The 72,089-nt window shown below is 44.5% G+C and overlaps 1 long non-coding RNA gene across 1 annotated transcript; it reads right to left on the bottom strand.

Annotated features, from left to right (window-relative positions):
- Positions 1-14,802: 14,802 nt before the first annotated feature.
- On the bottom strand, positions 14,803-58,597 carry LOC143976037 (uncharacterized). Its single transcript, XR_013272464.1, has 3 exons — positions 58,515-58,597; positions 54,235-54,330; positions 14,803-14,850 (listed from the first exon to the last, which is right to left on the bottom strand). It is a non-coding gene; the product is annotated as an uncharacterized LOC143976037 (long non-coding RNA).
- Between the last annotated feature and the right edge of the window lie 13,492 nt (positions 58,598-72,089).

Below are 72,089 nucleotides of genomic sequence, written 5' to 3'. Positions count from 1 at the left end.
CCAAAATAACCAAAATGTACTGATGCCCCCTAGCAGACTTCATTATCGGACCTACCAAATCCATTGCGATCCTCTCAAAGGGGACCTCAATGATAGGAAGAGGTACCAGTGGGTTACGGAAATGTGGCATAGGTGCCGACTTCTGACACACAGGGCAGGAGGAACAATACTTTTCTATTTCCTTCATGACCCCAGGCCAATAGAATCTCTGCAGTACCCTCTCTCTGGTTTTCTCTGTCCCCAGATGACCTCCCAGAATGTGTCCATGAGCCAATTCTAACACCAACTTCCTGTAAGGTTTGGGCACTACAAGTTGCTCAATGGTTTCTTCTGCCCTTTGAGCCACTCGATATAGCAGGTCCCTTTCCATAGTGAAGTAAGGATAAGGGCAAGTCTTATCTGGGTTCACTAACTCGCCATCTATTTTCACCACATTTTCCCGTGCCTTTATTAGGGTGGGGTCTTTTAACTGTTCTGTGGCAAAATTTTCCCTGTGAACCTCAAGATCCGAAAACTCCACAGACGGCATGTTTTCATCTGAGGATGTTGGCTCCTCCCCAGTTTCTCGAGTTTCCCCCAATACCGACAAGGGAAATTCAGGAGAGTCCTCACCACTCCCAGAGGAATTCTGGTCATCTTCCTGGTTTATAGGGGCACCAGTGGGGGGCTCAGGACAATCCCAGAGTTGCCAGAATTTTGGAAAATCCCTTCCCACAATAGCATCATGTGGTAAGTGAGCCACTAACCCCACCTGATGAGAGAGGTTACCTTTGGGGGTCTCAAAAAACACTGAAGTTACAGGATACTCTCGGGTGTCCCCATGCACACAAATAACAGCCACCCTGTTCTTCCCAGAGACCTCTGTAGTAACTAATTCAGCTTTTATCAATGTTACCAGGCTACCTGAATCTAGCAACACATCAACATGTCTACCATTAATACACATTTTACATAAATGTTTCTCAGGTCCCCGAATGGCAGTGCATGCAACTGTCGCAAACAGCGACTGACGTCTCTCCCTTATAAAGTCACATTGCATAGGCTCATCCACAACTGGGCAATTGGCTGCAATATGTCCCTCTTGCCGGCAGCGGTAGCAAATAATCTTTTTCGCTGCCTCTTGCAGCATGGGCTTCCTGGGCTGCTCCCGCCAGACCTTAGGTAGAACTCCCACCCTCTCACTCTCTCCACCCTCACCCCTTGGAGTCATCTTACCCGCCACTAGGGATGATCTGGTCTTAGGGGGGAAAGTCCGTGAGTCCCTGGAAGAGGTGGTCAAGTTCTCTGTAGCCAAGTACCTCTCAACCAGATCCACAAGTTTATCTGCATTTTCTGGGTCTCCATGGCTTACCCATTTTTGGATGGCAGTAGGAAGAGCTCTCAGGAAACGATCCATAACCACACGTTCCACAATGTTTGGTGCAGTCAAAGTCTCTGGCTGCAGCCACTTCCTGCTCAGGTGAATGAGATCATACATTTGAGACCTGGGAGGTTTTCCAACCTGAAAAGTCCAGTTATGCACACGCTGAGCCCGGACGGCCAGGGTGACACCCAGCCGTGCCAATATTTCTGCTTTTAGCACCACATAGTCTTTTGCTTGGTCAGGCTCTAGGTCATAATAAGCTTTCTGCGATTCCCCAGTTAACAGAGGGGCCACCAGTCCAGCCCATTGCTCCTTAGGCCACTTTTCCCTTTCATCAGTCCTTTCAAATGTGGTCAAAAACACCTCCGGATCATCCTCTCCAGTCATTTTTGTCAGTAAACGGCTCACACCAAAGGATGCGGTATTATTGTAACCACTTGCTTCATTGGTCTGCGGACGTTGCTGTATTAATGTCTCTATTTTCTGTTGAAAATTCTGCTCTTGCTTCTGCAACAGGTCTATGAAGCGGGCTTCAGATCGCTGCTGGGCTTGTTGCTGAGCTTCCAAACTCTGCTGGTGAGCCTTCTGCTGATTTTCCAAACTCTGCTGCAAAGTTGCATTTGTCTGCTGCTGGGCTGCAAGGCTCTGTTGTTGAGCTGCAAGGCTCTTTTGTAAACCTGCATTTGTTTGCTGCTGATTTGCATTTGCTTGTTGCTGGTTTGCATTTGCTAGAGCCAGCTGTCTCAGTATCTCCTCCATGCTGGCCTTAACAAAAAAAAAAAAAAAAGTGCCAAAATTCTCCACCAACTGTGAGGGGTTAGCTCGGCAGCGGGTATGTGTGACCCCCTGGATGGGTTCACAACACAAAGTCAGGCACAGCAGACAGCGGTGTACGTTCAAAAAACAAAAGATCCGGTTTATTTATGCTCCATGCAGTGATACATATAACAGTCAAACAAAATAAAACAAGAAAATAAATCCTGGTCAGCTTGACCTCTAACTACACACATAGACTCCCTGTCTAACAACTGGGTACAGCCTTGTGCTGTACCAGTCCCTGCCTTTGTTGTAAAGGTTTTGCCACACAGGCGTTAACTCACCGCACAGTACAGGTGACACACTCCCCAGTCTATACAACACAAAACTGGTTCCAGGATGGAGCATCTCCCTATGCATGCTGGTTTTTTTTTGTAGAGGCCTTAATGAGCCCACTTGCTTCAGCTGGGCTCATTAACTCTTCCCCTCTAATTGTAAAAGTCTGCATAAAGCCTGAATCTAGGACACACATATTTACCATCCTGGATACAACCAGGTGACTTCACCTGCCTGCTGCCACACCACCTACATAGCTCTTCTCTATTTGAGACCACTTGCCATCTGCAGGAGTTATTGGAAGTTGTGTGTGCCTCCAGCACAGCACAGTATACATCTGTATATACCCCTTTATCTCTGGTGTTCTATAATAAAGGTATCTGCAGGAGTTAGTGGGTGTTGTGTGCCTCTAGCACAATATACACTACCCAACTGCTTTTTTACCCAACTCCCTTCAGGCCATTACCATGTCTGGAAGGCCAGCAAGGAGAGGCAGACAGGCGCGAGCCCATAAAAGAGGGTAGGCAGGCTCTGTGTCTAGAGACAACAGTGCTGGTCGTGGACGCGGTGCATTGTCATCAGCACGTGGCCATGGGACACGCTTGTCCTTCTTTTCGGCAGATGGTCATGTTGAGCCGCAACATGCCAACGACTTGGTAGAGTGGATGACCAAGCCCTCTTCATCCTCCTTATCCTCTCTCACCCAGTCTCAGGGTACTAGCAAAGCAGCTGCCAATGCATCGTCTTCCCTCCTCTCAATGTCATCATCAGTGACTCCTTCCCTAGACCCACCACGTCCTCCTGAGGAGTCTCCTGAACTCTTTGAGCACAGTGTTGGGTACATGCTCCAGGAGGATGCCCAGTGTTTTGTGGGCTCTGATGATGACACTCAGCTAGAGGAAGGCAGTAGCCTGAGCGCAGAGAGAGGGGATGCTCAAGAAGGACAGAAATCTGGCAGTCATGTTCCACAAGCTGCAGCATACTGCCAGGTTTGCTACAGCGATGAAGAGGGAGGGGATGATGAGGGCACTGACTCCACGTGGGTGCCTGGAAGGAGAGAGGAGGAGGAGGAGGAGGCACATGTCCAACGAGGCAGGATGCCCTCCAGGGGCCAGCTTAGGGGCAGCACACCGACTGAATCACACCGCAGAGCTCCGCCTGTGCAGGGCGCTGCCTCTGCGCGTTATTCTAAAAGTTCTTTGGTGTGGGCCTTTTTTGAGACGAGTGCATCAGATCGCTTCGCTGCTATTTGCTACATATGTCTCAAGCGTATCTCGCGTGGCCAAAACATCAGCCGCTTGGGCACCACATGCTTGACCAGACATATGTTGACCTGCCATGCAGCTCGTTGGCAAGCGTACCTCAAAGACCCACACCAAAGAACAAAGCGGACCTCTCCTTGCTCCTCATCAGCTGGCATCTCCAACCCCACTAGACCTTCAGTCCTCTCTGAAACCTGCTCTGAGAGGAATGAAGGTGTAGAATTAGGTGTGTCACAGCCAAGTGCTTCCGGGAACTCTGCTAGCAGTACACCCACGTCCGATTATAGCAGGCAAATGTCCCTGCCCCAGCTGCTGGACCGGCGAAAGAAGTTCACTCCCAGCCATCCACATGCCCAGCGGTTGAATGCTAGCTTGGCTAAATTGCTAGCACTTCAACTGCTGCCTTTTCAGTTGGTAGACTCGGCCCCCTTCCATGAGTTTGTACAATGTACGGTTCCTCAGTGGCAGGTCCCCAAACGCCACTTTTTCTCACGGAAGGCGATTCCGGCTCTCTACCGGCATGTGGAAGGCAATGTCCTTGCCTCGCTGGACAGGGCGGTCAGCGGTAAGGTGCATATTACCGCTGACTCATGGTCCAGCAGGCATGGACAGGGACGTTACCTGTCTTTCAGAGCCCATTGGGTCACTCTTCTGGCAGCTGGGAAGGATGCAGGACAAGGTGCAGTAGTGTTGGAGGTTGTTCCGCCACCACGCCTCCAAAATGCTACTATTGGTTGTGACACACCTCTCTCCTCCACCCCCTCCTCTTCTTCTTCCTCCATGGCCTCTTCCAGTGCTCTGTCCTCAGAACCAGCGGTGCTTCGTAGGCGTTCCAGGGGCTACGCAAGTACGCAGGCAAAACGATCCCATGCCGTGCTTGCGCTGGTTTGTTTGAGGGACAGGAGCCACACTGGGGCGGATGCTTTGTCAGCTCTGCAGGGGCAGGCCGAGAGGTGGTTGACGCCACGCCAGCTTAAGCCAGGAATGGTGGTTTGTGACAATGGCACCAACCTCCTCTCCGCCCTCCGACAGGGACAACTGACCCATGTGCCCTGTGTAGCTCACGTCCTTAACCTGGTGGTGCAGCGGTTCTTGGGCAGGTACCCCGGCTTACAGGATGTCCTGAAGCAGGCCAGAAAAGTCTGTGTGCATTTCCACCAATCATTTAATGCCTGTGCTCGGCTGGCTGAGCTCCAAAAGGAGTTAAACCTGCCCAAGAACCACCTTATATGTGACATGCCCACCAGATGGAACTCAACGTTGGCCATGCTGCAACGGCTGCACACGCAGCAGAGGGCCATCAATGAGTACCTGTGCGACTACGGCACCAGGACAGGGTCGGGGGAGCTCGGTTTTTTCTCACCACGCCAGTGGGGCATGATCAGGGATGCATGCACTGTCCTGTCACCGTTTGAGGAGGCCACAAGGATGGTGAGCAGTGACAGTGCATGCATCAGTGACACTGTACCTCTTGTCCACCTCTTGGAGCATACGCTGCGTGGAATAATGGACAGGGCACTTGAGGCAGAACAGAGGCAGGAAGAAGAGGACTTCCTTGCCTCTCAAGGCCCCCTTTATCCAGACAGTGTTCCTGCTGTGCCACCCATCACACAGGAAGAGGATGAGGACGAGGAAGAGGAGGAGGAGGATGATTGTGTCAGCATGGAGGTGGAGGCTGGCACTCAGCATCAGCATCAGCAGCAGCAGCAGTCTTATAGGGATGATTTACAGTCCCAAGAAACACGTGGACTTGTACATGGCTGGGAGGAGGTAGCTGCGGATCATGTTGTCCTTAGTGACCCAGAGGACTCCAGACCGAATGCCTCAGCTAACCTACGCTGCATGGCCTCCCTGATCCTGCAAAGCCTGCGGAAGGATCCTCGTATTCTTCGGATCAAGGAGAGGGACCATTACTGGCTGGCCACTCTCCTTGATCCACGGTACAAGGGTAAGGTTGCCGACCTTATCTTGCCATCGCAGAGGGAGCAGAGGATGAGACATCTCCGGGAGGCCTTGCAGAAAGGTCTGTGCAACGCGTTCCCAGAGACTGGGAGGTTACAAACTCCTGGTCCTGGACACCGTGTTGCTGAGGCATCGGTCAGATGGAGCGGTGGAGAAGGTGGCCGTCTGACTGATGCTTTCAGACAATTTTTTAGTCCGCAGCCCCAAGGTATGATCGGTTCCAGCACCCATCGCCAGCGTCTGATTTACATGGTTCAGGAATACCTAGGGGCAAAGTCAGACTTGGACACCTTTCCCACCGAAAATCCTCTGGCTTACTGGGTCTTGAGGATGGATCACTGGCCAGAGCTTGCACAGTATGCAATTGAGCTACTGGCCTGTCCTGCATCCAGCGTTCTTTCGGAACGCACCTTCAGTGCTGCTGGTGGCTTTGTTACCGATCACAGGGTGCGCCTGTCCACCGAATCAGTTGATCGACTGACCTTCATCAAGATGAATCAGTCTTGGATCACCCACAGCTACCAAGCACCTGAAGCTGATGTAACCGAATAATTTTTTTTGAAATACCACATCCCTTCAAGACTGCCTATGCTGATGCTGAGTGACTGTCCTGTTATGTTGATTGTCTATCCTCTTCCTCCTCCGCTGATATGTTGGAAGAACATTTTTGGTTCTGGGTGATGCCAGCAGCCCAATTTTTCTTCCCCTGTTTAACAGGGGCGTTTAATTACAATTTTTGATGCAATGCTTTGCAGCAGGGCTAATTCCTGCAATAAAACTAGAGTATATGGCAGAGGTTGCAGTGTGGTGGCACCAGCACCAGTGCCTAAGGCCCAATTTTTCTGCCCCTGTTTAACAGGGGCGTTTAAGTACAATTTTTGATGCAATGCTTTGCAGCAGGGCTAATTCCTGCAATAAAACTAGAGTATATGGCAGAGGTTGCAGTGTGGTGGCACCAGCACCAGTGCCTAAGGCCCAATTTTTCTGCCCCTGTTTAACAGGGGAGTTTAAGTACAATTTTTGATGCAATGCTTTGCAGCAGGGCTAATTCCTGCAATAAAACTAGAGTATATGGCAGAGGTTGCAGTGTGGTGGCACCAGCAGCAGTGCCTAAGGCCCAATTTTTCTGCCCCTGTTTAACAGGGACATGTAATTACAATTCTTGATATAATATTTCACAGGAGGGCCCCTTCCTGTGCCCACCCAGAGTAACGGTGAGGACTTATAGTGTTGTGGCACCAGCACCACAACCACCAAAGGTAAATTTTTCTACCACTGTTCAACAATGGCATGTAATTACAATTCTTGATATAATCGTTCAGAGCAGGGCGCTCCAGCGCCCACCAAAAGTCACTTTGAGGGCTTACAATGTTGTGGCAAAACCAACACCTTGTTCCACCATTTCTGCAGAGCATATAGGGCAGGCCCCTACTTTCAAACATCCAATTTACAAACATCTCCTACTTGCAAACGGAAGGAGACAACAGCAAGTGAGATGAAAAAAGATTGACGACAAAACAAATTATACAGGACTGGAGCTACACACTTTAAAAATGTACCAGTTGAAAATTACAAACAGATTCAACTTAACACAACAAACCTACACAGTCCCTGTCTTGTTTGCACCGCCTGTATACTGCTGTTCTGAGTATATAGGGCCTGGGGGCCACACGCATTTCCTTTTTTTAATATGGGTACGGGGTTCCCCTTAATATGCGTACAAGACCCAAATAGGCTGGTAATGGGCAGGGAGGGCTACCCATGCCATTTTTCTCAATGATTTTCAACCATATTGCAGGAACCAGATATAACATTAAAACCGCAAGCAGTTTTAAATGGTGTTATTTCCGTTAAATGTCATTTTGTGCATGGACTGTTCTAAACACGGGAAACACGTGGCACTTCACAGGCATACTACAGACACCCCACAGGCACCATATTTAAAGGAATATTTCACTTTTTTTTTCACTTTAATCGTCATTAAAATCAGTGCTCCCGCCAAAACGGCCGTTTTTAAAACTTTTTTTTGCATTGACCCATGTCCCCTGGGGCAGAAGCCAGGTCCCCAAACCCTTTTTAGGACAGTATCTTGCATATTAGCCGTTAAAATTAGCACTTTTCATTTCGAACGTTCGAGTCCCATAGACTTCAATGAGGTTCTAACGTTCGTTCGAATTTGGGGTCCGTTCGAAAGTTCTGGTGCGAACCGAACCGGGGGGTGTTCGGCTCATCCCTATTCCCTATCTATTGAATTTTTAGATGTTTTGCTTACAAGGAAGGGAACCGAATGGGTTCTAGCTTGTATAGGAAGCCCTGTGCAGGGAATACCCTCCTGAGAGGGGACTCCAATCATCCGGGCCACACCATTAGGAGTATGCCAGTTGGCCAGTTTTGTAGACTCAAACGTTTATGTAGTAAGGAGTCTGAATTCAGGAGAGAAGCTACTCTCATGACATCCAGATTCAAGGACAAGGGGGTATTCCAGCTCTGTCATAAATAAGGCCCTGGTTATTGCTGAGAACACCCCATGTGATGCTTTGTTGAATAGAGGGTCTCTTGGCAATAAATGTCGTAGATTGCAAACTTTACAATTCTCTAATATCCCTGTATTTTCAACTCCTTACAGTATAGAGTTTGAGAGAAGTAAAAAGTTATTAAGAAGTACCTTACGGTTTTGACCAATGACCCTATATATGCACAGATCTTATCCGATGGGACACAGGTCATTTCCAGGAGAGCGCCCACTCTAGACAGGTATCTGTCACCAAGTTTATATATTAGTGCACGACCGCCTGTGCACTAGCTCCAGTTTAAAGGCACTTTTAAGTGTGGTGTCAATAGTTGCTCATTCATTAAAGCAGATGATCACGTCACTTCGTTGTCCACAGGTAAATCTTTAAGGATTGGTTCCTTTATTAACTGAAACACGCGCTATCTGGTGTATGTTATTACATACACCACATGCCAGATTCAATATGTAGGGAGGACCACCCAACGTCTGAGGGTCCGTTTATATGATCATCTGTATGATATTGAAAAAAAAACACTCTACTAACGAATCCAGAAATTGGGTCCAACACCACAATAAGGATACATCTATCCTAGGGATTCAGGGTATGGAGAAAATAGGCATGCCCAGCAGAAGTGACAAGTTTGGTATCTTGTACAGAATGGAAGTTTACTGGATATTCACTTTACATACAAGACTACCAGTAGGGTTAAATTATGATTGGGAGGTTTCTTACTTTTATGAATAGCAACACTGAAGTAGACCCAGTCAGATATTGGTTCCCCATTCACACTCCTGTATACATATACCTCTACATGTGATCTTGTGTCATTCTTATGCGCATGCACGGTTGTGTTTTTAATGTTCCCTACTATCTTTGCACATTATATGCGTGTATTTAGGCTGGTATGTCTATGTATTTTTTTTGTCATATGGTAGATATTCTAACATGTCTCCTTATAGCTTTCAACCTTGCATGTACATTTTTTTAATTCAATTTTTTTAATGCGACTTTTATCGCACTGCTATGAACATTGCCTTTGACATACATTGGACAACTGTGTTGCTTTGTACTACTGTGGTTCATGCATGTCATATATTGGCTGGTTGGAGTATTCATATGCATTTTATTGATACTTTATGTATGCATTTCCATGTGACTTTGATTGCACTGCCATGGATATGCTTTGGACGACTGTGTTGCTTGTTACTGCTGTGGTTCATGCATGTTATTGTTATGTAACTATGTAACTATGTAACTATGTTATATTATGGCGGGTTGGGGGGGGGGGGGGTCCATATATGTTTTATAGGTTTTTTTATGTATGCCCATCTATGCGATTTTATCTCACTGCCATGGAAAAATATATATTATATATTTTGTTTTTACATGTACTGGACAACAGTGTTGCTTTATACTGTTGTGGTTTTACTGCTGTGGTTCATGCATGTCATGTCCTGGCTGGATGGGGTAGAACGCCCATATACATTTTATGGATACTTCATGTATGTCTTATGTATAAAGTACAATATGCTGTTTACTTGCTGCTCATTTGCTGTTCAAAGTGGTTAATTTGTGACAGTTTTATTTCGAGAAGCTTGTACAGTATATTTTGACACACGTATCTGCGTGGTGTCCTTAGCGGCATCTGTGTAGCCCCTTCGCTTTATTCATTTGACTTCTGCCTGAAATCATCTCTTCTACCTTTCTATGTTTCTGCCTTCTGTCTTTGCCTTTGTTTGTCATCAGCTCTTTTACTTCTATTTCATAAACTGTTTCTTTTTATAAGGTGTCTTTTCCTTTTTCTTTACCACATACATGGTAGATGTGAGTACGATCGCTTGGTCTTATCATGTATTATATGGATTTTTGCTTATATTTCAAGTTATATTTTTTCACTTATGTCTGATAATAATAATATGCCTCGGATAGAACATTGATTATTACTTAATGTTTTATAACCATGACTTACATTAGTCAACTTCAGTTCTCTGGCAGTGATCGTCTCTCTCTACTATTGTTCGTGGTATGTTTGATTGCGCTCAGCTGTGCAGATATATTTAATACATTGTTCAGTGCCTTCTCATGTTTTTATACTGCATATTATATCTATAATATAACTGTTAGCAATATTATCTGCTAGGGGACAGCACGCCAACACAGTAAACCAGTTCTATTCTGACTTTACTAAGTATATATTAACCACCTCAGTACAGTGCAGTTACACCCCCTTCCTGACCAGACCAATTTTCAGCTTTCAGCGCTCTCACACTTTGAATGACAATTACTCAGTCATCCAACACAGTATCCATATGAAACTTGCGTCCTTTTTTCCACACAAATAGAGCTTTCTTTTAGTGGTATTTAATCACTAGTGGGTTTTTTTATTTTTTGTGCTATAAATAAAATAAAACGTAAATTTTGTGAAAAAAATGCCTTTTTCTTCGTTTCTGTCATAAATTTTTGCTAATTAGTAATTTTTCTTCATAAATTTTGGCCAAAATTTATACTGCTACATATCTTTGGTAAAAATAACCCACATTAGTATATATTATTTGGTCTTTGTGAAAGTTATAGAGTCTACAATCTATGGTGCCAATCACTAAAAATTCATCACTTCTGATCAGGCCTTCAGTACATCAGGTGTATCTCATTTCTTGAGACTCTAACTAGTCAGGAAAGTACAAATACCCCCCAAATGACACCTTTTTACAAAGTAGACATCCCAAGGTATTAAGTAAGTAGCATGGTGAGTTTTTTTAAGTTGTCATTTTTTCCCACAATTCTTTGCAAAATGAAGATTTTTTTTTTTTTTTTTTTTTTTTTTACTAAATTGTCATATTATCAGGTTATTTCTCACACACAGCATATGTATACAACAAATTACCCCCCAAAATACATTCTGCTACTCTTCCCGAGTACGGCGATACCACATGTGTGAGACTTTTACACAGCCTGGCCACATACAGAGCACCAACATCGATGTAGTACCTTCAGACGTTCTACGAGCAAAAATGACGCATCTCATTTCTCAACCACCTATTACACTTTTGAAGGCCCTGGAGTACCAGGACAATGGAATTTCCCATAAAATCACCCCATTTTGGAAAGCTAACACCCCAACGTATAATCTGTGAGGCATAATGGGTCTTTTGAATGGTTAATTTTTTTCCAGAAGTTTTTGGAATATGTGGAAAAAAATTAAAACGCATTTTTTTTTTACACAAAATTGTCAATTTATAAGATATTTCTAACACATAGCATGTATATAGCAAAAATTACACCCCAAAATACATTCTGCTACTCTTCCCGAGTACGGCGATACCACGTGTGTGAGACTTTTACATAGCCTGGCCACATACAGAGCACTAACATTGATGTAGTACCTTCAGACGTTCTATGAGCAAAAATTACGCATCTCATTTCTCAACCACCTATTACACTTTTGAAGGCCCTGGAGTACCAGCACAATGGAATTTCCCATAAAATTACCCCATTTTGGAAAGCAAACACCCCAACGTATAATCTGTGAGGCATAATGAGTCTTTTGAATGGTTAATTTTTTTCCAGAAGTTTTTGGAATATGTGAAAAAAAATTAAAACGCATTTTTTTTTACACAAAATTGTCAATTTATAAGATATTTCTAACACATAACATGTATATAGCAAAAATTACACCCCAAAATACATTCTGCTACTCCTCCCGAGTATGGCGATACCACATGTGTAGGACTTTTACACAGCCTGGCCACATAGAGAGGCCGAAAATTGAAGTAGTACGTTCAGGCCTTCTAGGAGCATAAATGACACATCTTATTTCATTCCTACCCATCACACTTTTGAAGGTTCTGGACCACCAGGACAGTGAAATTACCCACAAAATGACCCCATTTTGGAAAGTAAACACCCCAACGTATATTCTATGAGACATGGGCTGCAAATAGGTACTCGGGTACTCTGATGGGCTGGAGATAGGTACTCGGGTACTCAGATGGACTGTGACAGGTACTTGGGTACTCAGATGGACTGGAACAGGTACTCGGGTACTCTGATTGCCTGGTGACAGGTACTCGGGTACTCTGATGGCCTGGTGACAGGTACTCGAGTACTCTGATGGCCTGGTGACAGGTACTCGAGTACTCTGATGGCCTGGTGACAGGTACTCGGGTACTCTGATGGCCTGGTGACAGGTACTCGGGTACTCTGATGGCCTGGTGACAGGTACTCGGGTACTCTGATGGCCTGGTGACAGGTACTCGGGTACTCTGATGGCCTGGTGACAGGTACTCAGGTACTCTGATGGCCTGGTGACAGGTACTCTGATGGTTTGGTGACTGGTATTTGGGTACTCTGAAGGGCGGTGACAGGTACTCAGATGAACTGTGACAGGTACTCGGGTACTCTGATGGCCTGGTGACAGGTACTCGGGTACTCTGATGGCCTGGTGACAGGTACTCAGGTACTCTGATGGCCTGGTGACAGGTACTCTGATGGTTTGGTGACTGGTATTTGGGTACTCTGAAGGGCGGTGACAGGTACTCAGATGAACTGTGACAGGTACTCGGGTACTCAGATGGGCTGTGACAGGTACTCGGTACTCTAATGGACTGTGACAGGTACTCGGTACTTTAATGGACTGTGACAGGTACTCGGTACTCTAATGGACTGTGACAGGTACTCGGTACTCTAATGGACTGTGACAGGTACTCGGGTACCCTGATGGGCCGTGACAGGTACTCGGGTACCCTGATGGGCCGTGACAGGTACTCGGGTACCCTGATGGGCCGTGACAGGTACTCGGGTACCCTGATGGGCCGTGACAGGTACTCGGGTACCCTGATGGGCCGTGACAGGTACTCGGGTACTCTGATGTGCCGTGACAGGTACTCGGGTACTCTGATGTGCCGTGACAAGTACTCGGGTACTCTGATGTGCCGTGACAGGTACTCGGGTACTCTGATGTGCCGTGACAGGTACTCGGGTACTCTGATGTGCCGTGACAGGTACTCGGGTACTCTGATGTGCCGGGACAGGTACTCGGGTACTCTGATGGGCCGGGACAGGTACTCGGGTACTCAGATGGGCTGTGACAGGTACTCGGGTACTCAGATGGGCTGGGACAGGTACTCGGGTACTCTGATGGGCTGGGACAGGTACTCGGGTACTCTGATGTGCTGGGACAGGTACTCGGGTACTCTGATGGGCTGGGACAGGTACTCGGGTACTCTGATGGGCTGAGACAGGTACTCAAATACTCTGATGGACTGTGACAGGTACTCTGATGGACTGTGATTGACAGGTACTATGAGGGGTGGTGACAGGTCCTCTTTATTGGGGGGGGGGGGGCAATCAGTATGTTTGGTGTACACTGTATGCGGTAACGAGATGTTACCGCAATCTCCTCCTCACACACGATCGGTGTGTGAGGAGGAGAACCCGGTAACATCCCGTTACCGCGGTTTGTTTACATTTTAGTGATCGGCTGTGAAAGGATCACAGCCGATCACGTGGGTAAACAGCCAGCCAATGGCTGTTTACCAGTGTCGGTGACGAGCAGTGTTCCCGGGGAACACGCCGTCACCGACGTGCACGCGCAGCGCGCTCGCGATCGCGCGCATGCGCCGTGCACGTAGGGGGTGTGACCATCTGTGATCGGCCGTGACTTCATCACGGCCGATCACGTGGTAAACAGCCATAACGAATGGCTGTTCACCCCCTTCGGTGGCGAGCGGTGTCTCCGTGACACGCCGCCACCGAAGAAACAGGGATGCGCGCGCACGATCGCGCGCATCCCTGTTTAAACGGGAGGCCGTCATATGACGGCCTCCCGCCACAATAGCTGCGCCGCCTGGCCGTCATTTGACGGCCGGCGGTCAGCAACTAGTTAATGTTGTATCATTCTTTCAGAGGTCTTAATCCTTTTGGCTTTCTGTTTTTTTGTGCTGCCCTTTTTCCTGTGCACATTTGGTTTCCACTTTAGTCTGATTAGATATGGGAGGAGTTTCTGGGGGTTGTCTATCCCAATTGGTTTTATTGCACTATAAATGTTTTCACTCTGATTGTGGTCACCAGCTATGATTAAGCATCTATATTGATGTGAAACGCGTTAGCCTGTCTGTACCTTTCATCACCATGATGTACATCTTCTACACTAGTATTTAAATGAGGGTGTGTATCTATCACAGGGTGGTGTCTGTGGATACACTAAAAGGTCAAAACAACCGGTTGCCACGTCCTAATCATAACTTTAAAAAAGAATTTATAGGGAAATGGGGAAAGGGGAAAACAGAGGAACCTTCGCACAAAAGACCTCAAAGAAAAGTGTAGGTTCAATTGGACTTTTTAGGCAAAAGAAAAAGTTGTAAAAACAACCAATATATTCAAAAATATTATTTATTATTTTTAAAAAAAAATAATATTACTGTAATTTAAAATCAAAACTAAAAAAGAAAGGAATTATAAATACACATCAAGTCCCGTTTGATATCCTATCAAGATTGGTACAATCTACACATAATTCATATTCATTTCTATATATATCCAAAGATTAGCAGTTTGTACAATGATACAGAATGTAGAGGATATCAAATATATAACTGAAACTTAAATATGTCCCGGTGCTCTACATGTTTCAAGCTTCTTCAGGAGCTTTAGCAATTTTCTACAATATAAAAAGAAAATGTGTACAGTATATCAATAGGATCCATAGCATAAAACATTGCATATATATTCATTTATACATTACATATATGTTTATTCATACAGTCTATCAAAATGCTAAAATGTTCTAGAGGGGAAAAAAAAAAGGTGGGGAGGGGATTTTTGAGGACTCTCATGACTAAAAAGCAACATGGGAACGGATATGACATTTACATTTCGTGCATATAGTGTTGGTGTTATAATGCATTTACTTACATTTCTTCGTGGGTATGCCCCAAAGGAAGATGGACCAAAAGGGAGAGGAAGAGTGAAAAAGGGGAATATTTTCCCAAAAGAGATAGAACAGCAAAGGTTCACTTAATGAAACCACTTCAATCTATGTTGGAGCCTATAGTTTGGCATAAAGGTTTCAGATGTTTTTTTATGGTGTGAAGTGGCCAAAAGGTCACATAACGGTACAAGTTCTGGTGCCCCGTGCACTGTATAAAGAAATTAAACAAAAATATTTTTTAGAATATTTATAGATAGATACATAGGGGAAATTGTGTATATATATAAAGATATAACCTAGTTTATTCAGCAGGTAATCCATTATTTAGAAAACAATATTTATTAATAAATATCAAACAAGATATAGTGAATAACTCTAGGAGAGATGTAGAACGTATAAAATAATAATTACAGAAGAAGGTAATGGTGCATAGAGAGTGCACAGAATATGTTGATGGCAATGTAGTGAAAAACAAAACATATAATTGCAAATAAATAAAGAATTAAATGAATGTAGTATTCTGTCACCTTTAAATGAAGTGATCGATTCTAGCGATTTCCTAATACAGGTAAGTATAGAGACAAGCTTCCCACAGTCGTCCAAAGTAAGGAAGGGGGGGGGAGAAAACCCTATTACCCCCTATAGTAGTTCGTCTAATGCAGACATGGGACCGCTGTGCATGGACGCCGGCCCCGTGTGTCCACTTATGCATAACCATCCTGGTAGTGACGTCATTCCGCACTAGGCGGAAATGACGTTCCACCCGACCACGCCTCCTCGGGTAACCCCGGTCAGCCAAAAACATTGCGGACCGGAAGTGCGATGTCCTCGCATTCAGCGCATGTAGTGGAGGTGGGCGTATCGATCGTTCCGCCCAGTATCCAAACACACACGCCGGATAAGAGAGGAACACCATGCAAACACTCCCCGATCGGCGCGGAGGCTGATTTGGGTACCCCGAGGGGAAACATCACGGGAGATTGGGAATTTCCACAGTCCCCCATGACATAGCGCCAACCCATAGACCCTGAGTATAGAACAACGGGGCCATTGTGGGCTGCGCTTACGTGGTCGCATATTGCAATCACGTCAATGAAAAAATCAACAAAAAAAAAAAGGAGAAAGGGGAAGGAAGAAAGCGTCCTTCCCATAAACAGGAATAGAACATTTAAACACAGAGATAGCATCACATCAACATTATTCAAACTTAAATCAAAATTATATACATATAAAATAATTTTAGTTTTTTAAGAAAAAAACAAAAGAAAAAACGACGGAAAACTTTTGAAATAGATATTGAATCCCGATGCAGTGTATAATTTGATAGGATTTAAGGACATTATCCAAATGTCCAAATATCTATATTCGCATCAGGACATTAGGCAGGCGAGAGGACAAAAAAAAAAAGTGAAAGGGGGGGAGGGGGGATAAGGGGATTTTAAAGAAAAGGTTTGTATGATTGGGTCTCGTTCAGGCCTGGAGCTTGAGTGGCATTGAGTCTCTCAATCCAAATCGTCTCTCTTTGTAGGATACGTTTGTCCCAGTTTCCCCCACGTGGGTCCCTTGGTATGATCTCCAAGACACTGAACATGATACAAGTTGCATCAAACGCATGGCATAGATCAATGTGTCTACTAATTGTTGTTAACATTTTTCCATTTGAGGATACATATACGTGATCTTTAATGCGTTGCCACAAACATCTCATAGTCTTTCCGACATAGAAGGCTCCGCATATACAGGTCATTAAATATACTACACCCTGTGTTTTGCAGTCTGCTCTGGATTTTAGATGGAGGACCTCTCCATTTGGGAGTGCGGTTTCTGCACCCTGTTTGATCCAGGGGCAGAAATCGCAGTTCCCACATTTGTATAAACCAGTACATTTTTTTGTCTCTTGTCCATTAGTCAAATAGAAACTTGATACCAAACGGTCCCGTAATAAGGGGGTACGTCTAAATGTTAACCGAGGTTTTGCTCCTATATGTTTTTTAATTATTGAGTCTTGACTCTGGGACATAGGTACATTACTGTGATATTCTCTGGCATATATTTTGTACAAGCAATCAAGTGGATAAAAACGGTTAAAAACATCAAAGCTGGTCACAAACATCAAGACTGCCATACAGCAGATATATATAAAAAGGAAAAATGGAATAACTAAACTGCAAAAAATTGCAAAACATTATTGCTGAGTTATTCATTTAAGATGACCAGTGTAGTTATTAATAAGTTATTCATTTAAAAGTGACCAATATATTTCTAAATATAGAAAAAAAATGTAACTCTACCTGCGTATGTTAGCCTAGTGAGCATGGTTAAAATAAATAAAGTTTATTGTGGAAAAATGTAAAAACAATGAATGTATATGCTCTAGATTAGAATCAAAATTGATAAAAAGACAAAACGACACAAACCACAGACATAATGGGAGCTCATTAGAGATTGGTAAGCTATACAGTAAAGCTACATAACCCCCAAATATTGCAGTGTTATACATAAGAGAGAAAATAATAAAGGATACAATAGATAATGAAATTGAAAAAGAATGCCAAGGGAATGGATGAAACATTATAAAGAGGAAAGAACAAATTACCTATAATAATTTGTAATGTCCCAATCAAAATTAAGACCTTTAGGTGTACAGTTGTACTCATAAGTTTACATACCCTGGCAGAATTTATGATTTCTTGGCCATTTTTCAGAGAATATGAATGATAACAAAAAAACATTTCTTTCACTCATGGTTAGCTGAAGCCATTTATTATCAATCAACTGTGTTTGCTTTTTTAAATCATAATGGCAACAGAAACTACCCAAATGACCCTGATCAAAAGTTTACCCTGGTTATTTTGGCCTGATAACATGCACACAAGTTGACACAAAAGGGTTTGAAAAGGCTATTAAAGGTAACCATCCTCACCTGTGATCTGTTTGCTTGTAATTAGTGTGTGTGTATAAAAGATCAATGAGTTTCTGGTAATCCAGTGCTACAATTGTCAAAGGATCTGCAGGAAAAGGTAGTTGAACTGTATAAAACAGGAAAGGGATATAAAAAGTTATCCAAGGAATTGAGAATGCCAATCAGCAGTGTTCAAACTCTAATCAAGAATTGGAAAATGAGTGGTTCTGTTGAAACCAAACCACGGTCGGGTAGACCAACTAAAATGTCAGCCACAACTGCCAGGAAAATTGTTCAGGATGATCAGGGGAAATACAGGACTCTCTGAAAACATGTGACGTGGCTGTTTCAAGATACACAATAAGGAGGAACTTGAAGAAAGATGGGCTGCATGGTCGAGTCGCCAGAAGAAAGCCATTACTACGCAAATGCCACAAAAGTATCCCACTTACAATACGCCAAACAGCACAGAGACAAGCCTCAAACCTTCTGGCACAAAGTTCTTTGGAGTGATGAGATCAAAATTGAGTTTTTAGGCCACAACCATAAATGCTACATTTGGAGAAGAGTCAACAAGGCCTATGATGAAAGGTACAGAGGTGGATCGCTGATGTTTTCGGAATGTGTGAGCTAAAAAGGCACAGAAAATTTGGTCAAAGTTGTTGGCAAGATGAATGCAGTATGTTATCAAAAAATACCAGAGGAACATTTGCATTCATCAACCAGGAAGCTGTGCATGGGACATACTTGGACATTCCAACATGGCAATGATCCAAAACACAAGGCAAAGTTGACCTGTCATTGGCTACAGAAGAATAAAGTGAAGGTTCTGGAGTGGCCATCTCAGTCTCCTGCCCTCAATATCATTGAGTCACTCTGGGGAGATCTCAAACGTGCAGTTCATGCAAGACAGCCCAAGAATTTATAGGAACTGGAGGCTTGTTGCCAAGAGGAATAGGCAGCTTTACCATCTGAGAAGATAAAGAGCCTCATCCACAAATACCACAAAAGACTTCAAGCTGTCATTGATAATAAAGGGAGCAATACATGGTATTAAGAGCCGGGTATGTACATTTTTGATCAGGGTCATTTGGGTAGTTTCTGTTGCCATTATGATTTAAAAAGAGTAAACACAGTTGATTGATAATAAATGGCTTCAGCCAAACACTACCCATGAGTGAAAGAAGAGTTTTTGTGTTATCATTCATACTCTCCAAAAAAATGGCCAATAAATCATACATTCTGCCAGGGTATGTAAACATATGAGCACAACTGTACAAATGTACAATTTAAATATTCTAAATCCCTCCCTCCTACACAGGAGGGGGTATCGGTCGTCACCCCAGTCAGGTTGACCTATCTTCTCAACAATCTGGACTCTAAAAGAATGTGTATTCTGTTGATGAAGAGATATTATGTTGAGTTGCCAGGTGTCTGAGGAATAGGGATCAAAGGCATCACATCCCATCAAGTAATTAAAGAACATATATGAAACACAAGGGTATTTTTAAGGTGCCACAATGAAAAGTGACCAAATTCTATAAAAAATGAATATTTTATTATAGTACATAAATGATAAAAACATAAATTGGATAAAAACCATCACAGAAATTCAATGCGCCTTTTGGTGTATGTACAGTGACTTCAGCTCAACATGTTCCCCCAATCAATGGCTTCCTCAGGAGATTTCTAAAGCTTGTAGATTTATATATTATTTATATATATTTATATATTATTATAATACCTTCAGGCATCCTGGATAAGACAGCCTTTCAGTTGAACCACATCTATTGTTGTATTCACATGTTCAAATGTAAACAGTAATATCAATTTGAGAATTTTGTGTTGAAATATTGTGTTGTTACTTTATATATATTGTTTATATATACATTATGCTTTTTCGGTAGTGACATGCATGCAGTACTTTAGAAGCCTCCTGAGGAAGCTATTGATTGGCAAAACATGTTGAGCTGAAGTCACTGTACAAACATCAAAAGTAATGTAATTTCTGTGATGGTTTTTATTTAATTGATTTTTAACATTTATGTATTATAAAATTTGATATTTTTATAGAATTTGGTGACTTTTTGGCACCTAAAAAAACCCCTTATGTTTCATACTGTATATGTTGATGAAGAGAGCTAAAGTGTATAGACAGACTAGTATATTCCTGATTAGAGATGGGCCAAACACCCCCCTGGTTCAGTTTCCACCAATACTCTCGAACATCGCAATAGTTTGCACCTGAACCGTGAATTCCCACTGAAATCTATGGGACCCGAACTTGAAATTTTTTTATTTTTTTAAAGAAGCAGTGATTTTAACAATACCTAAAGTGAAACAATGAAAATGAAAAATGCCTTTAAATATAGTGCCTGGGGGTCCCCTTAGTCTGCCTGAAAAGTGGTGCATGTGCACCTTGCATAGAACCTGCTGCAGCAAAACGGACCTTTCCATGAAAAAAAATACATTTAAATAGATTTTTCCTGCAAGCTTCTTGGGGAGCCAGTCTGTATGATGAGGCCACAATGTAGTGCACTTAGAACAAGATTAGAGATTTTTATGATAAATTCTGTTGTTTCTTTGGCAGACTGTGGATGGAAATAACAAAGTTTTGCACCACAGTGAACAAGCCTTATATGAATAAGTCAGCTTATAGTACACTCAGGCCAAGATTCATTTTTTTTTAGATTAGTTCTGGTGTCTCTTACGCAGACTTTGGATAGAAGTAACAGGTGCAAAAATAGGTCTTTGGGTGTTGGTAGTGTCTTCACACCATAACCTTATAGAGGTACTCTTGATGAAAGCAAGACTTGGCCTTATTGTAAAAAAATTCAAATTTGATGCCTCTTTCAAACAGTTGCAGAAAAATTGGTCTTTTGGAGTTGGTGGTGCCTTCACACGGTAACCCTATAGAGGTACTCTTGATGAAACCAAAAATAGGCCTTACTTTAACCACTTGACAACTGGGCACTTAAACACCCTTAATAACCAGACCAATTTTCAGCTTTCAGTGCTCTCACAATTTGAATGACAGTTACTCAGTCATGCAACACTGTACCCATATGAAATTTTCGTCCTTTTTTTCACACAAATAGAGCTTTCTTTTGGTGGTATTTGATCGCCTCTGGGTTTTTTATTTTTTGTGCTATAAATGAAATAATACCGAAAATTTTGTAAAAAAATGCTTTTTTCTTCATTTCTATTAATTTTTTTTGTAAATAAGTAATTTTTCTTCATAATTTTGGCCAAAAATGTATACTGCTAAATATCTTTAGTAAAAATAATCCAAATTAGTGAAAATTTTTTATTCTCTGTGAAAGTTATAGGGTGGTCAAGCTATGGTGCCAATCGCTGAAAATGTATCAATTTGATCACACCTGATGTACTGACAGCCTATCTCATTTCTTGAGACCCTAACAAGCCAGTAAAGTACAAAAACCCCCCAAATGACCCCATTTTGGAAAGTAGACATTCCAAGGTATTTAGTACATGGCACCGTTAGTTTTTTGAACTTGTAATTTTTTCCCACAATTCTTTGCAAAATGAAGATTTTTTTAAATTTAATTTTTTTTCACACCAAATTGTCATTATAACAGGTTATTTCTCTCACACAGCATGTACATTCAACAAATGAAACCCCAAAATAAAAATTCTGCTGCTCCTCCTGAGTACGGCAATACCACATGTGTGAGACTTTTACACAGCCTGGCCACATACACACACCCAACATTGAAGTAGCAACTTCAGGCGTTCGAGGAGCATAAATTACCCATCTAATCTCTCAACCACCTATTACACTTTTGAAGGCCCTGGAGCACCAGGACAATGGAAACGCCCACAAAGTGACCCCATTTTGGAAAGCAAACACCCCAACGTATAATCTATGAGGCATAATGAGTCCTTTGAATGGTTCATTTTTTTCCCAAAGTTTTTGGAAAATGTGGAAAAAAAATGAAAATGCATTTTTTTTACAAAAAGTTGTCCATTTATAAGATATTTCCAACACATAGCATGTACATAGCAAAAATGACACCCCAAAATATATTCTGCTACTCCTGAGTATGGCGATACCACATGTGTGAGACTTTTACACAGCCTGGCCACATAGAGGCCCAACATCTTAGAAGCATCATCAGGTGTTCTAGGAACATAACTTGCGCATCCAATTTCCTTACAATCTATCACATTTTTGAAGGCCCTTCATATTTCTAACATAGCACATACATACCAAGTAAGGGGTAAACAAAAAATTACCTGTGGTTTTAGTAGTCCAATTGTCCGCAGGAGAGCCCTGATCCAGGCAGCAGGCAGGGACGTGGTTAGCGACAGTGAATGGAATTGTCCAGGCAGCAGGCAGGAATATTGTCCATCCTGGTAGTAAGCAGGAACATGGTCCAAGTAGCAGGCTATGAAATAATGGGGAAAGGGGTAGAGGCTTCTCCCGCCCAAATCTCTTTGAAGCCTCTGAGTCTCCAGTCCCTAATTCGGGAATAAGAAAACTAAAAAATTAGTTTTCTTCATCCAGAAAAACTATTCTGGAGCCCCTCACATATGTGAGACCCCTTTTGTTCCCACTAGCATAGCAGGGTAAAAGATCAATCCAAGCGGCAGGCAAAAAACGTGGTCAAACAGTCCATGGTCAGTTCCAGAGAAGGCAGAGGCAGGTACAGTTTAGCGTTAGGCAGAAGCGTGGTCGTATAACAGGCCAGGGTCAGTTCCGGAGAAGGCAGAGGTATGTTTAGCGTTAGGCAAAAGCTTGGTCGTATAACAGGCCAGGGTCAGTTCCAGAGAAGGCAGAGGTATGTTTAGCGTTAGGCAAAAGCTTGGTCGTATAACAGGCCAGGGTCGGTGTCGGAGAAGGCAGAGGTATGTACAGTTCAGTGCAGTGGCATAAGGGGTGTGGAGGAAAATGACAGGAAATGAGAATTACGTTTACCATACTTCCCTAATAATGTAGAGAAGTATGGTAACGGCGGAAGCATTCACCTATACAGAGGCCTGGTTGGGAAGGACAATCGGGACAATAAAATGTGGTGTCTCTTCTAATTCCTCTTCTGGAGCACACCCGGCATTTTTTCTGACGTCTGCAGCCTGTTTCACTGGGGGGGATTTTGTCAGGAAAGTGGCGTTCGTGGAGTCTGCTCACACAATCAGAGCGAATCGTTTCTGGTGGGCCTTCAGGGTACAAAAGGGCGGAAATAACTTCTTCTTGGTAGTACAAATAGGATACGGGGTTCTCTGTAGATTTTTGGTAAAGGACATAAGTGTTATACATGGCCAAACTGAAAAGATAAATGGACACTTTTTTATACCAGTGGCGGGATTTTCTTGTGGGAAGGTATGGTTCAATCATCTGATCATTAAAGTCCACTCCTCCCATAAACAAATTGTAATCATAGATGCAGGCTGGTTTCTGGATTGGGCCGTTTCTTCTGGAGACTTCTATGTAGGTGTCATTATGTATTGTCGTCAGCATGTGGACGTTTCGTTTGTCCCTCCACTTGACAGCCAATAGCTCCTGGTTACGCAAAGATGCCGTCTCCCCTCGTTGTAGCTTTTCATTGACGAGTTTTTGCGGGAAGCCCTTTCTATTGGCTCTCACTGTACCACATGCTGGGGTGTCTCTCCGGTGAAGATTGCGGAAGAGGGGCAAGCTCGTATAAAAATTATCCACATAAAGATGGTATCCCTTTCCAAGGAGTGGATAGACAAGATGCCAGACCACTCTTCCGCTGGCTCCAATGTACTCTGGGCATTCAGGGGGGTGCAGTTGGGAGTCCTTTCCTTCGTACACAAGGAAGGAGTAGATGTATCCCGTGGCTCGGTCACAAAGTTTGTACATTTTAACCCCATATCGGGCCCTTTTGCTGGGGATAAACTGTTTGATGCCAAGCCTGCCTGAGAATTTTACAAGGGACTCATCCACGGAAATATTCTGTTCGGGGGTATATAATTGGGGAAATTTTTCAGAGAAATAATTTAGGAGTGGCCGAATTTTAAATAGTTTGTCAAAAGCTGGGTCATTTCGGGGAAGGCACTGGGTGTTGTCATTGTAGTGGAGGAACCGCATAATCATTACGTATCGTGATCTTGGCATAAGGGATGAGAAGAGTGGCATGTGGTGGACAGGTTTGGTAGACCAATAGGAGTACAATTGTTTTTTTTTTGAAAGTCCCATAGAAAATGTTAGGCCTAAGAAAATTTTGAATTCCTCTACAGTTAGTTCTCTCCACTGAAAGGGACGGGCATAACTAGAGCCAGGGTTGCTTACTATGTGCTGCTGTGCGTAGAGGTTGCACTGGGCCACAATGGATGATAGTAAGTCTTCGTGAAAGCCAAATAAAAAAAAATCTAGCATTGAAAAATCATCGGTGTTCACCTGGACACCTGGCTGGGTGGTGAAGGGGGGGATATTTGCTTCTCCGGAATTAGAGGGCAGCCACAGGGGGTGTTGAAGGGCATAGGGAAGGCTGGCATGGCCCCTATTCGAGGTGGACGGCACTGCTCTCGGGACTGCTCTCGGGGTGGACGGCACTGCTCTCGGGGTGGACGGCACTGCTCTCGGGGTGGAAGGCACTGCTCTCGAGGTGGACGGCACTGCTCTCGAGGTGGACGGCACTGCTCTCGAGGTGAACGGCACTGCGCTGCTGGTAGTAGGCTGCTGCTCCACGCCACAACGCATTCTTTTCACGGGCACATATTCCTCTTCTGATTCAGTATCAGACCCGCTGCTTGTAACGGGTTCATAGGCAGAATCCGAATTGCACAGAGAATCAGAGAGCTCCGCGCTGCTCTCATTGGTTATACTTAGAAGCTGGTAGGCCTCCTCGCTAGTAAAATATTTTTTTGCCATACTGGTGGCTGGTGAGGCTGCACTGGTGGGCACAGGTGGCACTGGTGGACACAGGCGGCACTGGTGGACACAGGCGGCACTGGGCACTATAGTGGCTTTGGTTGCACTGGTGTGGCTCTGGTGGCACTGATTAGCACACAGATGGCACTGGTGGGCACACAGATGGCACTGGTGGGCACAAGCGGCACTGGTGGGCACAGGCGGCACTGATGTCACTATAGTGGCTTTGGTTGCACTGGTGTGGCTCTGGTGGCACTGACTAGCACACAGATGGCACTGGCGGGCACAGGCAGCACTGGCGGGCACAGGCGGCACTGGTGGGGCACTGGTGGGGCACAGGTGGCACTGATGTGGCACTGATGGGCACAGGTGGCACTGATGGGCACAGGTGGCACTGATGGGCACAGGTGGCACTGGTGTGGCACTGGTGTGGCACTGGTGTGCACTGTAGTGGCACTGGTGTGGATCTGGTGTGGATCTGGTGGCACAGGGGTGGCACAGGTGGCACAGAGGTGACAGATGGCACAGAGGTGACAGATGGCACTATTGTGGCACTGCTGATCCCTGTTGTGGCACTGCTGGGCACTGCTGGGGCACTGCTGGGCACTGCTGGGGCACTGCTAGGGCACTGCTGGGCACTGCTGGGCACTGTTTTTCCCACTCACGTTTAACTATGTAGCTCTCCTCTCCTCTCACGCTGCATCGGTGTGAGGAGAGCAGAGAAGTGAACTTTGCATGACCCATGACGTTTTTTGTTTACATTTTGTGATCGCTCCATCATTGGACGGAGCGATCACGTGGTAAAGGACCGCTGCTATTGGTCCTTTACCGCGATCCGTGTTGCGCCGGGTCCCGTGAACCCGGCGAGCACGAACGATTCTCCGGGAGGACGTCATATGACCGCCTCCCACAGATAACAAACCGGCCTGTAGCCGTCATTTGGCTATAGGCCGGTTATTAAGTGGTTAAAAAATGTACATGATATGCCCGATCAAACAGTTGTGGAAAATTGGTCTTTGGGTGTTGGTGCTGCCTTCACACCATTACCCTATAGAGGCACTCTTGGTTTGTGAAAAAGTTGTAGCATCTACAAAATAGGGGATAGCTTTATGGCATTTTTATTATTATTATTTTTTTACTAGTAATGGCGGTGATCTGCAATTTTTATCATGACTGCAACATTATGGGGGACACATCGGATACTTTTGACACATTTTTGGGACGATTGACAATTATATAGTGATCAGTGCTATAAAAATGCACGGATTACTGTATAACTGTTACTAGCAGGGAAGGGGTTAACACCAGGGGGCGATCAAGGGGTTAACTGTGTTCCCTGACTGTGTGTTCTAACTGTAGGGGGAGGGGACTGACTAGAGGGGATGACAGATTGTGGGTCCTAACAATTAGGAACTCACGATCTGTCTCTCCTCACAGAAAAGAACAGGGATTTGTGTGTTTACACACACACGTCCTTGTTCTGCCTCTCGTGCCTGTGATCGCTCGTGGCTGGCTGTCATCATGACCGTCGGCCACGAGCATCGGCACCCCCACAGTGCAGCGGGCGCATATAGCTACGACGGCTTGTGGGAACATGCTGTAGTATAATGACGGCGATTGGTCAGCAAGCTGTTAAAGTCCACAATAGGGGATTTTCTTCTGTTGTTAACCCTATAGAGTTAATCTTGACAAAAGCAAGAATTGGACTTACTGTAAAACATTTTAATTATATTCCCCAGTCAAACAGTTGCAGAAAAATTGGTCTTTAAGTGTTGGTGGTGCCTTCATACCATATCCCTATAGAGGTACTCTTGATGAAAGCAAGAATTGGCCTTGCTGTAAAAAATGTAAAATATATGCACATGTCAAACAAGTGCGGACAAATTGGTTCTTTAGTGTTAATTGTGCCCATGAAAACTATACCAAAAAATTACTTAAATAAATCAACATCCACAAAGCTAGACAGTCTAGACAGTCTTGCAGAGACTACAGATCCCAAAAACACCTAATTAGCGACATCGACATCAGGCGCTTGTCCAGGACCGATTCATTTTGGCAAATGTCAGCCGGCCAACGAAGTCTGTGGACAGACACACTCATGTATCCGGTAGCACTGAATTGCCATTCAGAAAGCACACTGGATGCAGGGAAACCCAGAAGCTTGACGGGGAAAGCTCTGGCCAGTGGTCTATTCTGGTGACCCAGTAACCCAGTGAATCATCTACTCGAAAGCTCTCCATGTCTGTTTTTACCCCTAGATAATCTTCCACTATATGATGCAGACACTGTTGATGGGATATTGAAGATGACAGCCCTGGGTGCTGAAGACTACATTTTTTTAAGTGCATTACTTAGGCGGCCCCCTTCTCCACCACTCCTCCTTTTACCAACAGAAGCCTTAAAACTACCTTTTCCATGAGACTGTAACCTACTTCGGAGTCTGGAAACTTGTTACATAAACTCCTCTTTAAGGTGTCCTTAAGATATTTCATCCTGTGCTCCCTCTGCGAGGGCAGGATGGGTTTCCGAAACTTTCCCCTTGTAACAGTGGTCAAGGAGTGTTGCCTACCAATAATGATCCTTCTCCTTGATGCCACAAATTCTTGGGTCCTTTTGCAGGCTTTAAATAAGGGAACCCATGGACCGCAAGTATGTGGAGACATAAAAAGTTCTTGTGGGTCAATGAGGATTACAGTATCTGGAAGCGCCTCCTCCCAGCAACGTACTACTCCCAAGGTTTCTGGGGACTGAAAACAATCTCTTAATGTTATGTCTTTCTCTGCTTTAATGCCTCCAAAATTGACAGAATCCTCCTCCTCCTCCCCCCTCTCCTCTTGTGTGTTCTGTGGCACCACAAGAATAGTGTCCGCATAAATAGGGTCTTGAGAGAAAAGGAAGTCCGACTCTTCCTCCCACTGCTCTGCCTCGAGTGCCCTGTCCATAATGCCATGCAGAGTATACTCCAAGAGGAACACAAGTGGGATTGTGTCACTGATGCATGCATTGTCACAGCTCACCATTCGTGTCATCTTCTTAAATGGTAACAATAGAGTGCATGTATACTTTATCAGCAGCCATTGGCGTGGGTGAAAAAAGTCAAGCTGCCCTGAGTCTGTCCATGTGCTATACTCACACAAGTACTCGTTGATGACTCTCTGCTGCATGTGCAGCCACTGCAGCATTGCCAAAGTTTAATTCCTTCTAGTGGGCATCTCAAAAGGTGGTTTATGGGCAGGTGTAATTCCCACTGAATTTCAACCAACCAAACACTGGCTGTGTATGACCGCCTGAAATGGCTGCAAACACTTTTGGCCTGCCATGGAAGATTTTGCGACACTGGGAACCTGTTTAAGAAATGCTGCACCACCAAATTGAGGACATATGCCAGGCATGGTACATGTTAACTTTTCGAAGGGCAGACAGAAAGTTAGTGCCATTATCGCACACCACCATTCCTGGCTCAAGCTGCCATGGCATGAATCACCTCTGGGCCTGCCCCTGCAGAGCTGAAAGAATCTCTTCTCTGGTGTGGCACCTGTCCCCTAGACAGACCAGCATGACATCTTTTAGCCTGACTCATTGAATAGCCCTTAAATGCTTAAGGGGTACTGGTGGTTCATAGGACAATTCAGCAGAGGATGAGGAGGAGGGAGTCATTATCACTTTGTCCATCCAGGGCTCTAAAAGTGCTCTACGCCCTAATTGGCAAAGCCTTGTACCTGTCTAGCGGTCAGAAGCAAGGCTTCATCAAAATAGGTCCCAGAATGTACTGTGAGGGTCTCCCAAATTATTGCAGCAAGAAAACCTGGTTATCCCACATCTGTACAGACCAGTGGTATTTAACCAAGTCCATGGTAGTGGATTAGAAATAGAAAGACTGGGAGAGTTCATGTCTCAGATGGTGCGTGTCCTCCTGGCTACAAATTAAATGCCTTGACCCAATATCTCGTGGTAGCTGATGTCCTTGTGTAAGATAAGGAGGTTTTTAGATATGATATGTTTAAATTCGCATCCAGGCCAATTCTGACATTTCTCTCCTACATGTAAAATTCATAATTTTTTTGCTAGAAAATTACATAGAACCCCCAAACATTATATATGTTTTTTTAGCAAAGACCCTAGAGAATACAATGGCGGTCATTGCAACTTTTTATCTCACACGATAAAAAACAGTTTCATGCTTTAAAAAAAAAACAGTAAAGTTAGCCCATTTTTTTTGCATAATGTAAAAGAGGAAGATACGCCGAGTAAATAGATACCCAACATGTCGCGCTTCAAAATTGCACGGGCTCGTAGAATGGCGCCAAACGTATGTATTTAAAAATCCCCATAGGCAACGCTTTAATTTTTTTACTGGTTACATGTTTTGGGTTATAGAGGAGGTCTAGGGCTAGAATTATTGCTCTCGCTCTAACGTTCGCGGCAATACCTCCCATGTGTGGTTTGAACACCGTTTTCATATGTGGGCGGAACTTACGTATGCGTTTGCTTCTGCGTACGAGCTCACGGGGACAGGGGCACTTTAATTTTTTTTTTTTTATTATTGTTAATTTTATTTTTATTTTTTTAGTTTGACACTTTAAAAAAAAATGTGATTACTTTTATTCCTATTACAAGGAATGTAAACATCCCTTGTAATAGGAATATGGCATGATTGGACCTATTTACAGTGACCCTACATCTCACCTCTAGGCTGGGAAGCTGTGACCGACTCACCGGTGGAGGCGGTGAGTCGGTAGAAGCACCGGAGGGTGGCGGGGGGGGGTCGTCCCCTCCCGCCACCCGTAAGAACGATCAAGCGGCGGAAAAGCCGCTATGATTGTTCTTATGGTGCAGGGAATCGCCGGCTGAAAATGCCGATATCTGAATGATGTCTGTAACCTCAGGCATCATTCAGATATACCACCACAAAGCCCACGACATCATATGATGTAGCTTGGGTGCGAAGTGGTTAATATCCTGAATTGTAGGCTATAACGTGTTGAGAATACAAGTGGACTGGTGAATCCAATTGATTAAGAATGGTGTTGTGTGAGTAAATCAGATTTATAGCCCCATTCCCAAAGTCTCATTTCCAATGAGATATTGGTACTTTTCAGAGAAAGCTTTGCATTTTCTGAATAAATGAAAAGCATTCTCCGATTGGTTGAGGTGGTGGAAGGTGGAGAGGTGGGGTTGTGATATTATGCTCTTCAACAAAAAAAGGACAAATTTAAGTACTTATCAGCACAGAATGTATACCATTTTTGTGAGAGGACACTATTTCTGAAGGGCAGAGTTAACATTAAATAAATAAATTATACTATATATATTTGCAAAGATAGGATATAAATATTGTACAGATTTTAGAAAGATAATCTCATCCTTTTTATTTGGAGGCCAAATTTAAGGAAGAGAGTCAGTTAGTTTTAGCCTAAAATTTTAAATTGTATTTAGGTGCACATTAATAAAAATTAGGACATAATCCTATTGAAATTAGAAAATTATGGAGGCAGAGAGTTTGCATATAACTTCCAGCAAATAAAAACATGTACTGTATTTTAAAGGACACACCATATAACGATTTCACAGATTTGATGTACATTTACATTTTTCTTCTTTTTACCATTTTTTTTATTTAGGCCATAGGGAGGTGTCATATTTTAGTTAGCAATAATCAATCAGATTGATATTTTTCTGACACACAATCTTGAAATCACAAGGTAAATAGCTCTCATCAGACACAATTCAGAAGAGAGCAGGCAGGCTTCATTTGTAAATCAAGAGGAAATATCTGCATATATTTTAGAGTAAGTTTTTTTAGGCCAGAATTTTAGAGGAAAAGAGTGGGAATGGGCAGTTTATATGTAAAGAATCACAGTTAAACCACACTGCTTTAACCACTTGCCTACTGTGCACTTTCACCCCCTTCCTGACCTGGCCAACTTGCAGCTTTCAGTGCTATCGCATTTTGAATGACATATGCATGGTCATGCAACATTGTACCCATATCACATTTTTAGCATGTTTTTTGAGACTGATAGAGCTTTCTTTTGGTGATATTTAATCACCACTGTTTTTTATTTTTTTGCTATACAAACAAAAAATTACAGAGATTTTGAAAAAAAAAAATGTTTTCTTTGTTTGTTATAAAATTTTGCAAGCAAGTGATTTGTCTTCTTCACTGATTGGCACTAATTAGGCTGCATTGATGGGCACTAATAGGCTGCACTGATGAGCACTGATGAGGTGGCATGACGGGCACTAATGAGCTCTGATGAAGCTTCACTGATGGGCACTTATGAGGCGGCACTGATGGGCACTGATGAGGCTGTAGTCATTAACAATGATAAGGTGGTACTGTTGAGGCTGCACTGATAGACGCTGCTGGGCACTGATAAGGCTGCAATGATGGGCACTGATAGGCTGCACTGTTGGGCACTGATGGGCTGCACTGATGAGACTGCACTAATAGACTGCACTGATGGGCTCTGATGAGGTTGCATTGATGGGCACTGATGAGGCTGCAGGGATGAACACTGATGAGGCGGCACTGATAAGGCTGCATTGATGGACACGTATAGGCACCGATGAGGCTGCACTGATGGCCACTAATGAGGCTGCACCGATGGATACAGAAGAGGCAGCACAAATGGGCACTGCTGAGGCTGCACTGAGAAGGCAGCACTGATGGGCATTGATAAGCGGCACTGATGGGCACTGATATGCTGCAATGATGAGCACTGATAGGCTGTGCTGATCAGTACTGATAGGCTACACTAATAGGCGCTGATAGGCAGCACTGATATGCTGCACTGTTGAACACTGATTGGCACTGATATGGCTACACTGATAATCTGGGCACTGATGATCAAATTACCAGATTATCAATTTGTGCTGTCACAGCAAAGCCAGCTATCAGCTTTCCTTTCTTCACACAGTGATAGTGCTGAGGAAAGAAAATTCTCATAACCGGCATTTGTTTACATGGGATCAGCTGTGATTGTACACAGCTAATCACATAGCAAAGGCCGCTGTGATTGGCCCTTTACCTTGCTCTGTGATAAGCAGTGTCTGAAGGACACAGCTCATCACAGAGCACACCCAATGCATTCCCCAGGGGCGCACGAGTGGGGTTCTGGGAGGAGGTCAATAGATGCCCTACCAGAACTGGAAGGCCGTACTGTAGCCATCTTTCGGCTATAGCATGGTGGGCAAGTGGTTAAAGAGTGTGTATTCAAAATCACAGAACTGAAGAGAAGAGCATCATGAGGGTTGGTTTATTAAAAACAAATAGACCATGCACTTTGCATGTGCAGTGGTACTCATTTTCCTCAGAGCTAAGAGAATGTGGTCAAGCTTTACTGATTTTCATCATCCTCTCATCATGTTTTTTTTTTAATTGTCCTTGCACCCGATTGGGTGTTCTTTACAAAGTGAAGATTCACCACATTCACTAAGCAACTGCATTTGCAAAGTGCAGTCTATTTGCCTTTAGTAAATCAACCCCAATGAGCTGTTAATTCAACTAAAAAACAAATAAATAATGGCCCACGCAATATTTACCCAACCAAAAAAAAAAACATTTCTATGTCCATTAAATAATCTTTGTAAAAATTAGGTTTGGGGTATTATTAATAACACATGCTAACTCCACATGAGTATTCTTGCCGAGGAGAAGTTTGACCCTGGCCAAAAAATGTTATATTTTGTGCTACCACCACAAAGGTGGTGAAAAAATCCTGCAGAGCACAGCATGGACTCTTTTAAATAAAATTCACAGAATTTGCAACTGTAAAACAACAAAATTGTTGTTGCAAAAAACAGCGGCTATGGCCTGTTTTTATACAGTTATGGTAACAGGCCCACAATAGTGGTAAAAGATATTAACAATGGCAGGTAGATGGATTTGCTAATGGTAGCGGGGTGTGCTCAAGGAGACCAGGCATGGCAATGTTGGCAGAATGTGAGATAGTTTTGGTGACATGCAGCGTTGAAATGAGCTTAGGAAGCAGCAAAAAAACAAAAAAAAAAAGGGGGGGGGGGTGATAGGATCCCTCAAATATTTAATCAGCAGTAGAGTCTTGGTAGTTGGTGCTAATCCAAGACTGGTTAGTTTTCACAAATGTTAGGCAGTCAACAGTGCCCATAGACAGATGCACTTTTTTGTCTCTCACAGAGCCCACCGCAGCACTGAATGCATGTTCAGAAAGCAAGCTGGTTGCAGGGCCCCCCAGCAGCTCAGTTTCGTAGTGGACAAGCTCTAGTCAGTGGTTTATCCTCACGACCCTGTAATTGAGCGGGTCATCTGTTTGAAGGGTCTCTGGTATTGCCTCCAGATAATCGGGCACCATGCGATGCAGCCACTGATCACTGATGAAAACTCAATCCAAGGAGACCATACAGCCATGTACTTGGGATAACATACTTGTATACTTGCTATTAGTTCCTCCATTCTTCTTAAAGGATTCAATTCATCTATCCACTCTTTAACCCCCCTAGCGGTAATCCCAGACTCGGGATTGCATCGCTGAATGCAGGGGAGAACACAGTGAGTGTTACTTACCTTGTCCCATGGATCCAGTGATGTCCTCCACGCTGTGTGATCGAGCTGTCCTCCGCTCGATTCACAGTGCCGAATGCCGCCGAGCTCCGTTCCCTGCGACGTTACGGCGCACGGGAGCGGAGAACGGTGGCAAATTCAAAAAAGTAAAAAGACGCAAAACACACACAGCACTGTAATCTTACAGATTACAGTGCTGTATTAAAAAATACACACCCCCTTTGTCCCTAGTGGTCTGTGCAGTGCCCTGCATGCACTTTTATATTATAAATACAGTTTTTTCTGCCTGAAATTTGGAGATTGTCCATAGCAACCAAAAAGTGTCCCTTTTTCAGTGTTTTAGGATTTGATTACATTATTGAATAATTTTTATTATTCTTTATTATATTATAAACTTTATCATACCCGGGATGTCTGCTAGACTCTGGTTTGAACAGATTTAAGAGAGTTATTCCTAAGAATTACAGGACTACAAAATAAAACGCCAGATTTCCATGCAAAATAATTGTACCGCTTTCAGCACCTAAAACCGGACTGAATCATACCGTCAGGGAGGTTAATAGTAGGAGCACCATTGGTGTTCCAATGCCCCTTGGTGCTCAGATAAATAGACAATAAGGCCATCTCCAGAGATTTCTGATGTGATATATCAGTAACAAAGGAGGAAATTTGGAAAACAGACTCCCAAAATGTTATAATGCAGGGGGCAAGTCCACCATATATGGATCATTGTGCCTTTACCCCCCCCCCCCCCCCCCCACAGCGACAGGGCAATTTGAGGACATTCTATGATTGAAGCCTCAGGAGAAATCATTAATAAATAAGTCCCTACATTTTTTCATTCATCTTTATTTGGTTTTGAAGAAATAAAAGTTATTGAATTTAAGACAACAGCTGGTACATACAGTATAATGTGAAGAACTCAAAGGTGTGAAAACACATCAGGTTCATTAGTTTGAGTGTTATGCTTAAAATATCAAATCATACATACCTGTAGCTGACAACAAGCAATATGATCAATTAGAAAAAAAATCATCATTAAATCATCATCAGCTTCATTGTAGACACCCAGATTCACTATAGTAACCTATAGTTGTTTATATAAAATATAGCAATTTTATCTTTTTTATCTGGTAATAGTCAATCTTATTACCAAAACAATATGGGTAACTACTGTATGAAATAACAAAGTCATCTATTCCCAAGTTCAAACTGCTAATACAGGGTTAGGTAATGTTCTGACCCCTGTTACTTCTGAGATAATTTGAAAGAGTTTTTGGCAGAAGTTGCTGAGTTTCCTACAGGACCATAGTGCTGCATTAAATTACCTACTTGTCCACAGCCTCTCCAGCAAAAAGGAAAATAAGACAAGAGAAATTTGACCATTCTATAAGGAGTTAATTTAAATCTCAAAATATTCTACATTAGTTCCCAGCAGCAGATGACACCCAGAATGATGCCAGCAACCCAACAGAAGGGCTGGCAAAAGGACAGAGGGCTGCTGACCTCTTCCCTCAACTAACAAAAGATGCAGTCTCTATCTGTATACCCCAGGGATGCTGGGCAGTCAGCCCAGATCCCCAACAGCATGATGAAGTGGGTAAAAGGACTCCAGGGAGAAGGGCCAGTCCACACTCCTCCCCAGCTGCAGGGAAATTCTTTGAGAGAGCCAGAGGTTGGTTGGGTGAGTAATGCTATGTTTGGGACAATTTATTTGGGCTACTGTGTGGATACCGACATTGGGGGACTGGAAGTACTGACTAACTTCAGAGTCAACACGTCTGGGGTCTCTTCCTGTGTTAGTCTGCTCCTGAAAGGGGAGAGATGTAAATTTTCTGCCCTCACAATGTGCAGACATCTCAAGTCTCTCGGGTGTCCGTCTCTCGGGTGTCCGTGAGCCTGCCGCCAAATGCTGGAGACTCCCGCGAGTTGCGAGAGACTTGAGATGTCTGCAGATTGTGAGGGCACAAAATTTACATTTCTCCCCTTTCAGGAGCAGACAAACACAGGAACAGACCCCAGACGGGTTGGCAGGCTGAGCCGCCCCCTTCTCTCAGCCAGGGGATGCAGCACGGGACTTCCTGTCTGTTACTCCGCCCCATAGGTGTGCGCCTAATCAAACCCTACGGCAATAGCATTTGGGTGAATGTGTCAAGGCTGCGTGGCTCTGACATTCTCGCTCAGCCAGTATAGTCCTGCCCCCAACTCCTCCGTACAAACAGGAGAGCAGAAAATCTCGATCAACTCCTGCTGCCACCCCTCCCCTCACTCCAATTCCTGTGGCTGTGCATTACGAGTGAAGAGGATGTGTGGGCAGGAACTTTGAAACAGCAGGTATCTCCTCTTGAACAGTCAGCCTGAGCCTCCGGGACCAGCCTGTGAGTAAACACTGTGACCGAGCTTTCCGCCTCCTCAACCCTTCCTTCTGTCTCCCAAATCTCTTACCCTCATTTGCTCCCTCCCCCCTCCTTTTATTTGTGCTTCAGAAGTTTTTTTGTGCTTCTGATCAGAAACTGTATATAAATGTGAAAATTCAAAACAAAATCAGAAAATGTCTAATCGGTGGAACACATTTCAATGTACATTACTTCACATGCTTTGAATGATCACACAGATTTTCAGGTACTGTATGAGTTTTGTGTTATAGATTCAGGGCTGGTTCATACCACATTTTTTTGTGATCCAGATGCATTTCTGAAAGCACGCGCATTTTCAATGCATGCGTTCCAGTGTGTTTTTTTTTCCCTCTCACCTTTTTATTTTTTTGCCAAAGATTCCGTTTTCTTTTTTTTTTTGTAATGCGTTTCTTAATACATAACAATAACACACACCAAAAATGATTTAAACCGCCTCAAAAATTCAGCGTGTCAGCATGAGGAGAAAAAATAAATGATTACCGAGCTTTTGTTTATATCATGTGACCAGCTGTCATTGGCTGACAGCTGATCACATGCTAAGGGTCCGGGACCAGCCGTTACTCGGATCGGTGATCACCCGAGTCTCGGTGACTCGGTGATCACAGGGCACGTGCTGGGAGCGTGCAAAGGGGAGGATGTCCTATGATGGCCTCCCGGAAATTGAGGTCTGCGCTGTAGCCATCATTTGGCTATGGCCCAGACTTCAAGTGGTTAAAGCTTACACAGGGTTTAAATGTAAGTATAAGCATCAAATCTGATACAACCAAAATACAATTAATTTGCATCAAAATATAGCAAAGCAATTTTTCAGTAAGTACTATACCTAATAATTACCCCTTATCCTAAAGTTGAACTCTAGCCACTTACCGACCGCCGCACGCCCATGTACGTCCCTAATTTGGGGACGGATATTGTCGTTATGGCAGCAGCTAGCTACCATAAACCCGGTATCCCCATGTTCGGCCAGCGGTCCCCTAAAAGATCAATTTTATGGCCCCTCTCTCTGATCCGGTGCCCTCCGCCGCTTACCGGAGCAATCAGCAGCGACGATCGCGTCTGTCTCCTTGCTAGGTATGGAGACGACTGAGGGGAAGATGGCCCCCACCCGTCTTCATACCATAGCAGGGCAGAAGCGACGTCAAAATGTCACTTCCGCCCATACTTCTTAAAGGCATTTTTTTCTTTACGTCATTTTTTCAAAATGACAAATTTTTTTTGACTCCAGATCTCATATTTAAGAGGTCCTGTCATGATTTTTACATTCCTTGTAATAGGAATAAAAGTTTTTTTAAACTGTGTAAAAATAAAAAAACAAAAGGTGAAATAAATAAGAAAAAAAAATGTTTTAAATGCGCCCCGTCCCACCGAGCTCGCGCGCAGAAGCGTACGTGAGTATCGTCCGCATATGAAAACGGTGTTCAAACCACACATGTGAGGTATCGTTGCGATCGGTAGAGCAAGAGCAATAATTCTAGCTCTAGACCTCCTCTGTAAAGCCCCTTTCACACTGGGGCTCTTTGCAGGCGCTACAGCGCTAAAAATAGCACCTGCAAAGTGCCCTGAAACAGCCACTGCTGTCTCTCCAGTGTGAAAGCCCGAGGGCTTTAACACTGGAGTGGTGTGCTTGCAGTATGGTCAAAAAAGTCCTGCAAGCCTCATCTTTGGAGCGCTGTAGGAGCTCCTAAAGCGCCGCTTCCCATATAAAACAATGGGGCAGCGCTGCAAACGGTTTTAACCCTTTTTCAGCCACTAGCGGGGGTTAAAACTGCCTCGATAGTGGCCGCATTGCGCCGCTAAAATGATGGTAAAAGCGCCGCTAAATTTAGCGCCACTTTACCGCCAGCACCCGCAACGCCTCAGTGTGAAAGTAGCCTTACGCAAAACATGCAATCGGTATCATTTTTAAATGTCGCCTATGGAGATTTTTAAGGATAAAAGTTTGTCTCCATTCCACGAGCAGGCACAATTTTGAAGCATGACATGTTGGGTATCAATTTACTCGGCGTAACATTATCTTTCACAATATAAAAAAAATTGGGCAACATTTACTGTTGTCGTATTTTTTAATTAAAAAAAGTGTATTTTTTTTTTTTAAGTGTGCATGTAAGACCGCTGTGCAAATACGGTGTGACAGAAAGTATTGCAACGACCGCCATTTTATTCTCTATGGTGTTAAAAAAAAAATGTAGAGTCTGAAAAAGAGGCCTGTTCTTTAAGTGGCTAGACAAACATTTAAATGAAGTGCCGAACTGTATGTTGTCTGCCGGGCGCTCGGGTTCGGCACATCACGGATCTGGTGGACAGATTACTGGGAGGGGCTGGGGAAGACGGCGCTGTCATGGTGCACGTTGGAACTAATGACAAAGTCAGAGGCAGATGGAGTGTCCTAAAGAATAATTTTAGGGACTTGGGAGCTAAATTGAGGAAAAGGGCCTCCAAGGTAGTATTCTCAGGAATACTACCGGTACATCGAGCCACAGCAGAAAGGAAGAGGAAGATTAGGGAAGTAAATAAGTGACTCAAGAGCTGGTGTAGTAAGGAGGGGTTTGGGTTCCTGGAGGACTGGGACGACCTCTCAGTCGATAACCGGTACTATAGAAGGGACGGACTGCACCTAAATGAGGAGGGTGCAGATCAGCTGGGATTAAGGATGGCCAAAAAGTTAGAGGGGTTTTTAAACTAGGCATTGGGGGGGAGTGTCCAGAGATAGAGATAGTCAGTGTGGAGCATATTCCAGAGGTAATATTAGGGGCATTAGTAGTAGGGTAACCAAAGCACATAAACCCAAGGTAAATATAGTAGCAAGTCCTAGTTGTAATCTCGGAACACCCAAGAGGATTGTATGTGACCGGTCAAAATATATTAATGCATTAAAATGTTTGTTCATCAATGCCAGAAGTCTGCCAAGCAAAATAGGTGAGTTGGAAGCTCTGGTGCATCAGGAGAGCTATGATGTAATCGGTATTGCTAAAACTTGGCTTCATTCCTCACATGACTAGGCTATTAATATTCCTGGCTATGCACTCTTTCGGAAAGACAGAGTAAAAAGGAAAGGTGGAGGGGTCTGTCTGTATGTGTAAAGTGATCTCAAAGCGAGTGAGAAAGAGGACCTGGTGGACGGAGAGTGTGATGAGTCTGAAGTATTATGGGTGGAACAGCATACAGATGTGCGTAGTTCAAAGTTAATCATTGGAGTTTGTTATAGACCACCCAATGTTAATGAGGAGGTAGAGATTCAGCTCCTTCCACAGATAGAAAGGGCTGCAAGGGCTGAGACAGTGATAATAATGGGGGATTTTAACTACCCAGAAACTGACTGGAGTAATGGCACTGCTGGGACAGTTAAAGGGCAAAAATTTGTAAACCTATTACAGGACAATTTTATGGTCCAGTTTACTGAGGCCCCAACTAGGAATGATGCTCTGTTGGCCCTGGTAATCTCAAACCATGCAGAACGTATTACTAATGTTCAGATAAAGGAACACCTGGGTAGCAGTGACCATAACATGATTTAATTCGATGTTAGCTGCAAGCAAAAATCACATACGGGAAAGATAAAAACACTTAATTTCAAGAGAGCAAATTTTCCAGGGCTGCTCTCCAAGACCTAGACTGGGAGAGAATATTGCCATCAATGGGCACAGAACAGAAATGGGAATTCTTCAAAAAGACTGTTTGTGAACTCACTGCAATGTATATTCCCATGGGCAATAAATTTAAAAGGCTAAAAATAAAACTGATGTGGCTCACGGCCAAAGTTAAAAAAGCTATAAACTATAACAAAAAAGAAGGAACGCTAGTGTCATTTAAATGTTACAAAGAATATAACAGAATATGTAAAAAGGAAATCAAGGATGCAAAAATTCAAAATGAAAGACAGATTGCAAAAGATAGTAGGACAAACCCCAAAAAATTCTTCAAATATATGTAGCGGGGTCTCTTTAACCACTTCCCGACCAGCGCACGACGATGTACGTCGACAGAATGGCACGGGCAGGCATATTGGCGTACATGTACGTCCAATATTCGTTGCCGCCGTGCCATCGGGAGCGCGCCGCCGGCGGCACGCTCCCGTGCTGGTCGGGACCCCCGTGAGTCCGGTCGCGGGACCCGCGGACTCGATCGCCGCGGGCATCCCCGCGATCGTCTCACGGAGCGGCCGAATGGAGGAAATGCTGTATAAACAACATTTTTCCATTCTGCCTAGCAACTAGTGACGCTGATCTCTGCTCCATGTGATTGGAGCAGAGATCAGTGTACACTAAATGAAAGCCCAACCCCCCCACAGTTAGTAACACACCCCTAGGAAAACTTAACCCCTACACTGCCACCCACTGGTTAACCCTTTCACTGCCAGTGTCATTTACACAGGAATCACTGCATTTATATAGCAGTGATTACTGTATAAATGACAATGGTCCCAAAATGTGTCAAAAATGTCCGATGGGTCCCCCACAATGTCGCAGTCACAATAAAAATCGCAGATCGCCGCCATTACTAGTAAAAAAAAAAATAATAAAAAATTATTAATAAAAATGATATAAAACTATCCCTATTTTGTAAACGCTATAACTTTTGCGCAAACCAATCAATAATCGCTTATTGCGATTTTTTTTTACCAAAAATATGTAGAAAAATACGTATCGGCCTAAACTGAGGGAAAAAAATGTTTTTTTATATATTTTTGGGGGATATTTATTATTACAAAAAGTAAAAAATAATGCGTTTTTTTCAAAATTATCGCTCTATTTTTGTTTATAGCGCAAAAAATAAACACCGCAGGGGTGATCAAATACCACCAAAAGAAAGCTCTATTTGTGGGAAAAAAAGGACGTTAATTTTGTTTGGGAGCCACGTCGCACGACCGCGCAATTGTCAGTTAAAGCGATGCAGTGCCGAATCGCAAAAAGTGGTCTGGTCTTTGACCAGCAAATTGGTCCGGTCTGAAAGTGGTTAAGGACTATAAAACTACTGTTCCCAGAACCCCGCTGGTTCCCAGGATGTTTGGAGTTATGCCCCAGAGACTCATGGGGGGAGGGGATATAAGGAGGGGGAGAGGCCTAGTTTTTTTTTGGACACCCCCCCCTCTCCTAGCAAGAGGAGGTCTGTGTTGAACTGCTGGAGGCACAAGGCCTGAAGCCTGGGCCTTGTGCTCTTTTCCAAAAAGCCCTCTGCCAGCCTAGCTGCACCTGAGAGACATTTTCTCATCCTTGCTGCAGTACACCAGAAGGATTGAAGACTCGGAGGTCGGTGGATTCCTGTTCCTAGACGAATCGGCGGAGGAAACGGACTTGGACTTGTCCGGGTGGTGAGAGCTGTTTAAAGACAGATACTTTATCTTTATTATTCGTTTGGATTACAAAGTTGTTCTTCAAGTGCACCACCAAAAGATTGCTAGCGAATATTGTTTCACTGGACTTCCATCTAGATCAGTCAGGCCTGACTGCATAGGTAGATAGTGCTGGGTGTTAGTTTACCCATGCGGGGAAGTAGCTGAAAAAGGGCAGCGCTAGAGTTGCATAGCAATACTTTATTATGCTGATTACTCTGTTTATCTTTATTACTGGTTACTGCAGGGACCTGCTTATGTGTTACAAACCAAAAGTTCGATTCATGTTATTCCTTTTATAAAACAACAAGTAAAGTCAGTTATATACTTTCAAAGATTGTCTATGAGCTTGAGTTATCCACCCACGCACACACATATTTAGAGTATAAGCGATTTAATGTGTATTGCTAGATACTAACTGTGCCAGAGTGGGTAGAGCAGATTGCCGGGGGGGTTGGCGGAGCTGTGCTCAGGGCCCAAACCAAACTTGCGGCCCTCTTAAGTGAGGGTATCGCTATACGTGGGGGCTCGTAAATCCGGGATTTCTGAGACAGCGGTGAACACGCCAGAGGTACCGGCATGGACCCACAGGGAGTCAGAGCATGGTATGAAGTGGCTAAGGCCGACCCAAGTCAGTCAGTGGTCATTAGCCTCCCAGGGGAGAAATGGTCGACTGAGACCGTAGAGGAGTTAATGAAGTCAGTGTCCCCAGACCATGAACCATGGGTGATGGAGATAAAATCAGACCCAGACATCTCATATCAGTACGCGCTAGTGTAATACTGGGATGGGATGCCGGAGGCTTGCAAGCGCAACTGTGTACGGACACAAGACAACAGATCCTATAGGTTGGCACACGCAACAAAGGAGGAGCCATCGCCAACCGGATCACCGCAGGCTGCGGCCCGTACCTCACCCGAGAGTCTCAGACCAGCACCGGCCACCCTTAGCGCAGAACTGTGTGCTGTCCTGGGGGAGATTGTGGCCCAGTGCAAGAAGGATCCCACAGATTACCCGATGTCGGGGTACAGAAAACTCCAGATGTTTTCAGGGAGGAAACCTGTACCTTCGGAAGAAGAGGGATTTGAAGAGTGGTTAGATAGCGCAACTCAGGCACTAGAGGAATGGGAAGTTCCAGAGCGCATAAAGAAGCAGAGGATTGTGGAAAGTCTAAAGGGGCCTGCTCTAGAGGCCGTACGCAACCTGAAGATGAGCAGGACAGACTGTAATGCGCAGGAGTACCTAGATGTATTACAGAATGTGTTTGGTGGGACAGAGAAAATCTCTGAGCTTGCTTATCAGTTAGAGCATTGCTACCAGAAGAAAGGTGAAAAACTATCAGACTACATGGGACGTTTAGATAAAATCCTGCATAGGATGATCCTAAGGAAGGGGATCAGCCCAGGGAAAGTAGATGAGGCCCGTGCTCAACAGGTACTGAGGGGAGCTCAACCCATGGATCCTAGTGCATGGACACTGCGTGCCCGACAGGATGGGAAGAATCTGGAGTACACTGACCTCATCCGAATGATCAGAGAGGAAGAGGCCCTACTGGAAGAGAAAAGGGAAGAACATCTCATCGAGCCTGTCGAACAACCGGTAGCAATAGTTACACCGGCCATGACTCCCGCTAGAGATAAGGAGGTGGACACTTTGAAGTTACAGATGTCCCAGGTGATGGAGATGTTGACTGCTATGATGGCGAATGGTCAAGGGGGAGCCGAGAAACCAAGTCCTAGGAAGGAGTTGTTTCCAGATACACCAACACCAAGCCCCACTCGAGACCGAGAAGAGATGCTATGCTACAACTGCGGGGGCAGTGGCCACTTCGCCAGTAGATGTTCCAGTCCCAAGAAGAAGAAGATAGATAACCGCCAGCCGGCGGGAAACTCCCGAGGGCCCCGGTGAGGGAGTCAACCGGGTGCCCATGCCTTTCAGTGAACTCCAAACTGAATAGAAGGAAGAGAAAGAGAGAAAACCAGACCCCTCAGAAGGAATGTCTACAAATAAGAAACAATAACATCCCTCAGCGGGTTTGTACTCCCATTACTGTGGGGAGGGTCAATGCATACCAGGCTCGAAAAAGAATAAAGTCAAAAACCAACTGGATGAAGACGGGTCCCCAGAAGAGGGTGGCCTCAACCCGGCCCTACCCAGAAGAATTGGTCGGCCCGTCCCCCACTGTCTCCATCCAGGTGGAAGGAGTCTACACGAAGGCCCTCCTGGACACTGGAGCTCAAGTGACTTTGTTGTACAGAGACTTCTATGATAGGCACTTGAGCCATTTGCCTATACAGAAGATAGAAGAGCTGGAGATATGGGGCCTGGGAGCTCAGAGTTTCCCCTACGATGGTTACCTGCCCATAAAGCTGACCTTCGATCCATCTGTGGCGGGGAAAACAGAGGTGTTTGACACCCTGGCAGTTGTGTGTCCTAGACCGCCCGGGGCCAGCAAGATGTCCCTCATCATAGGGACCAATACGGATCTGGTGCGAAGACTTCTGACCCCTCTAGTGAAGACGAGAAACCATCAAGATCCCAATATCCATCCCATGCTGAAGACAGCCTACCAACGGTTGGTCCTAGAGCAGAAGACCCCAGGAGAGGGGATAGGGAAGGTGTGGAGACTTGGGAGAGAAGGAGTGGTGCTGCAGCCCGGAGAGGTAGCCTGCCTCAGGGCCACGGTGAAGCTTACCTGGGAGCAGCCTGGCCCCTTTGTCATGCTGGAATCCGATCCAAGGGAGGACCACTCAGGCCTGGAAGTGATACCGGAAGTGATTCCAATCAAGGCCCTGAAGAAGGCTCGAGGAAGAGTCCCAGTGAGTGTGAGAAACCCTACAGAGAGACCCATAGAGATCCCTGCCAGGATGCTGTTGGGGCAGGTGAGTCCTGCGGCCCCAGTCAGCTGGTCAGAAGTACAAGGAACGGGTGAAGGAGGAGATGTTTGGGAAAAACTTTCCATGGAGAACCCGGACCTACCTGGAGCCTGGAAGGAGAGAGCCAAGGCCCAGCTGACTAGATGGGAGAGGATTTTCTCAAAGGATGAGTTTGATGTGGGATGTGCCAGGAGTGCCACCCAACGAATCCGCCTCCAAGAAGACAAACCCTTCAGGGAAAGGGTTAGGCGGGTCCCTCTAGCTGATCTGGAGGATCTGAGGGAGCAGCTTGCGGAGTTGAAGAAGACTGGTGTGATTCGGGAGTCTAGAAGTCCCTATGCCTCCCCCATAGTGGTGGTCAGGAAAAAGAATGGGTCGTTGAGGCTTTGTATCGACTATAGGACTCTCACAGGAGGACCATCCCTGACCAGTATACCACACCGAGAATAGAGGATGCCCTACAGAGTTTGTCTGGTGCCAAGTGGTTCAGTGTAATGGACCTCAAGAGTGGGTACTACCAAATCCCCATGCACCAGGAAGACCGAGAGAAGACAGCGTTCATAACCCCAGTGGGATTCTTTGAATTCAACAGAATGCCTCAGGGCCTGTCTGGAGCCCCTGCTACCTTTCAACGCCTCATGGAGAAGACCGTTGGAGACATGAACCTCATAGAAGTCCTTGTGTACTTAGACGATGTCATTGTCTTCGGGAAGACTTTGGAAGAACATGAGGCCAGGTTGGATAAGGTGTTGAGAAGACTCAGCGAAGAGGGACTCAAGCTTTCTCCCGAGAAGTGCCGGTTTTACCAATCCTCTGTGAACTATCTGGGACACATAGTGTCTGAAAAGGGAGTGGCTACAGACCCTGAGAAGTTGGAGGCAGTTACCTCTTGGCCAAGACCGACAACAGTCACAGAGCTCAGATCTTTCATGGGGTTCTGCTCCTATTATAGAAGATTTGTGGATGGGTTTGCCCGGATTGCCAAGCCACTAAACGAATTGCTCAAGACTGAAGGAGAAGAGGATGGCTTGGGACCTAGGAGGGCCGGTGAGTCGGTTCAAGATCAGTGGAACCCAAGGTGTGAAGAGGCTTTCAGAACCTTGAAGAGGAGCCTTACCACGGCCCCAGTCCTGGCCTATGCCGACCCCACCAGACCATATGAGCTACATGTCGATGCCAGTCATGAGGGCCTAGGCGGAGTGCTCTATCAAGAGTATGAAGAGCAGCTGCGACCAGTGGCCTATGTGAGCCGGAGCCTGACTCCCTCGGAGAAGAACTACCCCACTCATAAATTGGAGTTCTTGGCCCTCAAATGGGCAGTAGTAGACAAACTGAAGGACTATCTCTATGGGGCGGAGTTTACCGTAAAGACAGATAACAATCCTCTGACCTACCTCTTCACTACTGCAAAGTTAGATGCAACCGGATACAGATGGTTGGCTGCATTATCCGGATTCAACTTCAGTCTAAAGTACAGACCAGGGGCTGGAAATAGGGATGCAGATGCCCTGTCCCGAAGATCTCATGTCATGGTCAATGACTGGGAAGACTGGACCCAGGTAGCACCGGAAGGAGTGCGAGCACTCTGTCAGGGTGCTGAGTTTCAAGCAAGAGGGGGCTCCAGAGCAGAGGAGATAGGAGTCACCGCAGTGGGAGTCCCTCAACCCTACTGTGGGGTAACTCAACTAGCAGAGGAACTCCTGCCAAAGCTGTCCAGAAAGGAGCTGAGCTATGACCAATTGGAAGACCCCATGGGGAGATTGGTCCTTGAAGCTTTGGAGAACGAGAATCCAGAGGGACTTCGATATCACCCTTCCAAGGAGGCTCGCCTGCTGAGGAAAGAGTTGGATAAGCTACAAGTACATCAGGGAGTGGTCTACCGAAGGGGCCCCTCTGATAACTCAGAAGATAAGTGGCAGTTGTTTCTCCCAGAGAAGCACCGAGAGACGGTACTAATTGCCTTACATGACCAGCATGGCCATCTAGGGGCGTAGAGAACTTTCCAGCTTGTCAGAAGCCGGTTCTATTGGCCCTGTATGAGGGCAGAAGTGGAGGAATATTGCCATTCTTGTGCACGATGCATCCAGAGGAAGACTCTACCCCATCAAGCTGCCCCAATGGGCCACCTACAGAGTCAGGGTCCAATGGATCTGGTGTGCATTGACTTTCTCTGCCTCGAACCCGATTTGAGTGGATTGGGAAATATTCTGGTGGTAACCGATCATTTCACCCGTTATGCCCAGGCTTTCCCCACCAAAGACCAAAAGGCCTCCACTGTGGCCAAGGTGCTCATGGAAAAATACTTTGTCCACTATGGATTACCACAGAGAATCCACTCAGACCAAGGAAGGGACTTTGAGAGTCGTCTGATCCGGAACCTACTGGACTCATTGGGAGTAGAGAAGACCAGGACTACACCTTATCATCCACAAGGAGATGCCCAACCTGAGAGGTTTAATCGGACCTTACTAAACATGCTTGGAACTCTAGAGACAGAGAAGAAGCAACACTGGAGCCAACACATATCAGCTTTGGTGCACGCTCACAACTGCACCACAAGTGATGTGACGGGTTACTCCCCCTACCGGCTCATGTTTGGGAGAGAAGCAAGATTGCCGGTGGATCTGGCCTTTGGCATTTCCCTAGACCATGCCTCTGCTACCTCCCACAAGGGATATGTGGACCGACTTAGACACAATTTGAAAGTGGCCCATGAACGAGCTCAGGCGGCCTCGGACCAAAGGGGAGCCCGCAACAAGAGGAACTTCGATCTGAAGGTTCGAGTGCAAGACCTGCAGCCTGGGGACCGTGTACTGCTACGCAACCTGGGGATCCCTGGGAAGCACAAGCTTGCTGATAGATGGAGATCGGAGCCCTATGTCATTTGCAGAAAGCTACCTGGATTGCCTGTGTATAAGTTAAAACCAGAGGGGAAAGTGGGGCCCTTGAAGACTTGGCACGGGAATCATTTGCTCCCGCTTACTGAAGCAGTCAGAATACCTCCAGTGAGAAGTCCACCAGAATCTGTTTCCATTCTGGATACCCCGGGACCTAGCACTCGGTCTCAGACCTCCCGGGTTAGAGATGGACAAGATTCCCAACGAGGTGAAGGTGGAAGAGGAGAGCTTGAGTGGCTGTGGCCTTCATCAACTCCAGGAAATTCTGCCATAGATCTCCCACCTACTGAGGATACACAGGATGGGACACTGAACCCAGAAGCTACAGAGTTCATTCCATCTAGTGGTGTGCCTGAAGGCTGGGAAGATATCCCTAGCATTTACTCAGAAGAGGAAAGGACCGATGTTCCAGAACCAGTGATGCTGTCAGAGTGTGTTTCTGAAGTAGAGCCTGTGGCACCAGAGCCTGAAGTCTCAAGAGAACAGAGAGCTCGCCGAGTTGTGAGACCCCCCAAGAAGCTAACCTACTCTCAAATGGGAGAGAGCTCTGAGGACTCTGTTGTGACTGCTAGAAGAAGTGCTGAACGCTCTAATCCCTCCACTGACCATTTGGTGGATGGCAACCCCAGCTCACTCTCTGGCACAGTTAGGCAGGCCACTCATGCCAGTGTGACCTGTGGGACAGGGAATCCCACCTCTGAGTTCTGGTGGAAATTCCTTGTACCAACATCATACCCAGCACTTTCAAAATTGGTACAGGATAGGTGTTAAAAGTTTATCTTTGGGGACCAAAGAGTTTAAGTGGGGGGAGTGTGTAGCGGGGTCTCTTTAAGGACTATAAAACTACTGTTCCCAGAACCCCGCTGGTTCCCAGGATGTTTGGAGTTATGCCCCAGAGACTCATGGGGGAGGGGATATAAGGAGGGGGAGAGGCCTAGGTTTTTTTTGGACACCCCCCCCCTCTCCTAGCAAGAGGAGGTCTGTGTTGAACTGCTGGAGGCACAAGGCCTGAAGCCTGGGCCTTGTGCTCTTTTCCAAAGAGCCCTCTGCCAGCCTAGCTGCACCTGAGAGACATTTTCTCATCCTTGCTGCAGTACACCAGAAGGATTGAAGACTCGGAGGTCGGTGGATTCCTGTTCCTAGACGAATCGGCGGAGGAAACGGACTTGGACTTGTCCGGGTGGTGAGAGCTGTTTAAAGACAGATACTTTATCTTTATTATTCGTTTGGATTACAAAGTTGTTCTTCAAGTGCACCACCGAAAGATTGCTAGCGAATATTGTTTCACTGGACTTCCATCTAGATCAGTCAGGCCTGACTGCATAGGTAGATAGTGCTGGGTGTTAGTTTACCCATGCGTGGAAGTAGCTGAAAAAGGGCAGCGCTAGAGTTGCATAGCAATACTTTATTATGCTGATTACTCTGTTTATCTTTATTACTGGTTACTGCAGGGACCTGCTTATGTGTTACAAACCAAATGTTCGAATCATGTTATTCCTTTTATAAAACAACAAGTAAAGTCAGTTATATACTTTCAAAGATTGTCTATGAGCTTGAGTTATCCACCCACGCACACACATATTTAGAGTATAAGCGATTTAATGTGTATTGCTAGATACTAACTGTGCCAGAGTGGGTAGAGCAGATTGCCGGGGGGTTGGCGGAGCTGTGCTCAGGGCCCAAACCAAACTTGCGACCCTCTTAAGTGAGGGTATCGCTATATATATTAATAGTAAAAAGGTCAAATCTGAGCATGTAGGCCCTTTACAAAATAATCTGGAGTGGGTGACTGGGGACAAACAGAAGGCTAATTTATTAAATATTTTCTTCAGCTCTGTGTATACAAAGGAGCATGGGGGAGCTCATGTCCATAATGGGGGTGGTAGTGACGCAGCCTCAAATCCACAATGGCTCAAAAGTGATGAGGTCCAGAAATATTCTTTTAAATTAATATTCTTCCTAAAAGAATTGAGCTCTGTAATTTCAAAAGCCATTGTATCTAAGTTTTAGGGACTCATTAATGACAGGAATAGTACCACAAAGTCTTTACCAAGTAACTATAGACCTGTTAGTTTAACTTCTATAGTTGGGAAGATACTGGAGGGATTAATAAAAGACCACATAGACGAGTTCTTGCAGGAAAATATTTTAAGCAACAGACAGCATGGATTCATGAAAGACAGAAATTGTCAGACAAACCTGATTTCTTTTTATGAGGTGGTAAGTAAAACCTTGGACAGAGGGGTGGCGGTGGACGTGGTATACTTGGATTTTGCAAAAGCGTTTGATACAGTTCTGCATACATGGCTCATGTGTGAGGTAAAGTCTACAGGTTTAGAAATATCAGTTTGTAAATGGATAGAAAACTGGCTAAAAGACATAATTCAGAGAGTAGTGGTTAATGATTCTTACTCTGAATGGTCTAAGGTTATCAGTGGTGTACCCCAAGGTTCAGTGCTGAGACCCTTACTTTTTAATACCTTTATAAATGATATTGGGTCTGGGATCAAAAGTAACATTTCCGTCTTTGCAGATGACACCAGGGCTATGCAGTGGAATAACGTCCTTACAGGATGTCTCCAATTTACAAGCTGACCTCAATGCTCTGTCTAATTGGGCGACTATGTGGCAGATGAGGTTTAATGTTGAGAAATGTAAAGTTATGCACTTGGGGGCTAAGAATATGCATGCATCATACATTTTAGGGGGAGTACAACTGGGGGAATCCATAGTGGAGAAGGATCTGGGGGTTTTGGTAGATCATAAGCTCAATAACATGCAATGCCAAGCTGCAGTCTCCAAAGCGAGCAAAGTCCTTTCCTTTATTAAGAGGTATGGACTCCAGGGAGAGAGATCTCATTTTGCCCCTGTTCAAATCATTAGTAAGACCTCATCTGGAATATGCAGTTCAGTTTTGGGCACCAGTTCTCAAAAAGGATATGGGGGAACTGGAGAAAGTGCAGAGAAGGGCAACCAAACTGATAAGAGGCATGGAGGAACTCAGCTATGAGGAAAGATTAGAGGAACTGAATTTATTCACTCTTGATAAGAGGAGATTAGGGGGGATATGATCAACATGTACAAATATATAAGGGGTCCATATAGTGAACTTGGTGTCGAGTTATTCACTTTACAGTCAACAAAGAGGACAAGGGAGCACTCTTTCTAGAGGAAAAGAGATTTCATCTCCAAATACGGAAAGGTTTCTTCACAGTAAGAGCTGTGAAAATGTAAAATAGACTCCCTGCAGAGGTGGTTCTGGCCTGCTCAGTGGATTGCTTTAAGAAGGGCCTGGATTATTTCCTAAATGTACATAATATAACTGGGTACTAACATTTTTGGTAAAGTTGATCCGGGGAAGATCCGAATGCCTCTCGGGGGATCAGAAAGGAATTTCTTCCCCTGCTTTAGCAAATTGGATCATGCTCTGCTGGGGTGTTTTGCCTTCCTCTGGATCAACTGTGGGTATAGAATTGGGTATATGGGATTGTATGATATTATTATTATTATTATTATTTTTTATTTTTTTTGGTTGAACTGGATGGACTTGTGTCTTTTTTCAACCTAACTATGTAACTATGTAAATACTCAGCTAAAATATGTCTAATGTTTTACCGCCCAATCAATCTGTAACTTTGGTAAATATTATACATTTAAACACACATCTGATACAGACATAGCACGTTCTGCATAACTTTTGTTGCACGTGACATAAAACATGTTCACCAGGTAACTGGTCTGTATTGTGTACTCTTATGGGAATGGAAGACATGTGCAGTCAGTCAATTCTAACAAAATATGCCATTAACCACTTACAGACCAGAAGATTTGCCTGCTTAATGACCAGCGATACGGCACTGCTTCTCTTTAACTGACAATTGCGTGGTCATGCAATGATGTATCCAAACAAAATTGATGTCCTATTTGTCCCACAAATAAAGCTTTCTTTTGGTGGTATTTGATCACCTCTGCGATTTTTATTTTTTGCGCTATAAACAAAAAAAGTCAATTTTGGAAAAAAATAATATATTTAACTTTTTGGTGTAATAAATATCCCCAAAAATCTAATTTCTTCATCAGTTGTTCATCAGTTTTGGCCAACATGTATTCTTCTACATATTTTTGGTAAAAAAAATCATAACAATAAGCGTACTGCATATTGATTGGTTTGTGGAAAAGTTATAGTGTCTACAAACAATGGGATAGATTTACGGCATGTTTATTATTATTTTTTTTTTTTACTAGTAATGGCGGTGAGAATTGACTTTTATCGGTATTGTGATATTGAGGCACACAGATCGGACACATTTGACACATTTTTGGGACCACAAACATTTATACAGTGATCAGTGATATAAAAATGCACGGATTACTGTATAAATGTCACTGGCAGGGAAGGGGTTAACACTAGGGGCAATCAGATGGTTAAATGTGCTCCCTTGTTTGAGTTTCTAACTGTGGAGGGATGGAACAGACTAGAGGCGGAGACATAGCGTTGTTCCTAGCTAGTAGGAGCAGACAATCTGTCTCTCCTCTCTTCACAGAACAGGGATTTGTGTGTTTACACAAACATGTCCCTGTTTTGGCTCTCGTGCCCACAATCGCACGTGGTTGCCGGTCATTTTGACAGCCGGCCATGCGTATCAGCTCCCCCGCTATGCAGCGGGCGCGTGAGCCTGCTGTAGGCCTTTAAAGGTACGACGTACAGCTACGATGGTTTGTGGGATCATGCAAACCTACCGCAGTATAATGATGGCGGCTGGATAACTCATCAAATCACAGGAAAGAAACCCCAATTAATTGCTCAAAAAGCGATCAAATGTCTGTGCCTGAATATCTGTGGCATGAAAGCAAATATCCAGTTGGTGACTGTTGGAAATGTAGACACTTTTCATAAATGTGCCCTGTAAAGGTTGTCAGAGAAATTACAAAGCAGGATTTTGATCTCTTCTCTCTTCTCAGACATATTCAAATCACTTTGCCTTTTTCACCACTCAGTGTTATCCACCCATCCATATTTATTCATGCTAACACCACACAACATCTTTTTTTGATTCTATAAATCCATGCAACTGAGATTAGGGAAGAGAAGAAAGATATCAGAGAGTACAGTCAGGGAAAGAAATAAAACTAGAATGGTTTTAAGGAACATGGGAATATTATAATGGTAAAAAAAAATAAGTAATTCAAAGAAAATAATAAGATACCGGTGATATAGAAGAGTGAATCCAAAGTTGATTCCCTAGGGAAGTATGAAGAAAAGTGGGACAAAGGAAGAGATATAAAAAAAAAAATGTTATCACTGAAAGAAAAAGACAGGTTCCCATGATTCTGCTTACGAATTAAATCTATTTAGCCATCGTAAAAAAAAAAGGGAAGCCATTTCCCATCAGTGATATTCTCAGTGCCTTGTTACATAAACATTAAATGCATGAGAGGAGCTTTGCTGCTTCAATGGGGAATGCAAAGCAAGCCTCACCAACTTGATGAGAAAGAAGGTGTCAGAGCTCACCGAGCCACCGTTAAAGAAATAAGTTTCTTATTCCTGTCTGATCTCTAGTGAGAAAGTCTAGTGCTAATTGGGAAAGTTTTCCCTTACCTGGCATCCTGGGACTGTGACCTGTGAATATTAATAATAAAGATTCACGGGCAAGCACAGTGGTAGCAAGAGAATAAAAAAAAAAGGAAAGATGAAAAGGAAAAAGAAGAAAGCGAGACAAATATAAAAATGGAAAGATAGGCAGCTGCAGTAACCAGCTCATTTTCCCTCTAAAGTAAATGTACCAAAAAAAAAGTACTGTAATATCCAAGACTTACACAGAAGATGGCAAAAGGGCATATAATAATAATATAATAATTTGCCCTAAGGACACAAAGAAGAGATCAGTAAAGGACAAGGGCATAAATCCCTTTGTAGTACACTTAAGGCTTTATTAAAATGTGACAATCTGCAGTTCTGGTGCAATGCGTAGGGGTTCCACTGTTTAAAGCTGAGCTGTAACACTCAGGGAAATGCCATGTAATGCATCTGAACTAGCATTTTTTTTTTTGGCATATTTTATTTATCCACAAGCTTACACATTGGATATATAACATTGTTTGTATCATGGTGACATATGGTACATTGGAAGTTAAGAAACAAAGTGAATGAACTAGAACTTCTGTTATTTGCAGAGCACTTTGACTTTGTGGTAATATCAGAAACCTAGTTGGACAGCTGAGGCAACTGGGCTGCATATATCAAGAGGTACATTCTATTTTAGGAAAACAGGATTGAAAAGTTGGAGAGGTATGTATGTATGCATGAAGAGCAATCTGAAAGTAAGTTTGAGAGATGATATCACTAACCAGAATTGGGATGGTGCAAAGTCACTATGGCTGGAGCTCCATAAGAGTGCAACAAATAGTAATTGTCTTGTACAAGTATGTATTATAGACCCCCTAACTTAAATGAAAAGGAGGAGTCCCAGCTCCTTTCACAGATTAAAATGATTGGGAAGCAGGGTAATATTATTATGGGTCATTTTAAATTATGATATTGATTGGGCAAATTGAACTAGACAGTCAACAAAAAGCTTGCCTTTTCTTAAATGTCTTGCAGGACAATTTAATGGAACAGATAGTGGAAGAACCAACAAGGAAAAAGGCTCTATTGGATCTATTAATTGCAAACAGCACAGCACTTATTACAGATGTGTAAGTTAGAGACAATTTGGTTAATAGTGATCATGGTGTAAACACTTTTTCCATAAGTTACAGGAAAGAGAAGCATGTTAGTATGACAAGAACTCTAAACTTCAAAATACTAAATTCAATAAGCTGCCATCTCTACTGCATGAAACTCAATGGGGTCAAATGTTGCAACCAAGAGTACATATGATAAGAGGGAGTGTTTTAAAGATGAATTAAACAAGTGCATTAGTCATTGTAGTCCATTGGGCAACATGCATAAAAGAACACAATTAAAACCTATATGGCTCACTTCCTGTGTAAAAATAAACAAACGCAAAAAAACTTGTAAAAAGTAGAAGGGGCACGTTCGACATTCCGGATTTACATTGAATGCAACAATAAATGTGACGAAGCAATCAATGCAGCTAAAATGGAATATGAGAAACACACTGCTACTGCAAGTAAAACAAATTTAAAAATGATGCTGTGCACATGGAAGCATTGATGTGCACACCTCGTTCAATTCACAGCAAAAAGGAAATCCCTTGGTATTCAACCTGTAAAAAAGCTCTCTCTCATTATTCCTAGCTTACATTGGGAATTGTAGTCCAAAAGTTGATTACCTTCCATAGTAAAGTTTCTTTGCTAAACTTCCTCTCCCATAATTCAATGCTGCCAACCATCAAGTCTCTTGAACTCCTTCTGCTTGTCAGCTCCCCCTGGTAGATGGAAATGAGGTAGTGTTAACCTATTCAGCTGAAGTCCAGTGGAGACACAAAAAGCAGTGCAGCACAGCGGGGATGATTTACAAAAGGCAACTCCACTTTGCACTGAAAGTGTACTTGGAAGTGCAGTCGCTGTAAATCTGAGAGGTAGATCTGAAATGAGTGTAAGCTCTGCTGATTTTATCATCCAATCATGTGCAGGCTAAAATGCTGTTTTTTATCTTCCTTGCATGTCCCCCTCGGATCTACAGTGACTGCACTTTCAAGTGCACTTGCAGTTGAATATTACTTATCCTGTCCTTTGTGCTGCTTATAGACTATATTCCTGCTTTTAACATAACTATTTGCTTTAGTTGCATGTCCCCTGTTTCAAGCTGGGCAAAATTAAGGAATTAAGGAACATGACCTGGAGGTGCTGTACAGAATAGACATGGGCACCGTCAGAAAATTTGTTTTGTTTCGTGCCGTTTCGTATAAAAATTTGTAATTTGTGTCCAAAATTCAATTCGGAGTCGTATGAAATACAAATTTTCGTTAGATTCGTGTACTTTTCGTAAAAGTAATGAATGTTCATTATGATGAATTTATCATTATGAAGGGTTCACACCATCCCTGTGCTGTGCTGACTTCCTGGGGTTTTAACTTTTAGGTTCGTTAACTTTTTGTAACAATTACAAATTTTCATTATGAATTTGGATCTGAAATTCATAAACGAAATTTCGTATTTCGTACAGAATTCGTATGCATAAAAATTTGTATTTCGGATTCGTATAAATGTACGAATTCCTGGAAATTTGTATGAAATTTCGATTCGTACGAAACTAATCGCACATGTCTAGTACAGAATGAGAAACCTAAACCTTCTTTCATAGTACCTGGCAAGGATTCTTTAGGTATCACATTTTCTACCTACCAAAGATAAATACCCACCTTAACATTTGCAATATTTGTATGTTCCAAAGCAATCATTCTTTTTCTGTTCCTCCTGCCAAATTTAAAAATACAAATGTCCATTTAGACCATTTGTTTTTTGTCTGGAATGTGATTGAAAAATAAAGCTGCAAAGATTTATGAAACTGTGCCTTGTGTTACATAGTTGGTAAAGTTGAAAAAAGACCAGTCCATCCAGTTCAACCTGTGGTGTGTAAGTGCACTTGTGTTTATGCCAATAGTACAGTGTATATGCCTGTATGTTGTGATCATTAAGGTGCCCATCTAGTAGTTTTTTTTTAAACTATCGACGCTCCCTGCTGTAACCACTGCTTGTGGAAAAGAATTCCACATCCTTACCGCTCTGACAGTAAAGAACCCTCTATGGTTAAACCAATTCTCTTCCAATTTCAGTGAATGGTTGCATGTCTTTTTAAATTCCCTTTCAGTGAAAAGTTTTTTCCTTATGCTAGGGTCACCAGTATGGTATTTATACATTCCTATCATTTCCCCTCTCAAGTGTCTCCTCTCCAGAGAGAATACGTTCAATGTTTGTACTACTTTCCCCATAGCTGAGATCCTCTAGTCCCTTTATTAGCTTTGGTGCCCTTCTCTGGACTCTCTCCAGTTCCAGCACAACTTCCTGAGAACTGGTGCCTAGAACTGGACTGCATAATCAATATGTTGCTGGACCAGAGTCTTGTAGAGTGGGAGAATTATTGTTATATCTCTGGAGTGAATCCCCTTTTTAATGCATGCCAATAATCTGTTGGCTTTGCTTGCAGCAACTTAGCATTGCATGCCATTGCTGGGCCTGTCATCTACTAGGACCCCCAGGGTCCTTTTCCATCCTAGATTCCCCCAGGAGTTCTCTCCCTGGCGAGTAACTTGTGTTCGTATTTTTAGCACCCAAATGCATTACTTTATATTTTTCAACATTAAACCTCATTTGCCACGTAGTTGCCCACCCCATTATTTTATTTAGGTCTTCTTGAAAGGTTTCCACATCCTGCGCAGAAGTTATTGCCCTACTTAATTTTGTATAATCCACAAATATTGAGATTGAGCTGTTTATCCCATCTTCTATATCGTGTATGAATAAATTAAACAGGATTGGTCCCAGGACAGATCCTTGGGGGATCCCACTAACCACACCAGACCATTCCGAGTGCTCGCTATTTATCACTGCCCTTTGGACCCTTTGGACCCACCTCTGTAGCCAGTTTTCAATCCAGGTACTCACTCTATGGTCCATGCCGAGAGACCTCAGTTTGTAAAGTAAATGTTTGTGGGGAACTGTACCAAATCCCTTTACAAAATACAGATACACCACATCTACAGGCCTTTCCGTTATCTAGATGGTAGCTCACTTCTTCATAGAACATTAATAGATTGCTCTGGCAAGAACGATTCTTCATGAATTCATGCTGATTATCACTAATGATACTGTTTTTATTTCTAAAATCTTGGATAGAGTCCCTTATCATCCCCTACATTAGTTTACATACTATTGATGTTAGGCTGACTGGTCTGTAGTTTCCAGGGATATACTGTATCTTGGTCCTTATTAAATATTGGTACAACGTTGGCTTTTCTCCAATTAGCTAAAACCATTACAGTCAGTAAACTTTCCATAAAAAATAGGAACAATGGTCTAGCTATCACCTGGCTGAGCTCCTTAAGGACCCTCGGGTGTAAGCCATCTGGTCCTGGTGACTTATTTATGTTAAGTTTTTCAAGTCTTTTTCTGATACTGTCTTCTGTTAGCCATGAGGGTTTTATTAACATTGCAGTCTTGGTTACTATATCCCCTTGTTTCCTTTGTGAAAACTGAGGAGAAGAATGCATTTAAAACCTTTGGCTTCTCCTTGTCTTTTGTAACCAAATTCCCTTCATCATCCTTTATGGGGTCAATATGTTCTGGCCTCACTTTCTTATTGTTTATATATTTAAAGAATTCCTAGGGGTTTTTTTACTCTAATTTCTTGGGATTTCTTTTCACTCTAACTGTTCTTACTGTCTTTCCAACACTGGCTTCAAACCAAATGGAATTTTAAAATAGTCTTCCAGTATCAGTACCGAGGAGAGATTTGTGTTTTCTTAACCTATGTCCTGTGGGGAGTAACTACAGTTCATAATTCACAGCAGGAAGAGCGGTGTATTTCAGTCAAAGCTTTTTCTGGTTTTCAGACTAAAGCAGAAACATTACATAAGGGACACAGAATTACAGAGAAAAATATATTTTACAAACGCGGCAGCAGGCATTACACTTCCAGCAGACGTCTTTGGTCTGATTAAATGTCATAAACTAGTAAGGAGGATGATTAAAAGAGTAGTTATGACCAGATAAAATTCATACTGGGAAACAGAAATGTACATAGAAAACCCACACTTTGTGAAGTGAGGTCCAAACCTGGACAAAAGCAGAACCTGACAGACACACCCACACCCTTTCTTCGTGGTCCCTCAAAAAAGTCCTAAAATGGCCCTGACCATTCAGTATTTCTGATATAGTTCTCCTATACTGTGCTATATAAAGGTGTAAAAAAATACTGCGCTGTGAAAAGATGTGTTCTACCCAGCTGCCAACACTACTGAAGACTACACAGTAACATACAAAAATTAAAACAAAAAAGTGTGGCGCTTAGGTGGCAACAAACCACATGAACCAGTAAGGCACTAATTCAAGCAAAGAAAATTACATACACTTCAAAAAAAAAGAAATTATGTGTAAATTCCGTTGTATATTAAGAGATCTTACTCCCAGGTGGAAGAGTGCATGAACCTCATGCACACAAAAGATTAAGGTAAATAAAATTAATTTAACATATACAGTCCATCAAGTGAACGTCTAACAGTCCTTGAAATGTGTAATATCAATCACAATTCCAAACTTGAGGTGACGTGAAAAAAGGTGAAATTCAACTTCTGATGTGTAGAATAATACCACCACCACCGTGATAAAGAAGGGGAAAGGAGGCTTACCAAATGACGTGGACTCAGAGGAAGGCTTACGCCTCTCGAGTCATATGGGCCTGTAGGTAAGCAAACCAGATAATCGTAGATCTAGTATGTAATCTCCCGCAAGTCTTCAGGTCATGAAATCATCCGTAGCGATCCTCCTATAGTACTCATCCCACGAAAATAGGGGGCTCAGGTATCAAAGACCATGAAAGTAGAAAACTAGCATAGCGTGATACCGTTTTAACATCCAATTTATTAAAAAATAATAATAAAATTACACTCACATTTGGTTCAATCGTAATAACATAGTCAGAAAGTAGCGATGTCTGTAAGGGGGTCCACCCAACGCGTTTCAACTAAACAGCCATCCTCTGGGGTGTGGACCCCCCCAAACAGCATCGCTTATAAATACAAAATGACCCCAAAATAACCAATGACCCCGGAAGCACTTGGCACTTCCGGTCACATGTTCCGGAAGTGTATCTATTAAAAACTCCTCCATGTATATTTATTATCCTTACATATAGCATCATCCCCATCAGAGATGCCCGCCAAATATCCAAAATATAAGCGAGACTGTGAATATTTGGATATGAAAGATTTTCCACATCTTGGGCATAAATTAGCATCCGTCCTGTGTCATAACCAAGCCTCGTTCTTATCACGAGGCCTGGCCATCCAAACAGCAGCATGCAGCATAGTCAAGCCTCGCTCTGATTATGAGGCCAGGCCTCATATTAGCATCCATCCTGTGTCGTAACCAAGCCTCATTCTGATCACGAGGCCTGGCCATCCAAACAACAGCATGCAGCGTATTCAAGCCTCGCTCTGATTATGAGGCCAGACCTCATATTAGCATCCATCCTGTGTCGTAACCAAGCCTCGTTCTGATCACGAGGCCTGGCCTTCCGAACAGCATGCAGCATATCCAAGCCTCGTTCCGAAAACCAAGCCTCGCTCTGACCATGAGGCCAGGCCTCACATCAGCATCCATCCTGTGTCGTAACCAAGCCTCGTTCTGATCACGAGGCCTGGCCATCCAAACAACAGCATGCAGCATATTCAAGCCTCATTCTGAAAACCAAGCCCTGCTCTCAGAACGTTCTGAGAGCGAGGCTTGGTCCTGGGAAGTGTTTGCTGGCTAAACGTTCTGAGAGCAGGGCTTGGTTTTCAGAATGAGGCTTGAATATGCTGCATGCTGTTGTTTGGATGGCCAGGCCTCGTGATCAGAACGAGGCTTGGTTACGACACAGGATGGATGCTGATGTGAGGCCTGGCCTCATAATCAGAGCGAGGCTTGACTATGCTGCATGCTGCTGTTTGGATGGCCAGGCCTCGTGATCAGAACGAGGCTTGGTTATGACACAGGACGGATGCTAATTTATGCCCAAGATGTGGAAAATCTTTCATATTCAAATATTCACAGTCTCGCTTATATTTTGGATATTTGGCGGGCATCTCTGATGGGGATGATGCTATATGTAAGGATAATAAATATACATGGAGGAGTTTTTAATATATACACTTCCGGAACATGTGACCGGAAGTGCCAAGTGCTTCCGGGGTCATTGGTTATTTTGGGGTCATTTTGTATTTATAAGCGATGCTGTTTGGGGGGGTCCACACCCCAGAGGACGGCTGTTTAGTTGAAACGCGTCGGGTGGACCCCCTTACAGACATCGCTACTTTCTGACTATGTTATTACGATTGAACCAAATGTGAGTGTAATTTTATTATTATTTTTTAATAAATTGGATGTTAAAACGGTATCACGCTATGCTAGTTTTCTACTTCCATGGTCTTTGATACCTGAGCCCCCTATTTTCGTGGGATGAGTACTATAGGAGGATCGCTACGGATGATTTCATGACCTGAAGACTTGCGGGAGATTACATACTAGATCTACGATTATCTGGTTTGCTTACCTACAGGCCCATATGACTCGAGAGGCGTAAGCCTTCCTCTGAGTCCACGTCATTTGGTAAGCCTCCTTTCCCCTTCTTTATCACGGTGGTGGTGGTATTATTCTACACATCAGAAGTTGAATTTCACCTTTTTTCACGTCACCTCAAGTTTGGAATTGTGATTGATATTACACATTTCAAGGACTGTTAGACGTTCACTTGATGGACTGTATATGTTAAATTAATTTTATTTACCTTAATCTTTTGTGTGCATGAGGTTCATGCACTCTTCCATCTGGGAGTAAGATCTCTTAATATACAACGGAATTTACACATAATTTCTTTTTTTTGAAGTGTATGTAATTTTCTTTGCTTGAATTAGTGCCTTACTGGTTCATGTGGTTTGTTGCCACCTAAGCGCCACACTTTTTTGTTTTAATTTTTATACTGTGCTATATAAAAATAGTAACTAAAGCTAATGTTTAGGATTTTGGCAAATACCAGTGGGGAGAATTGCTTAATAGACTGCATGTTTTGGAGGTTATATAGTTATAGAATCGGTCTCTCTCTTCCACAATGCCATGGAATAGATGCAGGAAGAGGCTGGTACTCAATACTGAGGTGCGGATTTCTATCCATCATTGTCCTGGTGAAATATAAAAAACTGTGGGGGGGAGGGAGACCAGTAATTTGACCCTCTTACATTGACCTATATATGAAAACATTAATTTTGGGTGAACTTAGTTTTTCAAGGGTAACTGTAACATTAAAGATAAATTATAGTGTATTCAGGGGGAACATATATTATTTGCAGAATTTTTGTATAATCACTTCCTATGACTTCAGCATTTAACTTGGCTTACAAATGGGCCCTACCTGACTCTCGTAAATTCAGCCCAGTCCACTAGAAAAAGGGCAATTGCTTTCTGCAATCTTTCCACTAAGCTGACCTGACACAAAGCACCCTTAACCACTTAAGCAATACAGCCCGGTCGAGCTATTCTGGGAGGGCGTCCATGGACGTCCTCCCAGAAACTTGCTCTCACATGCCCCCTGGGGCGTGTTCCCACATACATCCGTGTCCGCCGGGTCCAAAAGACCCAGGGCATCACGGATCACGGTAAACGGCCGCTCGTAACGGGCGTTTACCATGTGATCATTCCGTCAAATGATGGAACGATCACATGTAAACAAGCCGGCGTCATGTTATGACGGTTCCTGCCTCCCTTCTCTGTACTGATCTGTACAGAGAGGGGAGAGGGGAGAGATTGGAACAGCGCTGTGGGCTGGATGTGTAGTGCTCTGTGACAATACTCTGCAATACTCTGCCAATACTCTGCAACACTGTGCAATAGTCTTCCAATACTCTGCAACACTGCAATACTTTACAATACTCACCAATACTCTGCCAATACCCGCCAATAATCTGCAATAAATTTTAACAGAAACAAATAAAAAATGTTTACCGAATTTTCTGTCTTTTTTGATTTATAGCGCAAAAAATAAAAAACCCAACGGTGTTTAAATACCACCTAAAGAAAGCTCTATTTGTGTGAAAAAAAGGACAAACATTTCATATGGGCACAGTGTTGCATGACAGTAATTGTCATTCAAAGTGTGAGAGCACCGAAAGCTGAAAATTGGTCTGGTTAGGAAGGGGGTTTAAGTGCCCAGTGGTCAAGTAGTTAAAGCTCGGTTCACATTAGTGCAACTTTCGATGCAACTTGAGTCGCACAGAATAGCATGACAATGAAAATCACATTATTCTCCAAGGTGTGGTTTACCCCAATGCAGCACAGCTGAGCACATTTTTGGAAAAAGGTACTGTGCTATTTTGGTGTGGTTGCTGCATGACTTTGTCCCCATAGACCTCACAGGAAACAAACCAAAAATGCATGTACAGTATCTCACAAAAGTGAGTACACCCCTCGCACCCCTTTTTGTAAATGCTTTATTATATCATTTCATGTGACAACATTGAAGAAATTACACTTTGCTACAATGTAAAGAGTGTGTGTACAGCTTGTATAAGAGTGTAAATGCTGTCCCCTCAAAAAAACTCAACACACAGCCATTAATGCCTAAACCCAGGGCTGGGACAAGGGGTGGGCAGGAGGGATGGCTGCCCCTGGCACAATGGTCTATTGCAGGTGTAGGGGGCACCCTGACCCTAACCCTAAGGGAAAGGGGGCACAGTTTGGCATCTTTGCTCTGGGCGACCTTGTCCCGGCACTGCCTAAACCACTGGCAACAAAAGTGAGTACACCCCTAAGTGGAAATGTCCAAATTGCACCCAATTAGCCATTTTCGCTCCCCAGTGTCATGTCACTTGTTAGTGTTACAAGGTCTCAGGTGTGAATAGGGAGCAGGTGTGTTAAATTTGGTGTTATCGATCTCACTCTCTCATACTGGTTACTGGAAGTTCGGCATGGCATCTCATGGCAATTAACTCTCTGAGTATCTGAAAAAAAGAATTGTTCTCTACATAAAGATGGCTATAAAAAAGATTACCAAGACCCTGAGCTGCAGCATGGTGGCCATGAACATACAGTGGTTTAACAGGTTCCACTCAGAAAAGGCCTTACCATGGTCGACCAAAGAAGTTGAGTGAATGTGCTCAGCGTCAGATCCAGAGGTTGTCTTTGGGAAATAGATGTATGAGTGCTGCCAGCATTACTGCACAGGTTGAAGGGGTGGGGGTCAGCTTGTCAGTGCTCAGACCATACACTGCACACTGCATAAAATTGGTCTGCATAGCTGTCATCCCAGAAGGAAGCCTCTTCTAAAGATGATACACAAGAAAGCCCACAAACAGTTTGCTGAAGTCAAGCAGACTGAGGATCTGGATTACTGGAACCATGATCAACTTCATGAGACCAAGATAAACGTATTTGGTTCAGATGGTGTCATACGTGTGTGGTGGCAACAAGGTGAGGAGTACAAAGACAAGTGTGTCTTGCCTACAGTCAGGCATGGTAGTGGGAGTGTCATGGTCTGGGGCTGCATGAGTGCTGCCGCCACTGGGGAGCTACAGATTAATGAGGAAACCATGAATGCCAACATGTACTGTGACATACTGGAGCCGAACATGATCCCCTCCCTTCGGATACTGGGCCGCAGGGCCATATTCCAACATGATGATGACCCCAAAAACACATTGAAGACAACCACTGCCTTGCTAAAGCAGCTGAGGGTAAAGGGGATGGACTGGCCAAGCATGTCTCCGTCAAGACCTAAACCCTATTGAGCATCTGTGGGGCATGCTCAAAAGGAAGGTGGAGGAGTGCAAGGTCTGTAACATCCACCGGCTCCATGATGTAGTCATGGAGGAGTGGAAGAGGACTCCAGTGGCAACCTGAAGTTCTGGTGAACACCATCTCCAAGAGAGTTACGGCAGTGCTGGGAAATAATGGCGGCCACACAAAATATTGACACTTTGGGCCCAATTTGGACATTTTCACTCAAGAGTGTACTCACTTTTGCTGCTAGTGGTTTAGACATTAATGGCTGTGTAGGTAAGAATACAAGAAGATGGGCATCCGGAGTACTACACAAAAATAATATCTACAGCCAACCAGCACAGTTTGTTGATCAGCAAACAATAATATATAAAAGTCCATATGCAGCACTATTTCAGGTAATCAATCTTTTCAAGAAGGGAAAGACGAAAAGGAACCCTTCAATAGCTTCGATGTGTATGGAAAAGCACAAAAAACTAATTTATTGTAGTACAGTTACAATTAGTAACAGGATACATTCATCACGATGTGTAAAACCGCGTCTCTCAGCATGCTTGCATCTGCCCACCTGATGTTTCATCCAACCGGAGTTCATCAGAGGCGTGGCCTAATGACACAAGCACACCCTTTTTAACATAGTCACGGATGATGCGATTTCCGGGAAGGCTGAACCATCCAGCTAACATGTTTATTTTATTTTTGTCTCTAGCTATTAAGAACCGTAAGAGATCTAGTCCAACAGCATTAAAATATTTATACCATCTAGATATTTTTTCTAGGAAGGTCACATCCCAGTTTCCATGGACTTCAGCTACCATGAGGTTCTTCAACCACATAAATAAACCACCTATATCCAAATTTTGTTTGGCCTCTACATTATTAAAAGCATGCTTTATATATTATATTTAAATAATGGGGAACATCATTGGTAGGGTGCGGCATTCGGGTTTATCCAATCCAACCTGCCAGTTTTGTCCCTCCATCGGTTTCTGTATTTAAAGATCTAGTTTTAAAGACATAGATAAACTCAAAATCAAAAAAGATTGTAACAACTTCAGGTTCCGTGAAGGATTGGAATCTTTAAAAAATAGAAGTGATATTATTATTTGTCCTGCGGACAAAGAGGGAGAGATTGTGGTGTTAGACAAAACACCCTGTATAGCTGAGATGAATAAAGTTCTGATACTGACACGTATATACCATTTTGCCATGATCCTACTTTAAAATATAAAAAAAGAGCTCACAAAGCTTATAGACGCAGGCTTTAAAAATTATTTACTTAATAAAAAGGAGTCAGCATATCTAATACCCATGGCCCCAAGAAAACCGGTTATTAATTTTCTTCCCAAAGTCCACAAGGACCCCATTAATGCATCGGGGGGGCCTATTGTTATTGGGCAGGACTCTGTCTCTTCCCGAATTGGCAAATATATTGATGGCTTTTTACAGCCCCTTGTTTCACATATTCCAGCGTTTCTCAAGGACTCCTCACAAGCAATTCAGACATTGGGCACTATGGAGTGGAAGGAGAGTTACATCATGGCTACGGCAGATGTGGCCCCTCTTTATACTATCATTTCCCACTCTGATGGCCTTGAAGCCATTGATATGTTTCTGAGGAGAGACGATAATTTAATTCACCCTCAAAGGGAGTTTGTATTGGGACTACTCAAGTTTGCCATGATTCACAACTACTTTTGGTTTTGAGGGGGTCATTACCTCCAAAACAGAGGGGTAGCTATGGGTGCAAAACTGTTTATGGCCAAATGGGAGGAGGATGTTGTCTACTCCAACAGGAGACTTGAACTGGTCTTCTGGTCTATATAGATGACATCCTCCTCCTATGGGATGGTGATATGACATCGCTATCTGTGTTTATGAAGCGACTCAATGAGAACACTTTGGGTATTTCGTTACAATATGAGACTAGCAGAAATAAGATTAATTTCCTTGATCTGAATATTGAGATCAAAGATGGTGCTTTTAACATGTCCACTTTCTTCAAAAGCACTGATAGAAATGGCTACATTGGACAGGGAAGTTGCCATCATCCTATGTGGTTGAAATCCATACCCAAGAGCCAGTTTATATGCTTGAGGTGAAAATTGTACTTTGAAGAATGACTATTTAGAACAGGTTTCTAAAAGTACATTTATCAATAAAGGGTACATACCAACCAATCTTGATAAAATGATGGAAGAAGTGTGTGCTATGGATAGGGCCTCCATGCTAAGAGGTAAAGAAAAATCCAAATGCAGAGAGAATGATCACAATTTCTCTATGGTAACCACCTATTCACATCAATATTATGATATTAAACAAAATAATGACCAAACATTGGGCGGTATTAAAAAATGATAAAGTTCTGGGTCCTATATTACCTGACCGTCCTCAGGTTATATTTAGAGTAATTCCTCCCCTTAAGTTTCAGACTGCACCGAAGGTTTTCGATGCCCCTAATAGGGTCTTCTTTTTCAAGAAGTCCAAAGGCCCTTTTCCGTGCTGAAAATGTACTGTGTGTCATTTTAATAAAAACAAAGACAGGAAAATTTGCCAATTCAAGTCTAATGTCATGGCTAGGGTGTATGACATCAACACATTCATCACCTGTACTTACCAAAATGTTGTTTATTTATTGATTTGTACATGCAGTCTACAATATGTAGGCCTTAGAATTAGAGTGATGAATGTTAGAGTGAAGGAACACATAACCAACATTAGGAAAGGATTCCCCAAACATGTTTCTCGCCATTATCTTGAATGCCACAGTAGGAATCCAGTGGGGACCACGTTTACTGCTATAGAGGAAGTATGACCAAGAGAGCAGGGGCGGACTGACAACTCATGGGGCCCCCGGGCAATAGGAGATCATGGGGCCTCCCGGTGTCCCAGCCACACTGCCCACATTACATACATTGGTCTCTACCCCCTTTAGCTGCAGAGGCAGCAGCTGAGGATGTACACATGCTGTGGCAGGAATTATACCCCCTTTTGCTTTTGGTGGGTGATCGTGACATAATCAAGTAAATAGGGCCACTCTGCAAACACCCAGCAACAATCTGTAATGCATGCAGTAGCATCATGCTAGTGTGGGATCCAAGGGGTTAAAGCAGGTTATGTGATGAGGCAATACAACGCCTCCTTATAGCCTGCTTTAGCCACTTGGTTGCTGTACTGGATAAGGTTGCACAACCTTTGCAGAGCAAGCCCCATGCCAAGCATGACAGGGTGTATAATTTCTGCTGAGGCTGCAACATGTGTACACCCCTGGACCCCTAGGATGGAAGCAGAGAGGGATACCTGGGATGGGGGCAGAGAGGGGCCCCTGGGATGGGGCAAAGGGGGATCCCTGGGATGGGGGCAGAGAGCTGTAGACATGATAAAGCACAAGAGATGGTCAGATGCTGCAGACATGATACAGGAGGTGGACAAAGGCTGCGGACATGATACAGGAGGTGGACAGAGGCTGTGGACATGATACAGAAGGTGGAAAGAGGCTGCGGACATGATACAGGAGGTGGACAGAGGCTGCAGACATGATACAGGAGGTGGACAGAGGCTGCGGACATACTGCAGGAGGTGGCTAGAGGCTGCAGACATACCGCAGGAGGTGGACAGAGGCTGCGGACATACTGCAGGAGGTGGACAGAGGCTGCGGACATACTGCAGGAGGTGGACAGAGGCTGCGGACATAATGCAGGAGGTGGACAGAGACTGCAGACATACTACAGGAGGTGGACAGAGGCTGCGAACATACTGCAGGAGGTGGACAGAGGCTGCGGACATAGTACAGGAGGTGGACAGAGGTTGCAGACATACTGCAGAAGGTGGACAGAGGGTGTGGACATATTGCAGGAGGTGGACAGAGATTGCGGACATATTACAGGAGGTGGACAGAGGTTGCGAACATACTACAGGAGGTGGACAGAGGTTGCGGACATACTGCAGGAGGTGGACAGAGGTTGTGGACATAATACAGGAGGTGGACAGAGGTTGCGGACATACTGCAGGAAGTGGACAGAGGTTGCGGACATACTGCAGGAGGTAGACAGAGGTTGCAGACATATTAGAGGAGGTGGACAGAGGTTGAGGACATACTGCAGGAGGTGGACAGAGGTTGCGGACATACTGCAGGAGGTGGACAGAGGTTGCGGACATACTGCAGGAGGTGGACAGAGGCTGCGGACATACTGCAGGAGGTGGACAGAGGCTGCGGACATACTGCAGGAGGTGGACAGAGATGCGGACATAATGCAGGAGGAGGACAGAGGCTGCGCACATACAGCAGGAGGTGGACAGAGACTGCAGACATACTACAGGAGGTGGACAGAGGCTGCGAACATACTGCAGGAGGTTGACAGAAGTTGCGGACATAGTACAGGAGGTGGACAGAGGTTGCAGACATACTGCAGGAGGTGGACAGAGGGTGTGGACATATTGCAGGAGGTGGACAGAGATTGCGGACATATTACAGGAGGTGGACAGAGGTTGCGAACATACTACAGGAGGTGGACAGAGGTTGCGGACATACTGCAGGAGGTGGACAGGGGTTGCAGACATACTGCAGGAGGTGGACAGAGGTTGCAGACATACTGCAGGAGGTGGATAGGGGTTGCAGACATACTGCAGGAGGTGGACATGGGTTGCAGACATATTGCAGGAGGTGGACAGAGGTTGCGGACATACTGCAGGAGGTGGACAGGGGTTGCGGACATATTACAGGAGGTGGACAGAGGTTGTGGACATACTGCAGGAGGTGGACAGAGGTTGCGGACATAATACAGGAGGTGGACAGAGGTTGCGGACATACTGCAGGAAGTGGACAGAGGTTGCGGACATACTGCAGGAGGTAGACAGAGGTTGCGGACATATTAGAGGAGGTGGACAGAGGTTGAGGACATTTTACAGGAGGTGGACAGAGGTTGCGGACATACTGCAGGAGGTGGACAGAGGTTGCGGACATACTGCAGGAGGTGGACAGAGGTTGCGGACATAATGCAGGAGGTGGACAGAGGTTATGGACATACTGCAGGATTTGGACAGAGGTTGCGGACATACTGCAGGAGGTGGACAGAGGTTGCGGACATACTGCAGGAGGAGGACAGAGGCTGCGGACATAATACAGGAGGTGGACAGAGGTTGCGGACATACTGCAGGAAGTGGACAGAGGTTGCAGACATACTGCAGGAGGTGGACAGAGGTTGCAGACATATTAGAGGAGGTGGACAGAGGTTGCGGCATACTGCAGGAGGTGGACAGAGGTTGCAGACATACTGCAGGAGGTGGACAGAGGTTGTGGACATACTGCAGGAGGTGGACAGAGGTTGCGGACATACTGCAGGAGGTGGACAGAGGTTTGCGGACATAATGCAGATGGACAGAGGTTATGGACATGCTGCAGGAGGTGGACAGAGGTTGCGGACATACTGCAGGAGGTGGACAGAGGTTGCGGACATACTGCAGGAGGTGGACAGAGGTTGCGGACATACTGCAGGAGGTGGACAGAGGTGGACAGGGGGACAGAGGTTGCGGACATACTGCAGGAGGGGGACAGAGGTTGCGGACACTACAGGTGGGGGACAGAGGTTGCAGACATACTACAGGAGGGGGACAGAGGTTGTGGACATGATAGTGTCCTCCTCACCGTAGCCTCCTCCTCTGTCCACCATCATATTACTTCTCCACATGATCAGTGTGCTGTGTCCTCCTCCTGTGCCCCTTTCACCTCTCCACAGGTCCGGGCAGCACAGTGCCCGGAGAGGCGAAATCGGCACAGGAGGAGGGCACAGCACTGATGATGTGGAGAAGTAATATGATAGTTGACAGAACACATCAGTCTCTGTCCCTCCCCTGCATGCCACAACTTCACCCTCCTCCGCCTCCGGGTCCCAACGATGTCCTCCATACTCACTCACAGAGTTTACCCACAGTTTTACTCTCCTCTTCCCTCCTCAGTCCTCACCCCTGCTCGGCTCCTCTGCCAATGTCCCGATCGTCTATTCGAAAATGGCGCCAGGACATTATGAAGAGGGAGGGGATGATGAGGGCACTGACTCCACATGGGTGCCTGTTAGGAGAGAGGAGGAGGAGGCACATGTCCAACGAGGCAGGATGCCCTCCAGGGGCCAGCTTAGGGGCAGCACACTGACTGAATCACACCGCAGAGCTCTGCCTGTGCAGGGTGCTGCCTCTGCACGTTATTCTAAAAGTTCTTTGGTGTGGGCCTTTTTTGAGACGAGTGAATCAGATTGCACCGCTGCTATTTGCAACATATGTCTCAAACGTATCTCGCGTGGCCAAAACATCAGCCGCTTGGGCACCACATGCTTGACCAGACATATGTTGACCTGCCATGCAGCTCGTTGGCAAGTGTACCTCAAAGACCCACACCAAAGAACAAAGTGGACCTCTCCTTGCTCCTCATCAGCTGGGATCTCCAACCCCACTAGACCTTCAGTCCTCTCTGAAACCTGCTCTGAGAGGAATGAAGGTTTAGAATTAGGTGTGTCACAGCCAAGTGCTTCCGGGCACTCTGCTAGCAGTACACCCACGTCCGATTATAGCAGGCAAATGTCCCTGCCCCAGCTGCTGGACCGGCGAAAGAAGTTCACTCCTAGCCATCCACATGCCCAGCGGTTGAATGCTAGCTTGACTAAATTGCTAGCACTTCAACTGCTGCCTTTTCAGTTGGTAGACTCGGCCCCCTTCCGTGAGTTTGTACAATGTGCGGTTCCTCAGTGGCAGGTCCCCAAACGCCACTTTTTCTCATGGAAGGCAATTCCGGCTCTCTACCGGCATTTGGAAGGCATTGTCCTTGCCTCGCTGGACAGGGCAGTGAGCGGTAAGGTGCATATTACCGCTGACTCATGGTCCAGCAGGCATGGACAGGGACGTTATCTGTTTTTCACGGCCCATTGGGTCACTCTTCTGGCAGCTGGGAAGGATGCAGGACAAGGTGCAGTAGTGTTGGAGGTTGTTCCGCCACACGCCTCCAAAATGCTACTATTGGTTGTGACACACCTCTCTCCTCCACCCCCTCCTCTTCTTCTTCCTCCATGGCCTCTTCCAGTGCTCTGTCCTCGGAACCAGCAGTGCTCCGTAGGCGTTCCAGGGACTATGCAAGTACGCAGGCAAAACGATGCCTTGCCGTGCTTGCGCTGGTTTGTTTGGGGGACAGGAGCCACACTGGGCCGGATGTATTGTCAGCTCTGCAGGGGCAGGCCGAGAGGTGGTTGACGCCACGCCAGCTTAAGCCAGAAATGGTGGTTTGCGACAATGGCAACAACCTCCTCTCCGCCCTCCGACAGGGACAACTGACCCATGTGCCTTGTGTGGCTCACGTCCTTAACCTGGTGGTGCAGCGGTTCTTGGGCAGGTACCCGGGCTTACAAGATGTCCTGAACAGGCCAGGAAAGTCTGTGTGCATTTCCGCCGATCATTTCATGCCTGTGCTCGGCTGGCTGAGCTCCAAAAGGAGTTGAACCTGCCCAAGAACCGCCTTTTATGTGACATGCCCACCAGGTGGAACTCAACGTTGGCCATGCTGCAGCGGCTGCACACGCAGGAGAGGGCCATCAATGAGTACCTGTGCGACTACGGCACCAGGACAGGGTCAAGGGAGCTCGGTTTTTTCTCACCACGCCAGTGGGGCATGATCAGGGATGCATGCACTGTCCTGTCACCGTTTGAGGAGGCCATAAGGATGGTGAGCAGTGACAGTGCATGCATCAGTGACACTGTACCTCTTGTCCACCTCTTGGAGCATACGCTGCGTGGAATAATGGACAGGGCACTTGAGGCAGAACAGAGGCAGGAAGAGGAGGACGTCCTTGCCTCTCAAGGCCCCCTTTATCCAGACAGTGTTCCTGCTGTGCCACCCATCACACAGGAAGAGGACGAGGAGGACGAGGAGGAGGAGGATGATTGTGTCAGCATGGAGGTGGAGGCTGGCACTCAGCATCATCAGCAGCAGCAGTCTTGTAGGGATGATTTACAGTCCCAAAAAACCCATGGACTTGTACGTGGCTGGGAGGAGCTAGCTGCGGATCATGTTGTCCTTAGTGACCCAGAGGACTCCAGACTGAATGCCTCAGCTAACCTACGCTGCATGGCCTCCCTGATCCTGCAAAGCCTGCGGAAGGATCCTCGTATTCTTCGGATCAAGGAGAGGGACCATTACTGGCTGGCCACTCTCCTTGATCCACGGTACAAGGGTAAGTTTGCCAACCTTATCTTGCCATCGCAGAGGGAGCAGAGGAGGAGATATCTCCTGGAGGCCTTGCAGAAAGGTCTGTGCAACGTGTTCCCAGACTGGGAGGTTACAAACTCCTGGTCCTGGACAACGTGTTGCTGAGGCATCAGTCAGAAGGAGCGGTGGAGAAGGTGGCCGTCTGACCGATGCTTTCAGACAATTTTTTAGTCCGCAGCCCCAAGGTATGATCGGTTCCAGCAACCATCGCCAGCGTCTGATTTACATGGTGCAGGAATACCTAGGGGCAAGGTCAGACTTGGACACCTTTCCCACCGAAAATCCTCTGGCTTACTGGGTCTTGAGGATGGATCACTGGCCAGAGTTTGCACAGTATGCAATTGAGCTACTGGCCTGTCCTGCATCCAGCGTTCTTTCGGAACGCACCTTCAGCACTGCTGGTGGCTTTGTTACCGATCACAGGGTGCGCCTGTCCACCGAATCAGTTGATCGACTGACCTTCATCAA

Source organism: Lithobates pipiens, unplaced genomic scaffold (assembly GCF_037356315.1).
Source record: "Lithobates pipiens isolate NorthernLeopardFrog02 unplaced genomic scaffold, aLitPip1_a1.2 Scaffold_13, whole genome shotgun sequence".
In the NCBI taxonomy this organism is placed as follows: domain Eukaryota; kingdom Metazoa; phylum Chordata; class Amphibia; order Anura; family Ranidae; genus Lithobates; species Lithobates pipiens.
The sequence above is the reverse complement of the archived record's forward strand: the minus strand, read 5'-3'. Positions and strand labels throughout refer to the sequence as shown.